The sequence below is a fragment of the Haemaphysalis longicornis genome, unplaced genomic scaffold (genome assembly GCF_048455015.1).
Source record: "Haemaphysalis longicornis isolate Haplotype H1 unplaced genomic scaffold, Haemaphysalis longicornis Haplotype H1 scaffold_7, whole genome shotgun sequence".
In the NCBI taxonomy this organism is placed as follows: domain Eukaryota; kingdom Metazoa; phylum Arthropoda; class Arachnida; order Ixodida; family Ixodidae; genus Haemaphysalis; species Haemaphysalis longicornis.
Genome location: NW_027526422.1, coordinates 126,455,189 through 126,527,277, shown reverse-complemented (window position 1 = coordinate 126,527,277; position 72,089 = coordinate 126,455,189). Strand labels below are relative to the sequence as shown.

At 46.8% G+C, this 72,089-nt stretch overlaps 2 long non-coding RNA genes across 2 annotated transcripts; both read left to right on the top strand.

Moving 5' to 3' along the window:
* The first annotated feature begins 19,871 nt into the window (after positions 1 to 19,871).
* Positions 19,872 to 21,707, top strand: LOC144145061 (uncharacterized). The gene is made up of 3 exons (XR_013317414.1): positions 19,872 to 19,912; positions 20,443 to 20,507; positions 21,559 to 21,707. It is a non-coding gene; the product is annotated as an uncharacterized LOC144145061 (long non-coding RNA).
* Positions 21,708 to 60,170: 38,463 nt separating this feature from the next.
* LOC144145060 (uncharacterized) lies at positions 60,171 to 62,076 on the top strand. Its single transcript, XR_013317413.1, has 3 exons — positions 60,171 to 60,256; positions 60,789 to 60,853; positions 61,902 to 62,076. It is a non-coding gene; the product is annotated as an uncharacterized LOC144145060 (long non-coding RNA).
* The last annotated feature ends 10,013 nt before the right edge of the window (positions 62,077 to 72,089 follow it).

The window sequence follows — 72,089 nt, the reverse complement described above, 5'->3', positions numbered from 1 at the left end:
CCGCCATCTAGTAAACAATCCAAGAACTAAACTAGAGGTGGCTACATACATACGTCGAGGATGGACAACAGACCCACGCCCTAAGGAGCTTCGGCCCTAAAAAAGTCCGTCATCTTGCATAGTAAGGTTTCAAGCGAACCACGTGGACGATTTCTGGCCGCGTGCGTCGTCGGGATGTTCCGGAATCACCATCGGGGATCACCTCCTAGGTAAGTTGGCCGACACGTCGTACAATCTCGTAGGTTCCGAAATACCATGGCTGAAGCTTCTCACACAGCCCGCGTCGACGGATGGGAGTCCAAATCCACACACGATCCCCAAGGTGGTACTCGGCGTCTCGGTGTCGGAGGCTGTAGCGCCCGGCATTCACCAGCTGCTGGTCCGTTGTACAAACTCGAGCCAGCTGGCGGGCCTCCTCCACACACTGAAGGTATTTTCGGACGTCGGCGTTGATGTCGTCGTCTTCTACGTGAGTAAGCATGGCGTCTAGCACCGTAGTCGGCCGTCTTCCACAGACAAGCTCGAACGGCGTCATATGCGTAGTTTCCTGGATAGCCGAGTCTTACGCAAAGGTGCCATACGGTAGCACTTTGTCCCAAGTCTTATGTTCAACTTCGACGTACATTGACAGTATATCCACGCTTGTCTTGTTCAGGCGTTCCGTTAGTTCGTTCGTTTGGGGGTGCTACGCCGTCGTTCTTCGGTGATCCGTGTTCGTGTAGCGTAATATCCCTTGTATCAGCTCCGCGGTAAAGTCCGTTCCGCGGTCCGCGATTATGACTTCCGGGGCTCCATGTCGCAGCACAACTTGGCTTATGACGAACTGTGCGATTTCTTATGCAGTCCCCCTCGGAAGAGCGGCGGTCTCTGCGTAGCGCATCATGTAGTCTGTCGCTACAACAATCCACTTGTTCTCGGATGGGCATATAGGGAACGGGCCCAGAAGGTTCTTTCCAATCTGTTGAAAGGGCCTAGATGGGACGCCGATCGGCTGCAGAAGTCCGGCGGGCATCGTCGGTGGCGTTTTTAGACGCTGGCCGTCACGGCAGCTCCGGACGTAGTGGGTGACGTCCGATGCAAGGCGGGGCCAGTAGTACTTCATCTTGATTTTCCCAATTTTGCGAGCTGTGCCGGGATGTCCGGAAGACGGGTCGTCGTGGCACGCTTCCAAAATTTCGTCACAAAGATCTGCCGGGACGACAAGAAGATAATTTGCTCTCATTCTGGGGCTGAAATTCTTCTTCACGAGGGCGGAGGTTTTCAGGCTGAATGCAGGTAAGTTGTGTTTGAAGGCCCTGGGCACGGCGACGTTGCATCCTTGGAGGTAGTCAATGATGACGCATAGATCGGGGTCGGCACGCTGCTGGGCGGCCAGGTCGCTCTCAGTCATGACTCCGAAGAACGCGCTGTCTTCATCGGAGTCTTGCGGTGGTTGGTCGACGGGGGCACGGGACAGGCAGTCGGCGTCGGAGTGTTTCCTCCCGGATTTATAGACTACTGTAACGTCGAATTCATGCAAGCGCAAGCTCCACCTACCAAGATGCCCAGAGGGGTCCTTCAAATTGGCGAACCAACACAGCACATGGTGGTCTGCCACAACCTTGAGTGGTCTTCCATTCACGTATGGGCGAAGTTTTGAAATGGCCCATATATTCGCGAGGCACTCTTTCTCAGAGGCTGAGTAGTTTGTTCCTTGGACAGACCACGGCTGGCATAGGCGATTACTTTCTCGCACCCGTTTTGCTTTTGTACGAGGACGGCACCCAAGCCTATATCACTGGCGTTCGTGTGCATTTCCGTTTCGGCATTTTCGTCGAAATGCGCGAGCACAGGCGGGCTTTGCAGGCATTGTTGCAGCTCGCAGAAGACTGTTTCTTGGGCATTTTGCGAGCGGAAAGGGGTGCTATCTTTCTTCAAGCGGGTGAGTGGCTTTGCAATGCGGGCGAAGTTTGCGACTAAGCGCCTGTAGTATGCGCATAGCCCGAGAAATGTTCCCACGCCCGTCATATTGTCACGCTCGAAACTGTACAGCGCTAGACTAGTCGCGACCAATCCCCAAGCGGGGTATGCGTCAAGGGGTGGAGCAGAAGAGGAAGTAGAGGACGAACCGCACTCGTACTGACCGCAGGATCGGTGGCCGCCTCCTTCAACGCTTTTATTCCTATTCACGGCTTTAATTAAACCCTTTGCACCGTAACAGTTTGTGGTGGAGGTGCGGGGTAACCGTGGAAGGAAGACGGAGCCACTGGAACTTCGCCGAAGCCGCCGAGTCGCCGGTCTCTCCCCGCTGCGTGTACCTCTGACTGGGGCTGCAAAAACAGTCCAAGCCATGCCGATGGCCAACTGGCAGCCGTACAGGGAGCCACGTTCGTTCTCTGGGAACGAAGGGGACGACGTCGACGAATGGCTCGTGCACTACGACCGGGTGAGCAAGTTTAACCACTGGGATGCGGCCGCCAAGCGGGCAAACATCGAGGTATTCTTGACGGGCACCGCGCTGACGTGGTTTGAAAACCACGAGGCGAAGCTAACCACTTGGGACCGGCTAGTGGAGGATATTAAGAAGCGCTTTGGGGATTCGTTGGCAAAAAAGAAGCTAGCAGAGCAGACGCTACATCAGCGAGCACAAGTGGCTGGGGAGTCTTGCATGACCTACATCGAAGAAGTATTGAAATTGTGCCGGATTGTGAATCCCGCAATGTCTGAGGAAGACCGAGTTGGCCACATTCTTAAGGGTATCGCTGAAGACGTGTATGCTTTCCTTATCAGTAAGGAGAGCCTGGACACAGTAGACAACGTCATACGACATTGTCAGGCATTCGCAGCCCTGAAGACCCGTCGCATAGCACCAAAGTTTGGTCGCTTGCCAAACGTCACCACTATAGCCAGCGTAGACGACACCCAGGCCATGGACTTGTCATCGACGATAAGGCAAATAGTTCGGGAAGAACTGCGCCGACATGACGAATCGGTGCATCGCATCAACACCACTTGCGACTGCCATCCGCCATGCGATGCCCTGATGCGACGTGTACCGGTCGGCTACTACGCTCCGCGAAATGACGCTCCCCGACGTTCATGGGCCCCTACAGAATTTCATCCGTCCGTGAACACTGCTAGCTTTGACGATCACCGTGTCCACCCTTCCCGGAACTCTGATAACTGCGACAGCCATCGTTACTCATTTGAAGCAGCTGAAACGAATACCTGGTCCTCACCACGCGGTGTGTACTCACGCCGTGATGACGAATATTACGGTGAAGGTCGACGGGCCTACAGACCTCACACGCAGCCCACTACGTTCATGCAGCCCGACAGGATTCGCCGCCCGCAGCCTGCCTGCTACTGGAGTGGGATTCCGGGCCACATTGCAAGGTTTTGCCGTCGTCGTCGCGAAGAGCAAGCACAGAATTCCCGGTATGCTGCTTCAGGACCTAACCACACTGTCGAAAGTCACTGGTCTCAGTTCCCGCTTTCCGCTAACAATTTTCGGACCAGTTCGCAGCGCAATGCTTCTCCGGCCACCTCCGATCGCAGCATAACACCACCCGCTGGACGACAGCGCCGATCCCCATCGCCTGGTCGCCGCGCTGCATCCCCTTCGCCGGGAAACTAGCCGGCGCGACCGATGGAGGTGAGGTCGCCGGACAGCCTTCGATAGATAAACAACCTCTGCCAGTATTTATGATGACAAACAAAGTTCAAGTGCTCGTGGACGGTGTTTCTACAGTGGCTTTAGTTGACACTGGTGCAACGGTTTCAATTATGAGTAATTCGTTTAAAGATCGCCTGGGACGTAAAGTGATGTTCAAGTGGGACAAGGGAACCTCGTTTCGTGGAGTCGGTGGGGAGCCGCTGCACCCTCTTGGTGTGTGTACAGTCAATGTTTGTATCGGAGGACGGACGTTCAAAGCGGAATTCGCAATTCTTGCCAAGTCAACCCATGACGTAATTTTGGGCATCGACTTTTTGAGGGATTGCGGTGCCACTGTCGATTGCGCGACGGGCGAACTTTCTGTTAGCAGCTTATGGTTCTCTGCACTCGATGACCCGCATATCAATGAAAATACTGATACTCTGCGTGTTTCTGAGGACACAGTTATACCTGCGTGGTCCCTGGCGATCGTACCAGTGAGTGCTATAAGTGACGCCGGCATATTTGACGCTGTAGTGGAGCCACTCTCCCCGAACTGTGCAAAGAAAGACCTTCTGGTGCCCCGTTGTGTTGTATCTGTTGAACGGGGACGTAGCTATGTGTGCGCTCTCAACTGTTCTTCGCAGAGCGTGGTGTTACCGCAGGATATGAAACTGGCCGAGTACGAGACAAACGACCACATTTCAGTCGCCGCTTTGTGTGCTGGTGGTGAGGCTGCTCCTACTGACATTATTTTCCCGAACTCGAAGCTTCTCAGCATGGTTAATAAGTCGCTCTCCTCGGATGAGCGAAACGCGTTGGTCGACATCCTTTCTCGACATGCCTCTGTTTTCGACTTCGCTGCGGATGTCTCTCAGGCGGCACTTCCAGCCTCCCGCACTCGTCACACTATAGATACCGGGTCGGCGCACCCCGTTCGACAGAAACCTTACAGGGTGGCACCATCTGAACGAAAGGTAATCTCTGAGCAAGTCACAGAGATGTTACAAAAAGGTGTCATACGTGAGTCGGCCAGCCCCTGGGCAGCGCCTGTGATCCTCGTACAAAAGAAAGATGGTACCTGGAGGTTTTGTGTGGACTACCGACGTTTGAACGCCATCACCAAAAAAGACGTCTATCCGCTGCCCAGAATTGATGATGTCATAGATTGCCTGCACTCTGCATCTTATTTTTCGTCAATAGATTTAAAATCCGGCTATTGGCAGATCCCCATGGACCCAGACCACCGAGAAAAAACAGCCTTCGTCACTCCGGACGGTCTTTTTGAATTTAACGTGATGCCATTCGGTCTCTGCAATGCGCCAGCGACATTTGAACGGTTCATGGACACAATTCTGCGCGGCCTGAAATGGGACATATGTTTGTGCTACCTCGACGACATAGTAGTCTTCGGACGAACTTTTCACGAGCACAACGCACGACTCGAGACAGTCCTCAGCTGCTTAAAAGGCGCCGGATTGGTGTTGAACTCCAAGAAATGTCATTTTGGTGAGCGTCAAACCCTGGTTTTAGGACACCTTGTTGATAAGGATGGCGTGAGACCGGACCCTCAAAAGATCGCCGCTGTTGAGAGATTTAAACCACCCCAATCAGTGCGAGAGCTCCGTAGCTTCTTGGGGCTTTGTTCATACTTCCGTCGTTTTGTGCCCCGCTTTGCAGATTTGGCGTCTCCCCTCACTAGCCTCTTGCACAAAGATACTGCCTTTACCTGGACCGCCGAGTGTGAAGCTTCGTTCTCCCAGCTTAAATATCTCCTCACGTCGGGCCCTATCCTTCGCCACTTTGACCCTGGCGCTCCCACCGAAATACATGCGGACGCTAGTGGTGTTGGACTTGGTGCAGTGCTCATCCAGCGGCATAACAGTGCTGAGCATGTGATCGCTTACGCCAGTCGTTGCCTCAGCAAAGCTGAGCGCAATTACACAGTCACCGAGCAAGAATGCCTGGCTGTGATCTTCGCGATCAGCAAATTTCGTTCGTTTGTGTACGGCCGTCCCTTTACAGTCATCACCGACCACCACGCGCTGTGCTGGTTGACCGGCCTCCGTGACCCTAACGGCCGACTAGCAAGGTGGGCCTTAAAGCTCCAAGAGTACGACTTTGTTATTGCCTACAAGAGTGGTCGTCGGCACGCAGACGCTGATTGTCTTTCCCGGCTGCCAAATGCGTGCACTGATCGGGAAGAAGACCATTTCGACGACTGTTTGGCAGCTGTAGACACAGAATTCCCCGATGTTGCTACATTCCGTTCAGAACAGCAGAAAGACCCAAGCATCCAGCACCTCTTCGCTGCTGCTGCTGATCCAACGACTCCCCGGCGCTACTCATTGCATGATGGGCTACTCTACAAGATTAACTACATGCCTACGGGAGCGCGTTTTCTTCTTGTCGTGCCAAAACCTTTGCGTGCTACAGTTCTACGCACCATGCATGACGATGTTACAGCCGGTCACATGGGTTACGTAAGAACTTTACACCGTACCCAAGAAAGATTCTTCTGGCCGAAAATGCGCCGTGAAGTTCAACAATATGTCTCGAGTTGCCTCCGATGTCAGCACTACAAGCGCCCTACGAGCATTCCATCTGGGCTACTCCAACCTATAACACCTTCTTGTTTCCCCTTTGACCAAGTCGGCATTGATTTAATCGGACTGTTTCCACGCTCTTCGACTGGTAATCGCTACATCATTGTCTGCGTCGACCACCTGACGCGTTACGCAGAAACTGCGGCTGTCGCAGCCGCGAAGGCAGACATCGTTTCGACATTCCTGCTCCGGTTCGTCATCCTTAGGCATGGTGCTCCCCGCGTGATTATCAGCGACCGTGGACGCCAGTTCGTCGCTGATGTTGTGGAAGACTTGCTGCGTCTTTGTTCAACTTACTTTCGTCACTCGACACCCTATCACCCCCAGACAAACGGCTTGACCGAGCGGACCAACAGGACTCTCACCAACATGATTGCGATGTATGTTGACTCTCGCCACAAAAACTGGGATGAGATTTTGCCATTCATCACATACGCTTATAACACGGCCCAACATGAGACCACTGGCTACAGCCCGTTCTATTTGCTCTACGCCCGTACACCTCCTAACACCCTGGATACAATATTGCCCTTCTCTTTAGGTCACGACCCATCCGTTTCGCGCACCCTCTGTCTCGCTGAAGAAGCTCGTCGCCTCGCTCGTTTACGTACCCTGGCCTCCCAGGGCCGCTCAAAACGCCTTTACGACAGTCGGCACCGTGCGGTTTCGTACGCTAAAGGCGACATGGTATTGTTGTGGACGCCTGTACGCAAACGGGGACTGTACAGCAAGTTCTTGTCGCATTACACGGGACCATACGTTGTCGTCGGTCGGTTGAGTGATGTCACCTACGTTATCTCGCGCGTAACGACACCTGGACGGAGAAGCTGCAAGACTGAACTCGCCCACGTCGCCCGGTTGAAGACATTCCACCCTCGCCTGTGACTTCCTCGTGCCTCGCCCGACGGGCTTCGTCTGCGAAGGGGGAAATGTCACGCTCGAAACTGTACAGCGCTAGACTAGTCGCGACCAATCCCCAAGCGGGGTATGCGTCAAGGGGTGGAGCAGAAGAGGAAGTAGAGGACGAACCGCACTCGTACTGACCGCAGGATCGGTGGCCGCCTCCTTCAACGCTTTTATTCCTATTCACGGCTTTAATTAAACCCTTTGCACCGTAACAATATCTTTTGGTCTTGGGAAGTTCGCTATGGCGTAAGTTTTTGCAGGATCAGGCCGGACTTCCGCGGCATCGACGACATGGCCCCAAAACTTAAGTTCCTCGTACGTGAAGCGGCACTTTTCAGGCGTACAGCCTGCAACCTTGCAAGGTGTTCGTCGAAAGACCGGGAGAATACCACAACATCATCGAGGTATACGAGGCAGGTGTGCCACTTCAGGCCAGCTAGCACTGTGTCATGACTCGTTGAAACGTTCCAGGCGCCGTGCACAATACGAGCGGCATCACCTTGAACTCGTATAGGCCGTCCGGGGTTATAAATGCGGTCTTCTCTCGGTCTCTCTCGACCACATCAATTTGCCAGTAGCCGGTCTTCAGATCCATCGATGAGAAGTACTTCACGTGGCAGAGGTGGTCGAGAGCGTCGTCAATTCGGGGGAGGGGGTATACGTCCTTTTTGGTGATTTTGTTCAGTCGCCGGTAGTCAACGCAAAACCTTAATGTGCCGTCTTTTTTCTTCACGAGTGCGACCGGCGCCGTCCAGGGGCTTTTCGATGGCTGTATAATGTCGTCGCTGAGCATGTCGTCGACCTGACTCTGGATGGCTTCCCGCTCGTGTAAAGAGATGCGGTACGGTCACTGTCGGGTCGGTCGGGCTCCATCTTCGGTTATTATTCGGTGCTTCGCCAGAGGTGTCTGACGTAGTTTTGAGTTTGACGAAAAACACTCTCTGTAGCGATGCAGCAAATCCAATAATTTCTTCCGTTCTTCTTGCGGTAACTCCGGATTCACGTAGAAGGGATTCGGAAGCTTGAAGGTTTCTTCGGGTGCGCGTTCAAAGTCGGCAACGGTGATCACGTCACTTGCTGCTTGCGTTTCTTTGAGGAACGCAATTGCAGCGCCCCTGTTTAAATGCTGGTATTCTTCGCTGTAATTAATAACCAAAACTTGGGATTGGCGTTGCGTAAAGCGCGCAATGCCTCTTGCAACGGAGACACCGCGGTCGAGGAGCTTCGAACTACGGCGATGCCTCCATCGACGCTTCCAGTTATTACACCTTCAGCAATAGAGATGCGCCCTCCGAAGTCTGGCATCGGCATCGCTAACATGTTCATCATGAAGTTCGAGAGCAGTTGACGCAGCTGCTCCAAGCTGATTGGTAAATGTTTCAACTCCTCCATAACAACGAGCAACTCACCAAACACGACCAGTTTCCCTACCTGCAGTAGGTCATAACCTGGGACGGGGTGCTCCGATTGCTGCATTTCCGCTCACAACCTGTTGTGCAACGGCGGCCGAGACATTATGAAGTACACGTTTGAGAAAAATGACCTTAATATACCCAACCATATTTTGAGCCTCATTAATCTACACGCCATACGATCTTCTTCAGATCTGCGGCATTCAGCCAGCTCGTGGAGGCTGTAAATGTGAACTTACTTGATCGCATTTCCCTTTGGATGCACGAAGAAAATGACAGTCAAATTTGGTTACAATCTTTCCGCCAATGCATTTCCCTGTATTGGGACAAGGCACCATGAGCCAAACGTTTCGAGAAGACGCCGAACACTTCACCCAGCACACTAAGGAAAGCTAACACAAAAGGCCTGTTTGGATTCATTGGTAAGGTTCCTTGAAACAGGAGTTCAGTACAAGAACACTTAAAACGGTACGTGTGTATAAAACTGAAGCCATTGCAAGTGACATAGAAGTAACATAAACACTTTGGCTCATTTAAACAGGGGTACCAAGGAAACGTAAATCAAGAAAGTGATTTAGGGTTACTTTTTGATTTAAGCAAGGAAATAATTTTTATATTAAGTGCACACGATGACCCCAGTCGGCGTGCTGTAAATCTGCTTCACGGTAACAACGGTTACTGAGCGGCAGTGGTAATGTGCGGCGGCAGCTCTGGTCAATATAGGGCATGATTTGTTGGTTTCTAACGATGCTGCCTACTTGGTAAATTGATCACACATGCACGTCTGGCTTTCCGGGATGCGACCAACGAAGGGTGTTGATAGCATTTTGTGGTTCTTAAACTTAGTTCTTTGAATTAAGAGCGTATGCATAGCTCGTTGGGGCCGTACTCCATGCGAACAAGCTACGACTGCTCTGCGCACTTCGGAGCGACAGGCGTGCTAAGCTATGCGGATTAGATGCAAGGGCGGGGTTCTTGGCGCACCTCCATTAAAGGACGGTCGCCCCATCTGGATCGCAGAGAAATAATAAATAACAATATTTCGTGAGGACGATTCCGTTGCAACCTGTGTGCCCTGAAGAAAAGGGGCAATACACGATCAACCAAAGCGATTCCTGAAGAGAAATAGGGTTTAGAGAAGCATGCTCCATACGGCGGGAACATGGATGTTTGAGAAGTCGCATTTACTGGAACTGAAGAAATAGGCAGGTCCATACTTATGCCACACTTCAAATCATCGAAGGATACGACAGTGTAGAATATTGCCCTTTCCTAGATGTCACAGCTTGTTATTTGTTCCCGGAGTGCATCACAGTGTGGAAGCGGGTTGTGTAGAAAAGAAAGTTATTTTCATATCAACACTCCTAGGGATTTTCTCAGTATATACAGACACGAAGATTACGCCAACGAACTGTTCTCGCAACCAGGGTTATTCAATGGGCTTTTAAGCTCCATACTGATTCACCCAGATGTACAATTTTATGCAGAGGGTGTTGTCTTTTTGTTTTCGCAACACATTCGTTTCTTGTTTTGTTCCGTTGCGTTCAAAATAAACGCCTTGATATATTGCAGGACGTTCACATTTTTCAAAAATATTATTAAGTAGCTCATGCTCCGGTACCGTCTTAGTGAACTTAGCTGGATTTGTTTTCTTTACAACAAAAATCCCTTCGTCAGTGTGAATCGCTAACATTTTATGGAGTCATACATGGCAGTAAAATCATTTGCTCTCAACATATTGCTACGTGGTGGCAAAAAAAGGACGTGTACTCTGAGATGTTCGAATGATTGATTTTCAGTATTTACATGATGTCCCCCATGAGACAGCACCGGCGCTGGCTGCACGCCAGCGCAGCTTCTTTCTCGGACGTTGGACCACAGCACCCCGTGTTGTTGTTCTGATCCTGGCCGTCTTCTTGTAACATAGCCCTGCGGTCGAGGGACACCGCCCCGGTCGAGCCCTTTGTAGATGAGCGAGTGTATTGAGTACGAACGATGAATTGATAACGCACAATGAAGACGTCGTTGCCACCACGGAAGAAGATGAACGGTTTGGTGAACACGGGTCCAGAACACCCATGCCCGCCGACGTCATGAAGCAATGGTTAAACCCTTTTAGAACACGCGCCGGCGAACGGGCAGGGGGACGGCATCGTCATCTTGTCTGGTCGCGGCTTCTCACGTCTCGGCTGGTTTCGGCTCGTCATAGGCTGTAGGAACGGGCTGGGGAACAGGTGTGATGTGATGGGTTACTATGATTGGAGCATTCAGATGCGGTTCAAGAACCCGAGAAGCGCTCTTCAAGAGCTAAGACGGCGCGATGCTGGTGGTCCAGAATGAAGATGATCGTCCCGCACACGCCACCAAATGTTACGTGGTGGCAGGACAAAGGAAGTGAACCATGAGATTGGCGAACGATATATTTTCAGTATTTACATGGTGTCGGCCGTGAGACAGAACCGACGCTGGCTGCACGCCTGCCCAGCTTCTTCTTCCTCAGTCGTTGGACCACGGCACCACGTTTCGTTGTTCTCAGTCACGTTGTCTTCTTGTAATATTGAACACATAGCAGCGACAAGCGCGCGCGCTCTGGCTGGACTATTGGGTCTTAGCCACAAAAAATATTTCTAAGAGGATGTACGCTTCTGATGATATACAGCCTGTATATGCGCCCAACATTCGTGTTTGGTGTATTTTGTTATCTGGTTCCGCGAAGTATATGCTTTGCCACTGTTGAAGCTGTAACGACAAGCATTCCGATGTGGTTTAGGTCTGCCCGTTTGCGTCCCAATCACAGTGATTGCTTTCCTAAGGTTCCTCAAGACCGCGCTGGCAAGACCACAGACACTTTTTCTCCAAAACACAATCTCGTTATCCGGCTCATGTTACCTCGTTGTCATCGCCCTAATGTCATTTCTGCAAATTCTTTACTTACTCCTTTAATCACCACTCTGCTTTTAGTGCTAGTCTTGCAGTTTCGGTCCATATTGGCAGAGATTTTGTTCGATAATGTGTCCCCTCATAATGCAAAGTTTCTCCCGGTTAACGTAAATATGTATTCACCTGTACCACCATTTAAAGGGACACTGAAGTGAATTTGTCAAGCTCCCGTTTTTGCTTGCACTGTGTAGACTGGCTCAAATTAACACACTATTCATCGTTTATCCGGTTGACAAATCGGTAATTATTTTACAAAGCGCGAAAGAAGAAAAACTACTATGCGCGGTTTGCGGCGGCCGCACCCACTAAAAGCTGTGACGTCAGGAGGGGGGCACCGTGATTGGACGATGCCCAAGGTTAGCAATCAAAAGTTCCGGTTTCGGTTTCGGTTCTGTAAAACAACATGCTTGACATCTGATGGCTTTTTTGGATGGGCATTCTCGATTTCTCAATTATCGCCGTACCGCGCTTCTGCCATGTTGTCGGCTGTCAAATGTCTAAGATAAACCTCCCAGGGCGGCTTGGAATCGTAGAAATCACAAGACGAGGCCTACGCAGTGGATGAACGCCCTCCGCGTCACCGCAGACTCTCAAATGCCATGCGCTTTTCCCGCATATTCGAAGCTTGCGTCACTCATGTCTGTTCGTAAAAAGCTAGTTCGCACCAGGCCAAGGGTGTGCTGATTTAGGCCTGGGCCCACTGCCCGCAAGCAGTCGGTGCTTGTGGCAACAGCACGCCAACGAGAACTCGCTAGCGCGTCATTGTCAGTATGCGCGCGTTCTGCGATCTCACTCGTGGAGCAGTGAACGTTACGGCCCAACAATGGTGAACTCAGTTCAGAAAACATCGGCCGCATACGAAAAAAATCAATGTACAAAAAAAAACATGTACCCTCGGGGATTCGAACTTGGGACTTTCAAAACAAATTCCAGCGCCTCAGACCACGAGACGGCACCGGTCGGTTTGGATATATAAGGTTTATAATGTATGACCAGTTTACACTTTCATTTATTTTAAGCATTTTAAGTACTTTATGTGACTATTTGTTGTATATCACTTCTGCAGTCTGCAGTAAGTGTCCCCCAAATATCCACAATATCTCACGTCTAGCAATTGCATTTCTTTGATGGAAAAGCGTTCGCAGATGTGCGGTCGTGCTGCTGACAGCTGTGCTTGTTTGTTTATCCAGCGCAAAAAGTGCTTCCTGCTCCCTAGTTTTGTGCTGTACGGTAAAAGTTTCAGGTGATTTTATTTTCTTAGTACCTATATTGACTTCGCTGACTCTTCTCCCGCCTTCAATTGGCCTTAGATTTTCCTACTAGCGTTAAGTCAGCGAAGCGTCGCATGTGCACTTGTGCAGCGCTTGTGTGGAGCGACCTGGACTCTGAGTTTGACACAGTGTACAAACTAACAAAGTAAGGACAGGTACATTCTTTCATTCACAAAGGTGTTGTAGCTTAGTTTCAATTGAGCGAGCGAATAGCGACGACCCGTCGGCGGCCGGCGGACGAAACGCTGGGCCGACTGACTCGATCGGTAGGTCGGCTGGTCGGCGAACCGTGCAGTAGCGCAGCCATTGTCCAGCTCATCTCCTGCTGACGTCACGCGAAAACGCCACAGAAAATGGGCGAGCGTAAAGAGAGGAGGACAGCCTTTTCGAATTGATTTTTCTACTAAATTAATTCGCGTAAACGCGGCCAGAGTGGTCGAAACAATGCCTACGGACTCCGAACTACAATTTGCGCTAGTAATCCCGCAATGTTTACAAATCACTTCAGTGTACCTTTAAAATACTCATCCCACGTGGTTATGGCACCCGACGCTTTGCGGAAAGACGACCAAGGTAGGGTGCGTCCCTCCTCTCTAGCCTAGAATTGGTCTTTTTCATTGCGTTCATATTATTCCTTGTGCAGAATATTTTAATCTTGTCCTGACCACCCTAAAAATTAATTTGCCACAATCTACAGTGATGGTGCTCACCAAGTCCATTCCCGCGTGCATGGCTCTGTCCTCGGAAAAGTCTTATCCGATAAATAAAGCTTTATATTCCTGCATCCAGAATTATGTGTGGACAATTTGGCTATCTGGTGTCTCTGGAGTAAACCCTGATAAAAGCGCTAATAATATGGCAATCATGGCTTTTGGCATCTCCAGTTAAAGCGGTGCTTCTAGTGTGTGCTTGTTATGTTTGTTGCTTGTTTCTAGCCCGTTATTGTCTATACCTGTTGGTCTAAGGCGCCTCTGATCCCGGTGTCTGCATCGCGGTATGCACACGATGTTATTAAACTATCTTTTCTGGCAAGCTGAGTGCTATTTCACGATTTTTGTTCGCAACTCATCTCGATGTTTACGAGAACGTAAACCACAAATATTTTATGGGCTGCTGTTTCTGTATAAATGTGTTTAATACACATTACCTTTAGAATATGAGGCACGCTTTTTGAAACATTTTATAAACCCTGACATGGAAGAGTAACAAATTACTTCATTTTTCTACCAAACATCTCCGCTATATGACAAATTATACAGACTGAAGTCGTGATATCACCAAAATAAGGCGATTATTCCAGTTTTCTCACTGTTGATTGAAGAGACTTTAGTGCAAAAACACAGCAGGGCCTATTTACAGCTTGTAGGGTTTCCGGCGCCAAATATATTCATTAATACTTTGCACCCGCAACCATTATTGTTTTTTTCAGCTGCTCGTATCTAATTTCATTCTAAAAGCCGTGGTATCAAAGTATTGAAAGAGCCTCTTTGCGCCTACCAGACTAGGTTCACCCCAGGAAACGCCTTCATAAATTTTGTATTTTCCAATCACCACTATCAGTGACGAGGCCAGGGGGGTCACAACGTGAGGTATTTTTGAGCTTCCTGCGTCCATGTACCTCACATGCTTCTAATAAATTCATTTAACGGGCATCCACTAATACTTATTTTTCTGTCAGAGAAGGCTTACTATAATGGGTTTTGATGAGGCAGTTCACCTGTACCTCCTTGGTAAATGTAGCAAGGTTAACGTTTCCACTTCTTCAATTTATTCTGATTTATATGTCATTTCCATCTAACCTATTGGACTCTCTACGGGAAAAGGTGGTCGATCTGCTTTGCACTTTGAAGCCCGCAGGTGCTGCGCAGCTTCGGTTTTGTTTATTCTCTGAAAAAAAAATTTTCTTGCAACTGGCGTAACGCTTCTTTCTCGGTGGGAAAATTTTTGTGGTAGGGAACTCCGGTATAAAAAGCCACGCCAATTTATTGCATTTTACCAGCTATCGACGTATTCCTTTGCTTTGTTCCTTGCTGACAAATTCTCTTTGGGGAGGAAATCAGCAACTATAATTTATTTGCGTTCCTTCAGTTCTATAATTTTAAAACTATCAGGGCAATAGCTATACACAATGCAAATGTTTTTTCATCATAATTATATACATTACAAATGTTAGTTAGATGCATTGCAAATGCAAAACTTGATCCTATTTAGTCAAAGTCAAATTGAAATTCCTCTGAAAAGAATAAAAGTTGAGAAATGTTCTATAAATCGGAAGAATTTGAATATATTCATTGAGCCACAGGGGTTATCTTTTCCGTTTTCTTGCAATGCGAGGTGAACCGGGAACATTTGTGGCTACTATATTCGTTGTAAGCAGATAAAAAGATTTTATAATAAGTAGTTCAGTACATTGGTCCTTAAAGTGACAAAACATAACTTATAAAATATATTCCGCCTACCCGCTGCCAATTTGTAAATGTTATACCGATCAATTTAGATTGTTTGTTGCTTTTTTCAGCAAAAGAAGCTCAATTCTTTGGACTCCCTCTTCTGCTTCTCGTCGCTGTCATCCTAGTTGAACCCTTTCAAAAATTTCAAAGTGACATATTTTTTTAAGTAGTTAAATTCTCGTACCTTATGTTGTGTTCGGTGCAGTTTTATACTATGTGAAAAGGTGTGCTGGGAAACAAATCACTTCTCTTTTTTCAAAAGAAGAAAAAAGTGTGTTGTTTTGCTATGGGTTGTTATGGTTTGTTATTTTAAAACAGCAGTTCAGACCTCGCAAATGACGAACAATGAGTATCTTTAGTAACGACAGCTGATGTAACGATAAATAAACGCGCGCTAATTATTTAGGAAGGTTGCAAAGAGATGAAGCTGCTCTCTGGAAGGATTACACCACAGAGCGTAATTTTTTGTAGTTTTAAATTCGCAGAAACATTGGGCAACTGCTTTCGAAAGATTTGAAAGAACCCTGTGGATTTTTGAGCAAATTTACGTGGTGAACGCGGACGGGTGACATTTTTTTTTATTGCAATTATACACCATGGCTCCAAAGAACACTTCAATTTTTTGTGTTTGTACAGCTTGCAACCAAGGCTGTTAAATACTTCTACTTGCGGACAATATTTTTTAATAACCGCAAAAAACTGTTCAGCAATGCTACGAATTGCTGCAGAAAACAAGGCGTATTCCCCAGTGGAGAAGCTTAGTTAAAGGGACACTGAAGTGATATGTAAATATTGCGGGATTACTAGCGCAAATTGTAGCCCGGAGTCCCCAGGCCATGTTTCGACCACTCTGGGCGTGTTTACGCGATTTTATTTAGTAGAAAAATTAATTCGAAAATGCTGTCCTCCTCTCTTGACGCTCGCCCATTTTCTGTGGCGTTTTCGTGTGACGTCAGCAGGTGCCGAGCTCGCAATTGGCTGCGCTACTGCACGGCTCCCCGGCCTTCAGACAGAGTCAGTCGGCCCAGCGTTTCGTTCACCGGCCGCCGACGGGTCGTCGCAATTCGTTCGCTCAGTTGAAACGAAGCCAGGACACGTTTGTGAATGGAAGAATGTGCCTTTCTTTACTTGGTTAGTTTGTACACTGTATCTAGCTCCAAGTCAAGGTCGCTTCACACAAGCGCTGCACAAGCGCACATGCGACGCTTCGCTGGCTGGTACGCCAGTAGGAAAATATAAGGCATCTTGAAGGCGGGAGAAGAGTCAGCGAAGTCAATATAGGTACTAAGGAAATAAAATCAACTGATATTTTTACCGTACAGCGTAAAACTAGGGTGCGGGAAGCACTTTTTTGCGCTGGGCGAACAACCACAGCGGTCAGCAGCACGACTACGCATCTGCGAACGCTTTTCCGTCTACGAAATGAAATTGCTAGACGTGAGCTATTGTGGAAACTCGGGGTACGCTTACTGCACGAGCGCAATACAACAAATAGTCACCTAAGCTGCTTGAAATGCCAAAACTAAATGCCAAAAAAAACGTGTTGTACAATATATCCCTTATATTACCAAGGTCGGCTAAGCCGGTCTCGTGCCCTAGTGGTCTGGGGCGCTGGGTTTGTTGTCGCAAGTGTTTTGCAAGTCACGAGTTCGAGTCCCCCCGTGTACGTGTTTTTTTTGTAAGTTAACTTTTTAGTTGTCTGCCGATGTTTTCTACATTGAGTTCACCTTTTTTTGAGCCCCAACGTTCATGGCTCCACGAACTAGTTCACAGAAGGCGCGCAGGCTGGCACTGGCACGCTAGCGAGTTCTCGTTGGCGTGCTGTTGCCATAAGCACGGACTGCTCGCGGGCAGTGGACACACGCCAGAATGGACAGACCCTTGGCCTGGTGCGAACGCGCTTTTTACGGTACAGCCATGAGTGAGGCAAGCTCCAAATATGGGGGAAAAGCGCATGACATTTGGGCGTCTGCGGGTACGCGGAGGGCGTCCATGCACTGCGTAGGCCTCGGCTAGTGAATGCTACGATTCCAAGCCGTCCTGGGAGGCTTATCTTTATGCATTTTCACAGCTGACAGCATGGCAGAAGCGCGGTACGATGATTACTGAGTTATTGAGAATGCCCATCCAACAACGCCACCAGTTGTGTTTTACAGAACCGAAACCGAAACCTGTTTGGTTGCTCACCTTGGGCATCGTCCAATCACGGTGCCCGCTCCTCCTAACGTCACAGCTTTAGTTGGTGCGGCCGCCGCAAACCGCGCATGGTAGTTTTTCTTCTTTCGCGCTTTGTAAAATAATTACCGATTTGTCAACCGGATAAACGATGAAAAGTGTGCTAATTTGAGCCAGTCTACGCAGTCCAAGCAAAAACGGGAGCTTGACAAATTCACTTCAGTGTCCCTTTAAGCTTTCTGTGTCTAAGCGTGGCTAACCACTCAGGCCTTGTATTGGGGCAAAGAACAAAAAACATGTCTGCAACATCAAATTTGATTGAAAAGTGTCTTCTGCATTTCCCGCTACATGTAGGGTCCTTCGGATGTGGTCATTCCCGTAAATTGTATGAGAAAATGACTTTCAAATGGTAACAAAGCTGCTAAATATGCGTCTAAACTTGCTATGTCACTATCGCCATTGTTTCAACCAAGGAAGCAGCTGAAAGAAACTGTCCACTTCTGCAGTTTTAGAGCTGTAAATTGCATCGGGTAGGAAATGCGAACGTAAATATTTGAAATGCGGATTACCAACAGACTCCAATCTTTGACTTGATTTGCCTTTTTTTTGCGCAGCACTCACTGCTTCGTCCACCGCATCCCTGGGCGGTGGAGTTGGTGGTGGACGGGCTGAAGACGCAATTGCCCGGGCTGACCAAATGGCTGCAGAAAAGTAGACTACTAGGCAATGTTCAAAATGAGACGACATCAGCGGCCCGGAGATGGAGAGCAATAAAACTTTAGTTCATATCTTTCCCTTTATTGCCTGGTACCATTTTGTTCTCGTCATTGTGTCATCTCTGCATGAAGTGGAAGTGAGAGCGAGACTGTGGGTGAAAAACTGCTGAGTTTCTTAACAAGTGTGAGACAGACATAAATGTGAGAGCGGATATTATTTCCAGAGCACCTACTACTATGTAGAAGGCATCGATTATTTTCTCGCATGATCAAACTTGGCAGCACATAGCGTAGGAGCAACAAATCACGTTGTTGCTAACTTCTGCTACACTGAAATTGTGTTGGTTTTTCAAGCGAAACCCGAAAAAAATGTTCTTGTTGAATTTGTTCTCATCGGAAATTATGCAGTTTTTCTCAAAACACTAAAAGGTGGGATCATTGGTTAAGGTAGGATTACCAGTTTTAAACATAGACATTTATTTATGTTTTTACCAGAACACAGTCTCAACGTAGGGGTATTCTTGGGGAATCAAAAGAAGATATCTAAAAATCTTCTCGCTAATACCGATTGCTTTCTTAATTATCCGCTTGGAATCCGTCGCAGGAGAGGTCAATGCATGATCCAGAGGCCTCAGGGCACACAGCACATGGTAGAAATATTTTTAGGAAACAGAAATGATGCCAGGAGCAATAACAGCTTGCTGGGTGGGATGCACACAACGGGGTTGAACGGTGGTGAGATGTGGGTGCTGTTAAATACAATATGTCACGCGCTAGGGAATGAGACGGATTGTAAGAGACGTTCGTAGAATAGTTGTGCGTCATGTGTTTTTGAGAAGCCAGAGCTTTTTTTCTAATCAAGATGGTTAAGTCTCTTCTCGCTATAAACAGACGTATGAGGTTCCCTTCGGGCATACTTTCTCCTCATTACTCTTCAATAGGCGGTAAAGCTTCATACCGATTCACTCCGATGTACAAACCCGGGTTGAAGGATATGATATCGCATTCCTCATTTTTTGACGGGTTTTCATTCCATGTGTCATAACAATCTTATTTAAATGCCTCGCAATTATTGCTGTAGTTTTAAAATACCCTTTAAATATTAAGAAATGTATTCTTGTGTTCCCTTTTTATATCTAATCTTGGTTTCGTTATCCTGTCATAGACAATCCATTTGTGAGGCGGATTTGCGAAAATACCTTGTAATCCAACAAGGTACTAATTTGAATGGGTGCCTACACGTTCAGCACAACGGTTTCAAAATTTCGTATTTTTCCAAACTAAACTATCAGACAGGATTCCATGGCGGTAATGAAATGTTATTTTCAGCGCTTCCTGCCTCTATGAACGTCGCTAGCTGCATTGGGATATTTGGATAATATCTTCTAAATTACTTTATCCGGCATCCAATAACCTTAGGTTGGGTGCCGGATAAAGGCTGGCGATGACGTGTCTTGATGAGGAGATTGACATGTTTTTCGTGGGTACAAAGGGCAACGGTACAAATGGTAACGTTTGCACTTAAATTTATGGTGACTCAGATGTCATTTCCTGCTAACGTATTCTCTCTACGAAAAAAACAGGGACGACGTGCCACTTCGGATTTACAGGTGCTATGCCATTTGAGATTCTTTCAAAATTTTTTTGAGGTCCCTTTTTTCTTTTATCTAAGCAAACGCTTAGTGATTGGCTGTACCATTCTTTAGTAGGGCAGTCGTGTATAAAAAGGCACGCCAATTTTCAAGCTTTACCAGCTATTGAAGTAAAACTGTGCCTTGTTCTTGTGTAAGGAATTCGCTTTGGTAAGGAAAGCATTAACCATAGTTTCTTTGCGTTACTTGATTTTGTTAATTTTTTATTTTTTAAATTATCATCGCAACAGTTATAGATAGTGCAAATGTATTTTTGTTATATTTAGCTGCTAACTACAAAATAATTCTTAGTCAAAGACAAAGTTCATAGATTTTAGAAGGAAAACATTGTAGACCTGTTATATAATAACCTTTTCTACTTAGAAGAATAATTTTATTGTGTGTACTCAATAAGTGGTTATGATAAAATAACACTCCACGGTTTTGACCAATTCAGCCGAATTTCAAAAGGTTCCATCGACGGCACTAAATATAACTTTTCCGTATTTGTGCAATGCCAAGTTGATGGCAAACAAATTTGGGTAATATGATTATGCACGTAAAATACTTATCGCCTATTACGTAGTTCAGTGCATATCTCTATGATGTGACAAAATAGAACTTAATATGTATTCCCCACCACCGTTGCCAGTTTAAAATTTTAATTAAAAGGGTATTCCGGTTTTGTTTTCGATTTTTAGCAGAAGAGACATGATGACTCGATTCTTTGGACTCCCACTTCTGCTTCTCGTCGCTCTCATCCTAGGTGACGCTTTTCAAACATGATTCAAATCAAATATTTTCTAATGAAGTTGATTTGTTTTGTCTTACGTTAGTGTTCGATGGAGTTGCTTACCAAGGGCAGACCTGTACTGAATAAATGAGCCAACATGTCTATTTACAAAAAAGAGAAAAGATTTCATCTTATGTTCTCGCTAATTCTGAAGCAGTATACAGTTGAAACCTCGGGAATGGCTGAGAACAAATAATTTTTGTAAAACCGGCCAATGCGTCGCAGTATAACAACGCACTAATTATTTAAGCGGAAGATGTAGCCTTTATAGCGGCACGAAGACTCTGCGTCAAGAAGCTGAAAAGGAGATAGATGTCACTATGTCTAACATTTACAGCACAGCCCAAATTTTGTTGTGTGGGTTTAGGTTCTGAGAAAGAATGTAGACTGTTCTCGAAAAATTTACAGGAGCAGCGTTGATTTTGGTGCAAGCTTGCGTGGTCTGCGGAGACAGACAGAGGGGAATTTTTATGCAACAATACACAATGTCTGAAAAGCATTTGTCAGCTTTGATGCTAGCACCGCTTACGAACGTGGGTATTCGATACTCCCAGTTGCTTCCGCAATTTGCTCAGAACAGCATAAATAGGCCGAGAGACGTTGACAACCTGTGAGACAAAACTACGCGTATTTTGCAGACAAAATGCGTTGTTCAGTTTATTATTTGCAGGATAGACCTTCAGGAACTGTATTAGGCCAAAACAACAAAAACGTGTCATCAGAGTTTAACCAGCAAGCGTTTTCTACATTTGCCGCGCACGTACGACTCTTGAAATCCGGGTAATCCACTTTAAGGCTCGCAAAATTAAAGCACTCGGAAATGGTTACAATGTTGCTATTCGTACACCTGAAATTACAATGGCACTTGTAGCGATTTTTCCTGCAATTAAATAAACGGAACAAAGTTCTCTATTATATAAAGTTTGAGGGCGCTGTTTAAAACAGGTACAGGCGAACATAAACATTTAGACTGCTTCTGTAATAGCTTCCACGCTTTGACCTTACTTCGATTCTCTTTGCTTAGCCCTCACTGCAACGCCGACCGCAGCCCTCGGTGGTGGAGTTGGAGGAGGCCGTGCTGAAGAAGCGATGGCCCGCGCCGAGGAACTGGCGGCACAGAAGTAGAGCAGCCTGCAACATTGAAAATGAGAAGACATCGAGTGCCTGAAGATGGAGAGCAATAAAGCTTGAAAGAAGTGCTTTCCTGTACTCCTCTGCTTTTGAACACCTCTGCTTTTGAAACTAGACTGGGCAGGCTCACGTGGACCGCTCGGGGAACGTAGGCCTGTTGTGCCAAAAGAGATGATATGGCTTCCACACGTTGAATTCTACTGCATTGCCGAACAGGTTCGCGCAGCGGCACTTCAAATTCTTCCCAAAGTTTTTAAGCTTTGCAGCAGTCGCCGGCACATTTACGTCGACGTCGTCTTCACCGTGAGCATTCACAGTTCACCGATTGGTCACAAAAGTTTGTTTGACTCGTCTTTTAAGTCGGAGCTTGGCCGCGCCTTTTTATTAAAACAGATAGCCGATGTTATTACAGATGGTATTAAGAATAATACACATACGAAGGACTAATCCGGTAAAAGTCATAGCAGTTGCATGAAACGCCAGCGAAGTAAACAACGAAGACGCTTGTGGCGTCATGCATCCCCTTTACAGAAAGTTAGTTATATTTAGAGTACGAAGTTCTGGGAAGTTCTTTTTCAAGGTTATTTTGCGTATTAGGCTAAAACATACCCAAAAATTTCAGGTATAAGGCGCTGATATTTGTTGAGATTTTCTTTTTTCTCACCGCACCATGCAAGTTTCGGTTCCAGAGCCGTTCACAAGCTGTGGAAAAGTTGAGTCTCTGTTTCGGACTAGGAAAAGAAGATCATAATTACTGCAGAAATGTTTAAATTTGGGGACATTCGCAGATTCCAAACTGCCAAAAATGACTAAAAATTTTTTTGTAAAGTGATAACATACCTAAACAGATGCTAGCAGAAATTCTATTTGCTAATTTGTTTCTACCACGATCACGTTTACGAGAAACGCCAGCACCAGCGAGAGGGTTTCGAAGGTTGTGCAAGGGGTTCTTTAGCTTCGACTTAAAAATTATTTAAATTACAGGCCGCGTCAGCCGCAATTCTTTCGAAAGAACAGCAGATTGCACAGTTACGAATGGCCATGGGTTCGGAACTGACTTGGCTCAACGTAACGCGGTTCTGCCAGAGCTATAGACTACGAATCCCGCCCAAGATTAATAAAACTCACTGTCTAGAGTGCCGTCCGACGGCGCTCTAGCTGGCCTCTCCAGGCATGGCTGGAGTGCCGACCGACGACATTCGAATATTTAAGACTAGGCTAGCACCGGTCCAAAGCGTTGGTCGTTGTAGTTTGAGGATCCGACTTAGGTTCGTGCTCGCAATTACGGTGGTTCGAGACCGGTTCTTGCCTCTTTTTTTTCCATCTTTCTATTGAAGTATAATTTTTACGCCTTAGGTTAGATTTTGTGTTTCAAATGATTTCTTTGTGTGCGTTAGGTTATCTAATGCTATGTTTAGGTTATGTTGCCTAGCTTTACGTTATCTAGAGCGATGTAGTGCCAGACGTGGCAATTTTGCCACAAAACGCCGGTGAACGTCTATATAGTGCACTGCTTATAATACCGTCGAACGGCACTCTAGACACGGCCTTGGGAAAACCACCTAGTTTTCATATTCGATCGCATCGCTTCTGTTACGAATTTCAGGTGTCTCGCCGAGGACGACGACGACGAAGTAGAAGGAGCGGTTCGTTTGTGTTCTTGCTCCGCTCGTTGTTTTCGCCAGATCTCGTGGTTTTCGGCTGGTTTTGCGTCCAGTGATCTGTAGTGACGCTGGAACATCTGTGGCCCCTCCATGGTTGGACTGCAAGCCAGGCGGGTAAAGCTGGCTCAAAAATGTGTCTAAACACGGATGCCGCCATGATGCCACGCTGTAGTTGCCAGATCAGTAGTTGAAGATATGGCTAACAATTTTTCTTAAAAATAAGGCACAATTTTAGGGCCCTAAGCTAAAATTAGACAACCTTTTTGGCAATACCTGAGTTTTTTTACGAGTTTGTATGCTTTTTATTAGTTTTCTCGAAGCATTTATGCTTGACGAACAAAAATAAATGAAATATTAAGCAAAAAGAGGACGTCGGGCTGAGGCGCCAAATTCAGTTTCGGTATATTGTGAGGAGCGTCACTCATGTGGGGTAATTTACAAAGGTTCACTCTAACACGCCTTAGTGTCTGCTGTGTCACTTCGTTGCTTGCGAAGACAAGCTTGCGAAGACTGCTGACGATACGGAATAAAGCCTCCGCCGCCTATCTTCAAGGACACCTTCTCTACATGTCCGTAGTGGCTGCTGCCGATTTGAACTCGCCGTCAGCCGTTCATATCATGTTACGCGAGACAATGCTGGGCAGATCGGCTCTTTTTGACCGTATATGATTCGTAAATTAAAAACAACCAAATGCACGAAACATTCTAGTATGCCTAGCGTACAAATAGGCTCTTGTTTACGAGTGTTGTTATACTTTCACTGAACGGTGTTTTACTTGAGTGAGAGATAAAACAACCGCCAACTAATAATATCAATGGTAATTTTATTTGCACAATACGGTGGTTTTCTAGAGGAGGACAAGGCGAAGCCGAAATGTAATCCCGAATGTAGGTGCAGAAATCTCCTGTATGCGTGTGTGCGATTGGTGCATGCTCCTTCGATCGTTGAAGCACGCAAACTGAAAATTTCGAGAACATATTTGATGCTTTGCATGACACATTTTTTAAACTCGGTGGATCAGCGACGTTGTTTTATTACGTCTACTTGCACCTCTACTCTCATATGGCCCATGTATATACCTGCACAGAGGAGGAAGGGCAGGAGTAAACTTCATGTGAGATGGGCACCCGTGTGGTGGGGCGTTAAGAAAAATTATTCTGTCCTTCCCTGGGTGCATTCGCAAATGAATGGAAATGGCCACTTCTGTGCACGCCGAATTATCAGGACCACCCCGCCTGCAAGCGGTTTTGCCTGAAATGCCTGCGGGTTCGGCCTGAAATCGGTCTGTCAACAGAAATCGCCTAGTAAGCATGCTGCGGTAACACACATCGCTTTCTTGGGTCGCGATAGGACCGTCATGTATTTTGTGCAAGGCGAAGTTGACGAAAGATATACGTCTCCCTTGAAAAGTAAATTAATTTGTGTGTACCTATGAATTGCTATTGCCACTCATTAGTTCAATCATAGTGGTTAATTTTGAAGCAGCTGCCAAACATAACTATTGCAGGTGAATCAGACTGCCTAGCATGAGACTATCAATCGCTAATATAGAGTGTTCAGACACTTAATGTGTATTGCATATGACAGTCATTAAGAAAGTGGACAATAAACTGAACTCTCAATTTTATAATTTGTGACAGTTACATCTGCACGTATCGGTTCAGCCAGTGCCACCTGGAGACGTTCTTCAGCTGTATACACAAGATGAAAGGAAGGAATGCTGTATGCGAATGCGATACGCGATAGAAAAAAGGAATTCGATATGTCTAGCACAGCCTTCTCATTTATGCCAACATTAAACCGGTGGCCGCAAAGGTGTCACACCAGACTTGTGGAATTTCCACGCTTCCATTCCAGCGTGCTCACAGCAACAAGGATGATGACGAAGTTGCATTGCCGAAGCTGGGTTCCAGTAATGCTGTAGCTGATTATGAACGTTCTGGCTAATGCTCATTCAGATTGTGGTCACCAGCATTGTTATTTTCATCAAAAATAATGGGCCATCACAAGGCCATCAGCCCATGTATCATGTGCTTCACACCATAGAACATATTCCGTGTCGCAATTCCGGCAACGAAAAAAAGAAATTTGACATTGCCAGCCTTACCTTATCATCCTTCCACCGGTTTTGTTTGAGGTGTGAGAAGTTATTTGTGCAAGCTGAGCCCAATAAAATCTGGCGCAAAAGTTACTTTTCATAAGTACATTACTCTTTGGCTGCAAGAACAAGCAAAAAAAACACAGAAAAAGCAAGAGGGTCATATGTACAAGCAATTCTCATCCAACAAATTTTATTTCACCACCAGTAATACCACCAGACCTCTAGGGAAGTTTTTGATGGTAAGAGCAAGGCTAAGATGAACTAATGTGCGACTCTAAAGAAAGGAAGAAACTGTAGAAGAAAGCTAGGGAGGTTAACCAAGGAAAGAAGAAGAACTGCCCAGCTGGCTGTGCTACATGTGGAAATGGGAACAGGAAACTTGAAAGGAAAGGAGAGGACTGGTATAAAATAAAGGATAAAAAAAATCTCGAGAAAAAAAAATGGCGTGGAAATGGCCAGTACAAAGACAGCACCATGGGCGAAAAAAAGAGAGGAATAAATCATGCAGGCGAAACGACAAAATGGGCAAACGAAGGATGCTGCATGAAGCTAACACCCCTTCAGCACCAGTGACTGTTTTTCTCTCTTATTCACTCCAATCTGCTTCTTCAAGGCAAGAACTGATTTGGCTACTTCAGCTTCATCTTGTTTAAAACCACTGAAATATGTCTGATTTTCTGTGTACATGATGTAAATAGGGTACATAATTTCTATTTTTTTTAAAATTCTCTTGAAATGTCTGTTCTTTTGTGGCAAGCTTTCGTGACTAACTGCTCGTAGAATTGCATTTGCTTTGTTCATTTTTTGCTCTTTTATGCTGCCTCTGCTTGTATTTGTTTATTTCATTCTTCTCCTCTTCTCCACTGCTTAAGTTATTTTATTAATGACATTGTTTTTTCTTCAAAAAGGTTTTTTGGCTTTTAGCCCATTTGGTTAATGGCTATAAACCTGCCATAGCTTTGCTGGAAATAGTTAGTTCCTCACACAATTTTCCTCTTTATTCTGGGAGAGGGGGCATGAAATATTAAAAGGTAACGAGCCCTGCAGCGACTAATGAACACTTGCACTAATTTTTTTGTGGTTGGAAGTACTGAAAGCTATAGTTCCACAATTCCTTGAGTGAGTTTCATGATGAACATAACATAGTAATATTTCACGGTTATTTCACGGTTATTGAATCTAAGCTAATGCAAGGGCCACTACCTAAAAGCATTTCAACTGGAGAAAAAAGTTGACACACCTGCTGCAGAGGCCTCGTAGAGAGGCACCGGCACAGGCACAGAAAGCGTGTTTGTGCAGTCACATATACGATTTCTATTTACAAGCATTTCTTGGAAGCTTTGTCCAGTTTGAACTTTCATTCGCTAGATAAGCAAGTAGTTGTAAAGAGCACCTCAATAGATTGCGAAAACAATCAGCTGATGCATACAGGGGGGGTGGAGGCATGTGAAACATGTTAAATTAGCGCTGTACAGACGAGACAACCAAGAAAAGACTACACAGGGCTAGCGCTGCATATCAACTGAACTCTTTTACCACACACATAAGGATATATACACAAACAGCGCATGCGCGAATACGGGGGAAGCCACCAGGAAAAAAATCAGGGCAAAAAGCAATCAGGGGAAAGTGATTTATTTTCAAAAGAAGAAGGAAAATAAATGAACTGGGGATATTATTAGGCTCTCATGAGAGCTCACCTACATTTAACACAGTCTAAAAGCGGGAATAGTAGGGGAAATATGATAGGAGAGAGAAAATTAAAGATAAAAAGGGGAGGAAAGAGTAGAGAAGAGTAGTTTCACTGTGGTCGATTCCGTCGCACACAACACACCACGAACACTGTTGGCTGTCGTAATGCTGCGTCCGGGAGACGAGAAGCCTCGAAGGGAACGGTAAAAAAGCGGAGGTGAGCTTGGTGCGACGATGAGCGAAGTCTGCGGCGGTCCCGACTGCTTTGGAGTTCGCTGGATAGGAGTGCGGCCGACAAACGGGTACTGGGGGGGCGGGAGCTGGCACTCGACCGCCCACACCGGCAGAGCGAAAGCCGGGCGACATCCAACGGCCCGCGGTTGCAACGGGCCGCCGAAATGAAGCCCCTCCGAAGCACAGGAGCACAAAAAAACACGTCCGCTCAACTCCGAAGCGACGACCGAGCTCCCGTGACGCACCCGCAAAAGCTATCTCTTTGAGCGTACGAAGTACCCGCTAATCTACGCGCTACCCTTCTCAGTTGCGGAGAATGCAAAACTGCATCTAACGCGGCAGCAGGGAACAAAAGTTCGCTACCTACCACAGGAAAAACTTTACACAACGTTTCTGGACAGCAAAGTTGTCACGGCGCACACATAGCAAACGTGGCTGCCATGATAGAATGCGTATGTTGCTAGGTGAAAACCCAGAACTGCCGCCAACGCCAACTCTAGTAGGCAAATAGACAGCGGGCAACGCTGTGAGGGTGGCATCATGTCTGCGCCCGGGTGTAGCACGGTTTCACTGCACGGGCTGGCCGGGCAGCTTTTCCTCTAGAGTCAGTAGTATTAACTCTATGCTGCAAGCAAAAGGACGGCCCCTTAGAGTTCTCCTCTGCATCGGATCCGGCCCACCGGCCACTAGGCCTAACCACACTGGCTCTCAGCCACTGGCGGTTGCGACGGCGCGCCTCTATGTCACGCATGCGAGAAAAGCTCTACAAACCGCAATCCACTGCGCCTAGGTAGACGCTCGCTGCTCCTGACATCGCTACAAACCCGGCTCTGGACTACCCGCTGCAAATGGAGGTAACGCTACCGTTCCCGCTATCTCCGGCGGACCCCTCTACTTTATCGAAGCGGTCTTCGGCCAAAGGTGCGGCCCGAGTTAGGGCTGAGGTTTCACCCTCGCCTGTGGCCAAACGAGTGTGTACATCTGTCACAAACACATCCCTGCAACCGACCGATGAACGGTATACAACAGCGACATCTACTTCATCCCGTACAGCCGCCGCCAGTTCGCGGGTCCCTACAACCAATGAGCAGAGTCCCTCAGTGTACAAAGTTGCCATCAAACATCGAGAGCGATTCAACATCCTCTCTCTTTCGACAAGGACACTGAAGCAGACGCTCGACGGATACCTAGGAACATCCGGATTTGCTGGCTACGCGTACCACAGCCGAACCAACACAGTGTCTGTGTGGGTGTCGTCTCCTGAGGCTGTCCAGCGACTATGCGCACTGGATCATATTCTTCTGTTGGCTGGAAAACAGCTACCTATATAAGCGTGCCTGCTCTCTGGTACTGACATCTGACGCTATGTTGTTTCGGGAGTAGACCCCGGAGAGAATCCTGAAGACCTGCAGGCCAGTACCCGTTGCTCCACGCACCAGGTCCTTCTTGTCCGCAACATGGGCGCTGTCCGCACGTGTCTCATAACTCTGCCAGGGCCGTTAGAGCCACCGGATCGTCTTTTCTACAATGGCTGCGTTCTTCGCCCACGTCCAATAAATGCCGGAGTGGTACATTGTTACCAATGCTTCCGTGATGGACACATGAGAACGTCACGCCAATTCCTTGTCACAGAAGCGCAGGTGACAACGGCCTCGGAACCACCGGCTTCTACGGCATCAGAGCCACTGGCTACCTTGTCGTTCGCCTCAACGTAAGCCAAGTTTCGATGAGGTCTGTGCCGCATGGATGAACAATGCATCACGGACAAATAGTGCCCGATTAAGTGCAAAGCTACTCGCGCTAAGCGGCGCGCGCTCTGAAGCCAGCCTGAGCCCAATGATATTCCTCTGGCCAATGGTTTCGGCTGTTTGCCTAAGGAAAGCGAAGAAGTGGTAGAAGACGATGCTGTGCAGCCTTTGGATTACTACCAGCCATAGTACCACGAAGTGCTTTGTGGCTCCCGCCACCGGAAGAAACAGCACAGTCAAACTGTGCAATAATCTACGGTTATGGAAGAGCTAGAAAAGATAGACCAACAAATGGCGGTGCTGCATACTGACGTGACTAAGCTCACACAGCGCCTGCCCCGCTTAATTCATCATCCGAACCGCCAGCCTCCACCGTAACAAGACCGGTCGAGTCGGCGCCGTTTCGCGCCAACAAGCATGAACCCACCAAAGCCTGTCCCTTCTGCTTTCACCCACCATGAGCGCCTACAGCTTGTGGTGCAGCAGCAGCAGAAGTTCATGTGAGTGTTAGTGGCCCAACTAAATTAACTAATTTCACTGTGCATGTTCCACTATATATAGTACAATGGAACTGTCGCGGACTCACAGAAAAAAATTGGGGAGCTTCGGGAACGTGTTCGCCTAGGCAAACTGCGAGCATGAAATTTACTCCTACAAGAGAAAAACTCTCTACCTCGCTTCCAAAATTTTACGGCTGACGCTACGCCATCCATACATGATCGGCGTTGTGGCTCCAATGAATCTCGGTCAGGCAAAGCCGCCATCTATGTGCTTACGGCTTATCCGCAAACTCAGATCCCCTGGACGAGTCATGTACGGAATGACAAGAAATGGTTGCACTGAAAGCCCAACTGCCGAAGTACGCAATACCCTTGGTGTGATGTTATGTACGTCCACATAGCGGACGTGCGCCTTGTCTAAGATTGGGCTTGTTGACATCTCTACGGCATTCCCACGCTGCCTGTCCCATGCTCGTGGCCGTGGACTTTATTGCACCTCCTTGGGGTTATGCTACCACAAGGGCACGCGGGCGGGCGCTACTTGACTACTTCATCGATGCGCACTTCACCCTCCATAACGATTTCTCGTGTTCTACGCGAAAATGTATTCATCCCGGTTGCCGCCCTACTCACCCGACTCAACCTCGTGGCTTGGTAATTATACGGTCTCCTGGCACCTAGAGGCCGACTGCTGGAGCAGTCATGACCATCCCATCAGGCTTGGCATTGTCCCAACCTCGACGTGTCGCTTACGACGGCGCTGCACTGTAACAAACTGGGATACGTTCGGAGGTAACATCACCACAATGCTCACGGCGCCAAGTCCGGATCCAATCAGTCTTGTTAAGGAAGTCGATGGATGGGAGTCCAAATCCACACACGATCCCCAGGGTGGTACTCGGCGTCTCGGTGTCGGAAGTTGTAGCGCCCGGCATTCACCAGCTGCTGGTCCGTTTTACAAACTCGAGCCAGCTGGCGGGCCTCCTCCACACGCTGAATGTATTTTCGGACGTCGGCGTTGATGTCGTCGTCTTCTACTTGCGGAAGCATGGCGTCGAGCATCGTAGTCGGCCGTCTTCCGCAGACAAGCTCGAACGGCGTCATCTGCGTAGTTTCCTGGATAGCCGAGTTGTACGCAAAGGTGACATACGGTAGCACTTTGTCCCAAGTCGTATGTTAAACTTCGACGTACATTGAAAGTATATCCACGCTTGTCTTGTCCAGGTGTTCCGTTAGTCCGTTTGTTTAGGGGTGGTACGCAGTCGTTCTTCGGTGATCCGTGTTCCTGTAGCGTAATATCCCTTGTATCAGCTCCGCAGTAAAGGCCATTCCGCGGTCCGTGATTATGACTTCCGGGGCTCCATGTCGCAGCACAACTTGGCTTATGACGGATTGTGCGATTTCTTGTGCAGTCCCCCTCGGAAGAGCGGCGGTCTCTGCATAGCGCGTCATGTAGTCTGTCGCTACCACAATCCACTTGTTCTCGGATGGGCATGTAGGGAACGGGCCCACAAGGTTCTAGCAAATCTTTTGAAAGGGCCTAGATGGGACGCCGATCGGCTGCAGAAGTCCGGTGGGCCTCGTCGGTGGCGTTTTTAGTCGCTGGCAGTCACGACAGCACCGGACGTAGTGGGTGACGTCCGATGCAAGGCGGGGCCAATAGTACTTCATCTTGATTTTCCCAATTGTGCGAGCTTTGCCGGGATGTCCGGAAGACGGGTCGTCGTTGCACGCTTCCAAAATTATGTCACAAAGATCTGCCGGGACGACAAGAAGATAATTTGCTCTCGTTCCGGGGCTGAAATTCTTCTTCACGAGGGTGGAGTTTTTCAGGCTGAATGCAGGTAAGTTGTGTTTCAAGGCCCTGGGCACGGCGACGTTGCATCCTTGGAGGTAGTCAATCATGACGCATAGATCGGGGTCGGCACGCTGCTGTGCGGCCAGGTCGCTCTCAGTCATGACTCCTAAGAACGCGCTGTCTTCATCGGAGTCTTGTGGTGGTTGGTCGACAGGGGCACGGGACAGGCAGTCGGCGTCGGAGTGTTTCCTCACGGATTTATAGAATACTGTAACGTCGAATTCTTGCAAGCGCAAGCTCCACCTACCAAGATGGCCAGAGGGTTCCATCAAATTGGCGAACCAACACAGCACATGGTGGTCTGCCACAACCTTGAATGGTCTTCCATACACGTATGGGCGAAGTTTTGAAATGGCCCATATATTCGCGAGGCACTCTTTCTCAGAGGCTGAGTAGTTTGTTCTTTGGACAGACCACGGCTGGCTTAGGCGATTACTCTCTCGCACCCGTTTTGCTTTTGTACGAGGACGGCACCCAAGCCTATATCACTGGCGTCCGCGTGCATTTCCGTTTCGGCATTTTCGTCGAAATGCGCGAGCACAGGCGGGCTTTGCAGGCATTGTTGCAGCTCGCAGAAGACTGTTTCTTGGGCATTGTGCGAGCTGAAAGGGGTGCTATCTTTCGTCAAGCGGGTTAGTGGCTTTGCAATGCGGGCGAAGGTTGCGAATAAGCGCCTGTAGTATGCGCATAGCCCGAGAAATCTCCCCGCGCCCGTCTTATCTTTTGGTCTTGGGAAGTTCGCTATGGCGTACGTTTTTGTAGGATCAGGCCGGACTCCCGCGGCATCGATGACATGGCCCCAAAACTTGAGTTCCTGGTACGTGAAGCGGCACTTTTCAGGCGTACAGACTGCAACCTTGCAAGGTGTTCGTCGAACGTCCGGGAGAATACCACAACATCATCGAGGTATACGAGGCAGGTGTGCCACTTCAGGCCAGCTAGCACTGTGTCATGACTCGTTGAAACGTTGCTGCGCCGTGCACAATCCCAACGGCATCACCTTGAACTCGTATATGCCGTCCGGAGTTATAAATGCGGTCTTCTCTCGGTCTCTCTCGTCCACATCAATTTGCCAGTAGCCGGTCTTCAGATCCATCGATGAGAAGTACTTCACGTGGCAGAGGTGGTCGAGAGCGTCGTCAATTCGGGGGAGGGGGTATACGTCCTTTTTGGTGATTTTGTTCAGTCGCTGGTAGTCAACGCAAAACCTTAATGTGCCGTCTTTTTTCTTCACGAGTGCGACCGGCGCCGCCCAGGGGCTTTTCGATGGCTGTATAATGTCGTCGCTGAGCATGTCGTCGACTTGAGTCTGGATGGCTTCCCGCTCGTATGAACAGACGCGGTACGGTCACTGTCGGGTCGGTCGGGCTCCATCTTCGGTTATTATTTGGTGCTTCGCCAGAGGTGTCTAACGTAGTTCTCAGTTTGACGAAAAACACTCTCTGTAGCGATGCAGCAAATCCAATAATTTCTTCCGTTCTTCTTGCGGTAACTCCGGATTCACGTAGAAGGGATTCAGAAGCTTGAAGGTCTCTTCGGGTGCGCGTTCAAAGTCGGCAACGGTGATCACGTCACTTGCTGCTTGCGTTTCTTTGAGGAACGCAATTGCAGCGCCCCTGTTTAAATGCTGGTATTCTTCGCTGTAATTAGTAACCAAAACTTGGGATTGGCGTTGCGTAAAGCGCGCAATGCCTCTTACAACGGAGACACCGCGGTCGAGGAGCTTCGAACTACGGCGATGCCTCCATCGACGCTTCCAGTTATTACACCTTCAGCAATAGAGATGCGCCCTCCGAAGTCTGGCATCGGCGTCGCTAACATGTTCAGCATGAAGTTAAAGAGCAGTTCATGCAGCTGCTCCAAGCTGATTAGTAAATGTTTCCCAGGTCATAAAATGGGACGGGGTGCTCCGATTGCGGCATTTCCGCTCACAACCTGTTGTGCAACGGTGGACGAGACATTATGAAGTACACGTTTGAGAAAAATGACCTTAATATACCCAACCAGATTTTGAGCCTCATTAATCTACACGCCATACGATCTTCTTCAGATCTGCGGCATTCAGCCAGCTCGTGGAGGTTGTAAATGTGAACTTACTTAATTGCATTTCCCTTTGGATGCAGGAAGAAAATGACAGTCAAATTTGGTTACAATCTTTCCGCCAATGCATTTCCCTGTATTGGGACAAGGCACCATGAGCCAAACGTTTCGAGAAGACGCCGAACACTTTACCCAGCACACTAAGGAAAGCTAACACAAAAGGCCTGTTTGGATTCATTGGTAAGGTTCCTTGAAACAGGACTTCAGTACAAGAACACTTAAAACGGTACGTGTGTATAAAACTGAAGCCATTGCAAGAGACATAGAAGTAACATAAAGACTTTGGCTCATTTAAACAGGGGTACCAAGGAAACATAAATCAAGAAAGTGATTTAGGGTTACTTTTTGATTTAAGCAAGGAAATAATTTTTATATTAAGAGCACACGATGACCCCAGTCGGCGGGCCGTAAATCTGCTTCACGGTAACAAGGCGTACTGAGCGGCAGTGGTAATCTGCGGCGGCAGCTCTGGGCAATATAGGGCATGATTTGTTGGTTTCTAACGATGCTTCCTACTTGGTAAAGTGATCACACATGCACGTCTGGCTTTCCGGGATGCCACCAACGAAGGGTGTTGATAGTATTTTGTGGTTCTTAAACTTAGTTCTTTGAATAAAGAGCGTATGCATAGCTCGTATGGGCCGTACTCCATGCAAGCAAGCTATGACTGCTCTGCGCACTTCAGAGAGGCAGGCGTGCTAAGCTATGCGGATTAGATGCAAAAGCGGGGTTCTTGGCGCACCTCCATTAAAGGACGCTCGCCCCATCTGCATCGCAGAGAAATATTGAATAACCATATTTCGTGAGGACGATTCCGTTGCAACCTGTGTGCCCTGAAGAAAAGGGGCAATACACGATCAACCAAAGCGATTGCTGAAAACGAATAGGGTTTAGAGAAGCATGCTCCATACGGCGGGAACATGGGTGTTTGAGAAGTCGCATTTACTGGAACTGAAGAAATAGGCAGGTCCATACTTGTGCCACACTTCAAATCTTCGAAGGATACGACAGTGTAGAATATTGCCCATTTCCTAGATGTCACAGCTTGTTATTTTTTCTCGGAGTGCATCACAGCGTGGAAGCGGGTTGTGTAGAAAAGAAAGTGATTTTCTTATCAACACTACTAGGGCTTTTCTCAGTATATACAGACACGAAGAATACGCCAGGGAACTGTTATCGCCCCCAGGCTTATTCAATGGGTTTTAAGCTCCATACTGATTCACCCAGATGTACAATTTTATGCAGAGGGTGTTGTCTTTTTGTTTTCGCAACGCATTCGTTTCTTGTTTTGTTCCGTTGCGTTCTAAATAAACGCCTTGATATATTGCAGGACGTTCAAACTTTATAAAAATATTAATAAGTAGCCCATGCTCCTGTACCGTCTTAGTAAACTAAGCTAAATTTGTTTTCTTTACAACAAAGATCCCTTCGTCAGTGTGAATCGCTAACATTTTATGGAGTCATACATGGCAGTAAAATGATTTGCTCTCAACATATTGCTACGCGGTGGCAAAAAAAGGACGTGTACTCTGAGATGTTCGAATGATTGATTTTCAGTATTTACATGATGTCCCCCATGAGACAGCACCGGCGCTAGCTGCGCGCCAGCGCAGCTTCTTTCTCGGACGTTGGACCACAGCACCCCGTGTCGTTGTTCTGATCCTCGTCGTCTTCTTGTAACATAGCCCTGCGGTCGAGGGACACCGCCCGGTCGAGCCCTTTGTAGATGAGCGAGTGTATTGAGTACGAACGATGAATTGATAACGCACAATGAAGACGTCTTTGCCAGCACGGATGAAGATGACCGGTTTGGTGAACACCAGTCCGGAACAGCCATGCCCGCCGACGTCATGAAGCAATGGTTAAACCCTTTTAGAAGACGCGCCGGCGAACGGGCCGGGGGACGGCATCGTCGTCTTGTCTGGTCGCGGCTTCTCACGTCTCGGCTGGTTTCGGCTCGTCATAGGCTGTAGGCACGGGCTGGGGAACAGATGTGATGGGTTACTATGATTGGGGCATTCAGATGCGGTTCAAGAGCCCGAGAAGCGCTCTTCAAGAGCCATGACGGCGCGATGCTGGTGGTCCAGGATGAAGATGATCGTCCCGCACACTCCACCAAATGTTACGTGGTGGCAGGACAAATAAAGTGAACCATGAGATTGGCGAACGCTATATTTTCACTATTTGCATGCTGTCGGCCGTGAGACAGAACCGACGCTGGCTGCACGCCTGCCCAGCTTCTTCTTCCTCAGTCGTTGGACCACGGCACCACGTTTCGTTGTTCTCATTCACGTTGTCTTCTTGTAATATTGAACACATACCAGCAACAGGCGCGCGCGCTCTGGCTGGACTATTAGGTCTTAACCACAAAAAATATTTCTAAGAGGATGTACGCTTCTGATAATATACAGCCTGGATATGCACCCAACATTCGTGTTTGGTGTATTTTGTTATCTGGTTCCGCGAAGTATATGCTTTGCCACTGTTGAAGCTGTAACGACAAGCATTCGGTTTAGGTCTGCCCGTTTGCGTCCCAATCACAGTGATTACTTTCCTAAGGTTCCTCAAGACCGCGCTGGCAAGACCACAGGCACTTTCTCTCCAAAACACAATCTCGTTATCCGGCTCATGTTACCTCGTTGTCATCGCCCTAATGTCATTTCTGCAAATTCTTTACTTACTCCTTTAATCACCACTCTGCTTTTAGTGCTAGTCTTGCAGTTTCGGTCCAAATTTGCAGAGATTTTGTTTGATAATGTGTACCCCATATTGCAAAGTTTCTCCCGGTTAACGTAATTATGCATTCTTCTGTACGACCACTCAAAATACCCATCCCACATGGTTATTGCACCCGGCGCTTTGTGGAAAGAGGACTAAGGTTGGGTGCGTCCCTTCTCTCTGAACAAGATTGGCCTTTTTCATTGCGTTCATATTATTGCTTGTGCAGAATATTTTAATCTTGTCCTGACCACCCTAAAAATTAATTTGCCACAATCTACAGTGATGGTGCTCACCAAGTCTATTTCCGCGTGCATGGCTCTTTTCTCGGAAAAGTCTTATCCGATAAATAAAGCTTTATATTCCTGCATCCCGGATTATGTGTGGACAAACTTGCTATCTGGTGTCTCTTGAGTAAACCCTAATGAAAGCGCTAATAATTTGGCAATCACGGCTTTTGGCATCTCCAGTTAAAGCGGTGCTTCTAGCGTTTGCTTGTTATGTTTGTTGCTTGTTGCTAGCCCGTTATTGTCTATACCTGTTGGTCTAAGGCGCCTCTGATTGCGGTGTCTGCATCGCGGTATGCACACGATGTTGCACACGAGGCAAGCTGAGTGATATTTCACGATTTTTGTTCGCAACTCATCTCGATGTTTACGAGAACGTAAACCACAAATATTTTATGGGCTGCTGTTTCTGTATAAATGTGTTTAATACACATTACCATTAGAAAATGAGGCACGCTTTTTGAAACATTTTATAAACCCTGACACGGAAAAGTAACAAATTACTTCATTTTTCTCCCAAACACCTCCGCTATGTGACAAATTATACAGACTGAAGTCGTGATATAATCAAAATAAGGCGATTATTCCTGTTTTCTCAATGTTTATTGAAAAGACTTTAGTGCAAAAACACAGCAGGACCTATTTACTGCTTGTGGGGGTTTTGGGCGCCAAATATATTCATTAATACTTTGCACCTGCAACCAGTATTGTTTTTTTCAGCTGCTCGTATCTAATTTCATTCTAAAAGCCGTGGTATCAAAGTATTGAAAGAGCCTCTTTGCGCCTACCAGAGTAGGTTCACCCCAGGAAAGCCTTCATAAATTTTGTATTTTCCAATCTCCACTATCAGTGACGAGGCCAGGGGGGTCACAACGTGAGGTATTTTTGCGCTTCCTGCGTCCATGTACCTGACATGTTATTTCAACAAAGTCTAATAAATTTATTTACCGGGCATCCACTAATACTTATTTTTCTGTCAGTGAAGGCTTACTATAATGGGTTTTGATGAGGCAGTTCACCTGTACCTCGTTGGTCAATGTACCAAGGTTAACGTTTCCACTTCTTCAATTTATGCTGATTTATATGTCATTTCCATCTAACCTATTGTACTCTCTACGGGAAAAGGTGGTCGATCTGCTTTGCACTTTGAAGCCCGCAGGTGCTGCGCAGCTTTGGTTTTGTTTATTCTCTGAAAAAAAAATTTTCTTGCAACTGGCGTAACGCTTAGTTCTTGGTGGGAAAATTTTTGTGGTAGGGAACTCCGGTATAAAAAGCCACGCCAATTTATTGCATTTTACCAGCTATCGAAGTATTCCTTTGCTTTGTTCCTTGCTGACAAATTCTCTTTGGGGAGGAAATCAGTAACTATAATTTATTTGCATTCCTTCAGTTCTATAATTTTAAAACTATCAGGGCAATAGCTATACACAATGCAAATGATTTTTCATCATAGTTATATACATTACAAATGTTAGATGCATTGCAAATGCAAAACTTGATCCTATTTAGTCAAAGTCAAATTGAAATTTCTCTGAAAAGAATAAAAGTTGAGAATTGTTCTATAAATCAGTTGAATTTGAATATATTCATTGAACCACAGGGGTTTTTTCCCTTTTCTTGCTATGCGAGGGGGACCGGGAACATTTTGGCTACTATATTTATTGTAAGCAGAAAAAAAGATTTTATAATAAGTAGTTCAGTACATTGTTCCTTAAAGTGAAAAACATAACTTATAAAATATATTCCGCCTACCCGCTGCCAGTTTGTAAATGTTATACAGATCAATTTAGATTGTTTCTTGCTTTTTTCAGCAAAAGAAGCTCAATTCTTTGGACTCCCTCTTCTGCTTCTCGTCGCTGTCATCCTAGTTGAACCCTTTCACAAATTTCAAAGTGACATTTTTTTTAAGTGGTTAAATTCTCGTACCTTAGGTTGTGTACGGCGCAGTTTTTTACTATGTGGAAAGGTGTGCGGGAAACAAATCACTTCTCTTTTTTCAAAAGAAGAAAAAGATGTGTTGTTTTGCTTTGGGTTGTTATGGTTTGTTATTTTAAAACAGCAGTTCAGACCTCGCAAATGACGGCCAATGAGTATCTTTAGTAACGACGGCTGATGTAACGATAAATAAACGCGCGCTAATTATTTAGGAAGGTTGCAAGGAGATGAAGGTGCTCTCTGGAAGGATTACACCACAGAGCGTACTTTTTTGTAGTTTTAAATTCGCAGAAACATTGGGCAACTGCTTTCGAAAGATTTGAAAGAACACTGAATTTTTGAGCAAATTTACGTGGTGAACGTAGACGGGTGACATTGATTTTTATTGCAATTATACACCATGGCTCAAAAGAACACTTCAATTTTTTGGGTTTGTACAGCTTGCAACCACGGCTGTTAAATACTTCTACTTGCGGACAATATTTTTTAATAACCGCAAAAAACTGTTCAGCAATGCTACGAATTGCTGCAGAAAACAAGGCGTATTCCCCAGTGGAGAAGCTTAGTCACGCTTTTTGTGTGTAAGCGTGACTAACCAGTCAGGCCTTGTATTGGGGCAAAGAACAAAAAACATGTCTGCAACATCAAATTTGATAGAAAAGTGTTTTCTGCATTTCCCGCCACATGGACGGTCCTTCGGATGTGGTCATTCTGGTAAATTGTTAGAAAAACCCACTTTAAAATGGTAACAAAGCTGCTATTTATGCGTCTAAACTTGCTATGTCACTATAGCCATTGTTTGAACCAAGGAAGCAGCTGAAAGAAACTGTCCACTTCTGGAGTTTTAGAGCTGTAAATTGCATCGGGTAGGAAAGGCGAACGTGAATATTTGAAATGCGGATTACCAACAGATTCCATTCTTTTGCTTGATTTGCCTTTTTTTTGCGTGGCACTCACTGCTTCGTCCACCGCATCCCTGGCGGTGGAGTTGGTGGTGGACGGGCTGAAGACGCAATTACCCAGGCTGACCAAATGGCTGCAGAAAAGTATACTGCTAAGCAATGTTCAAAATGAGACGACATCAGGTGCCCGGAGATGGAGAGCAATAAAACTTTAGTTCACTGCTTTCCCTATTTTGCCTGGTACCATTTTGTTCTCGTCATTGTGTCATCTCTGCATGAAGTGGAAGTGAGAGCGACACTGTGGGTGAAAAACTGCTGAATTTCTTAACAAGTGTGAGACAGACATAATTGTGACAGCGGATATTATTTCCAGAGCACCTATTACTATGTTGAAGGCATCGATTATTTTCTCCCATGATCAAACTTGGCAGCACTTTGCGTAGGAGCAACAAATCACGTTGTTGCTAACTTCTGCAACACTGAAATTGTGTAGGCTTTTCAAGCGAAACCCGAAAAAAATGTTCGTGTTGAATTTGTTCTCATCGGAAACTATGGAGTTTTCCACAAAAAACTAAAAGATGGGATCAATAGGTTAAGGTAGGATTACCAGTTTTAAACATAAACATATATTTACGTTTTTACCAGAACACAGTCTCAACGTAGGGGTATTCTTGGGCAATCAAAAGAAGATATCTTAAAATCTTCTCGCTAATACAGATTGCTTTCTTAATTATCCGCTGGGAATCCGTCGCAGGAGAAGTCAATGCATGATCCAGAGGCCTCAGGGCACACAACACATGGTAGAAATATTTTTAGGAAACAGAAATGATGCCACGAGCAATAACAGCTTGCTGGGTGCGATGCACACAACAGGGTTGAACGGTGGTGAGATGTGGGTGCTGTTAAATACAATATGTCACGCGCTAGGGAATGAGACGGATTGTGAGAGACGTTCGTAGAATTGTTGTGCGTCATGTGTTTTTGAGAAGCCAGACTTTTTTTCTAATCAAGATGGTTAAGTCTCTTCTCGCTATAAACAGACGCATGAGGTTCCCTTCGGAAATACTTTCTCCTCATTACTCTTCAATAGGCGGTAAAGCTTCATACCGATTCACTCCGATGTACAAACCCGGGTTGATGGATATGATATCGCATTTGTCATTTTTTGACGGACATTCATTCCATGTGTCATATCAATCTTATTTAAACGCCTCGCAATTATTGCTGGACGTTTTAAAATACCCTTTAAATATTAAGAAGTGTATTCTTGTGTTCCCTCTTTGTACCCAATCTTGGTTTTGTTATCCTGTCTTAGACAATCCATTTGTGAGGCGGATTTGCGAAAATACCTTGTAATCACACAAGGCACTAATTTGAATGGGCGCCTACACGTTCAGAACAACGGTTTCAAAATTTCGTATTTTTCCAAACTGCACTATCAGAGAGGATTCCATGGCGGTAATGACATGTTATTTTCAGCGCTTCCTGCTTCCATGAACGTCGCTAGCTGCATTGGGATATTTGGATAATATCTTCTAAATTACTTTATCCGGCATCCAATAACCTTAGTTTGGGTGCCGGATAAAGGCTGGCGATGACGTGTCTTGATGAGGAGATTGACATAATTTTCGTGGGTACAAAGGGCAACGGTACGAATGGTAACGTTTGCACTTCAATTTATGGTGACCCAGATGTCATTTCCTTTTAACGTATTCTCTCTACGAAAAAAACAGGGACGACGTGCATTGCACTTCGGATTTACAGGTGCTATGCCATTTGAGATTTTTTCAAAATTTTTTTGAGGTCCCTTTTGTCTTTTATCTCAACAAACGCTTAGTGATTGGCTGTACCATTTTTAATAGAGCAGTTGTGTTTAAAAAGGCACGCTAATATCCAAATTTACCAGCTTTTGAAGTAAATTTGTGCCTTGTTCTTGTGTAAGGAATTCGCTTTGGTAAGGAAAGCATTAACCATAGTTTCTTTGCGCTACTTGATTTTGTTAATTTTTTATTTTTTAAATTATCATCTCAACGGGTTTAGATAGTGCAAATGTATTTTTGTTATATTTAGCTGCTAACTACAAAATAATGCTTAGTCAAAGACAAAGTTCATAGATATTAGAAGGAAAACATCGTAGAACTGTGATATCATAAGCTTTTCTACTTAGATTTTTTTTGGATTGGAAAACATTTAATGAGCATAAAAGTGGGTGGCTTTCTCAGTCCAGATAGCCGCGAGCTAGCGCAGCTGCTTGGGCGCAAATGATGAGGCGTTCTTGGTCCTCGCACCGTGAGCTGGCTAGCTCGCGCTCCCACTGCTCAGGGGATGGGGAAGGGAGGGGGTTTGGCGCGTAGGGGCATTCCCAGACTAGGTGGTAGGTAGTGTTTGGGACGGAGCAAGAAGGGCAGTTGTAGGGGTAAGTGGAGGGAGATATGTGGTGGAGTATCGTGGTGTTGTAGAATGTGTTGGTCTGCAGTCGACGCCAAATGCGAGCCGTCTGTGTGCTGAGGGATGGGTGAGGAGGAGGGTATTGAAGCCGCAGTTGGCGATAATGATATAGGATTTCAGTGTATCGGGGAGGGACCGGGGGATAGATGTAGGGTTCGGAAAGGTCCTCTTCCGTCGACGAAAACGCCCGGAATGTAAGAGCGGGGGCAGCGGCGTGTGCCGCCTCGTTTCCCTCGAGGGAAGAATGACCTGGTGTCCATACAATCTGGATGTGGGGTGGATCCTTGATTGATGATAGTATCTTCAGCGCTGAGGGAGAGATGCGGCCTGTACAGTAGTTGCGGAAAGCCTGTTGCGAATCTGTGAGGATTGCCACGTAGTTAGAGGAAGCCGTGGTCGCTGCTAGAGCGATGGCTGTCTCTTCAGCCGTCGTGGTGCTTGCGTGGAGAATGCTGAGGGAGGTAACATTGACAGATTTGGAGTCGACGACAACCAGTGCGTGAGCAGGGCGGGATGTATACGGAGCGACGTCCGTGTATCGGGTGTCCGGTTTGTTGTGGTATTCGGCCCGGAGGCGGGTGACGCGGGCCTGTCTTCTGCCTTGATTGAAGGAAGGGTGCATGTGTTTGGGGATGGGAGACACGAAGATGTGAGCGCGGAGTGACGGAGGGATACGCTGGGGGGTGTCTAAAGGAAGAGGAGTGGGGTAGCCTAGTTTATGCAGTACCGTGCGACCCGTAGGGGTGAGGGCAAGGCGAGTGAGTGCTGGACCCGCTGTGCTTCGATCTTTATCCTCAACGTGTACAGTCCCCCGCAACACCCGCTTAAGGATATCGACCCCCTCCTCCTGATGGCTACACAAAAAGCCGGCTCTAACCCTCTTCTTCTGCTTGGGATTTCAACGCCCCTCACCACTCATGGGGTTATAACCAAGCCACAAGGAAAGGCACTGCCCTCCTTAACGCAACGCAGCACCACGCACTCACGCTGTGCAACGACTTAGCCCTCCCGACCCGTATAGGGAACAGTGTTTCACGCGACACCAACCCAGACCTGGCTTTCGCTCGAAATGCCCCTCACCTAGAGTGGCAGAGACTACCGGATACGTTGGGGAGTGACCATCACATTCTGGCGCTCACTATTCGCTGCCTTCCCCTCAAGCGTAAAATCGGTCACGCTACGCTCACCGATTGGTCCTCGTTCCGCAAGGATCCCACCTCCCTGCCAGATGACATCACGGACCTCGAAGAATGGACATCGCAGCTTCTGTCCCTGGTTCAGAAGCACACAAAAGTTATCCCCCTCACTACAGCCAATCCCTCTGTGGACGCCCATCTCTCTCTACTTAGAAGAATAATTTTATTGTGTGTGCTCAATAAGTGGTTATGATAAAATAATAACACTCCATGGTTTTGACCAACTCAGCTGAATTTAAAAAGGTTGCATCGACGGCACTAAAATATAACTTTTCCGTATTTTTGCAATGCCACGTTGATGGCAAACAAATTTGGGTAATATGATAAATGCACGTAAAATACTTATCGCCTATTACGTAGTTCAGTGCATATCTCTATGAAGTGACCAAATAGAACTTTATTATGCATTCCCCACCACCGTTGCCGGTTGAAAATTTTAATTAAAAGGGAATTCCGTTTTTGTTTTCGCTTTTTCGCAGAAGAGACATGATGGCTCGATTCTTTGGACTCCCACTTCTGCTTCTCGTCGCTGTCATCCTAGGTGACGCTTTTCAAACATGATTCAAATCAAATATTTTCTAATTAAGTTGATTTCTTGTGTCTTACGTTAGTGTTCGATGGAGTTTCTTACCAATGGCAGACCTGTACTGAATAAATGAGCAAACATGTCTATTTACAAAAAAGAGAAAAGGTTTCATCTTATGTTCTCGCTAATTCTGAAGCAGTATACAGTTGAAACCTCGGGAATGACTGAGAAGGAATAATTTCTGTAAAACCGGCCAATGCATCGCAGTATAACAACGCACTAATTATTTATGCGGAAGATGTAGCCTTTATAGCGGCACGAATACTCTACGTCAAGAAGCTGAAAAGGATATAGATGTCACTATGTCTAACGTTTACATCACAGCCCAAATTTTGTTGTGTGGGTTTAGGTTCTGAGAAAAAATGTAGACTATTTTCGAAAAATTTAAAGGAGCAGCGTTTATTTTGGTGCAAGCTTGCGTGGTCTACGGAGACAGACAGAGTGGATTTTTATGCAACAATACACCATGTCTAAAAAACATTTGTCAGCTTTGATGCTGGCACCGCTTACGAACGTGGGTATTCGATACTTCCAGTTGCTTCCCCAATTTGCTCTGAACAGCATAAATAGGCCAAGAGACGTTGACTCCCTGTGAGACAAAACTACGCGTATTTTTCAGACAAAATGCGTAGTTCAGTTTATTATTTGCAGGATAGACCTTCAGGAATTGTATTAGGCCAAAACACCAAAAACGTGTCATGAGAGTTTAACCAGCAAGCGTTTTCTACATTTCCCGCGCACGTACGACTCTTGAAATCCGGGGAGTCCACTTTAAGGATCGCAAAAATAAAGGACTCGGAAATGGTTACAATGTTGCTATTCGTACACCTGAAATTACAATGGCACTTGTAGCCATTTTTCCTGCAGTTAAATAAACGGAACAAAGTTCTCTATTATATAAAGTTTGAGGGCGCTGTTTAAAACAGGTACAGGCGAACATAAACATTTAGACTGCTTCTGTAATAGCTTCCACGCTTTGACCTTACTTCGATTCTCTTTGCTTAGCCCTCACTGCAACGCCGACCGCAGCCCTCGGTGGTGGAGTTGGAGGAGGCCGTGCTGAAGAAGCAATGGCCCGCGCCGAGGAACAGGTGGCACAGAAGTAGAGCAGCCTGCAACATTGAAAATGAGAAGACATCGAGTGCCTGAAGATGGAGAGCAATAAAGCTTGAAAGAAGTGCTTTCCTGTACTCCTCTGCTTTTGAACACCTCTGCTTTTGAAACTAGACTGGGCAGGCTCACGTGTACCGCTCGGGGAACGTAGGCCTGTTGTGCCAAAAGAGATGATATGGCTTCCACATGTTGAATTCTACTGCATTGCCGAACAGGTTCGCGCAGCGGCACTTCAAATTCTTCCCAAAGTTTTTTAAGCTTTGCAGCAGTCGCCGGCACATTTACGTCGACGTCGTCTTCGCTGTGAGCATTCACAGTGCACCGATTGCCACAAAAGTTTGTTTGACTCGTCTTTTAAGTCTGACCTTGGCCGCACCTTTTTATTAAAACAGATAGCCGATGTTATTACAGATGGTATTAAGAATAATACATATACAAAGGACTAACCCGGTAAAAGTCATAGCGGTTGCATGAAACGCCGGCGAAGTAAACAACGAAGACGGTTGTGGCGTCATGCATCCCCTTTACAGAAAGTTAGTTATATTTAGAGTACGAAGTTCTGGGAAGTTCTTTTTCAAGGTTATTTTGCGTATTAGGTTAAAACATACCCAAAAATTTTGGGTATAAGGCGCTGATGTTTGTTGAGATTTCCTTTTTTCTCACCGCACCTTGCAAGTTTCAGTTCCCGAGCCGTTCACAAGCTGTGGAAAAGTTGACTCTCTGTTTCGGACTAGGAAAAGAACATCATAGTTACTGCAGAATTTTTAAATTTGGGGACATTCGCAGATTCCAAACTGCCAAAAATGACTCTAAAAAGTTTTTTGTAAAGTGATAACATAGCTAAACAGATGCTAGCAGAAATTCTATTTGCTAATTTGTTTCTACCACGATCACGTTTACGAAAAACGCCAGCACCAGCGAGAGGGTTTCGAAGGTTTTCCAAGGCGTTCTTTAGCTTCGCTTTCAAAATTAATGAAATTACGGGCCGCGTCAGCCGCACTTCTTTCGAAAGAACAGCAGATTGCACAGTTACGAATGGCCGTGGGTTCGGAACTGACTTGGCTCAACGTAACGCGGTTCTTCCAGAGCTATAGACTACGAATCCCGCCCAAGATTGAGAAAACGCAGTGTCTAGAGTGCCGTGCGACGGCACTCCAGCTGACCGCTGCAGGCATGGCTCGAGCGCCGTCCGACGACATTCGAATATTTAAGACTAAGCTAGCACCGGTCCAAAGCGTTTGTCGTTGTAGTTTGAGGATCCGCCTTAGGTTCGTGCTCGCAAGGGCGGTGGTTCAAGACCGGTTCTTGCCTCGGTTTTTTTTTCATCTTTCTATTGAAGTATAATTTTTATGCCTTAGGTTAGTTTTTGTGTTTCAAATGATTTCTTTGTGTGCGTTAGGTTATCTTATGCTATGTTTAGGTTATGTTGCCTAGCTTTGCGTTATCTAGAGCGATATAGCGCCAGACGCGGCAATTTTGCCACAAAACGCCGGTGAACGTCGATATAGTACACTGCTTATAATATCGTAGAACGGCACTCTAGACCCGGCCTAGGGAAAACCAGCTAGTTTTCATTTTCGATCGCATCGCTTCTGTTACGAATTTCAGGTGTCTCGCCGAGGACGACGACGACGAAGTAGAAGGAGCGGTTCGTTTGTGTTCTTGCTCCGCTCGTTGTTTTCGCCAGATCTCGTTGTTTTCGGCTGGTTTTACATCCAGTGATCTGTAGTGACGCTGGAACATCTCTGGCCCCTCCATGGTCGGACTGCAAGCAAAAGGATGGCCCCTTGGGATTCTCCTCTGCATCAGATCCGGCCCACCGGCCGCTAGGCCTAACGACACTGGCTCTCAGCCACTGGCGGTTGCGACGGCGCGCCTCTATGTCACGCATGCGAGAAAAGCTTTGCGAACCGCAATCCACTGCGCCTAGGTAGACGCTTGCTGCTCCTGACATCGCTACAAACCCTTCTCTGGACTACCCGCTGCAAATGGAGGTAATGCTACCGTTCCCGCTATCCCCGGCGGACCTCTCTACTTTATCGAAGTGGTCTTCGGCCAAAGGTACGGCCCGAGTTAGGGCTGAGGTTTCACCCTCACCTGCGGCGAAACCGGTGTGTACATCTGTCACAAACATATCCCTGCAACCGACCAATGAACGGTATACAACAGCGACATCTATTTCATCCCGTACAGCCTCCGCCAGTTCGCAGGTCCCTACAACCAATGAGCAGAGTCCCTCAGTGTACAAAGTTGCCATCAAACCTCGAGAGCGATTCAACATCCTCTCTCTTCCGACAAGGACACTGAAGCAGACGCTGGACGGATGCCTAGGAACATCCGGATTTGCTGGCTACGCGTACCACAGCCGAACCAACACAGTGTCTGTGTGGGTGTCGTCTCCTGAGGCTGTCCAGCGACTGTGCGCACTGGATAATATTCTTCTGTTGGCTGGAAAACAGCTACCTTTATAAGCGTGCCTGCTCTCTGGTACTGACATCCGACGCTATGTTATTTAGGGAGTAGACCCCGGATAAAATCCTGAAGACCTGCAGGCCAGTACCCGTTGCTCCGCGCACCAGGTTCTTCTTGTCCGCTACATGCGCGCTGTCCGCACGTGTCTCATAACTCTGCCAGGGCCGCTAGAGCCACCGGATCGTCTTTTCTACAATGGCTGCGTTCTTCGCCCACGTCCATACAATGCCGGAGTGGTACATTGTTACCAATGCTTCCGTGATGGACACATGAGAACGTCACGGCCATTCCTTGTCACAGAAGCGCAGGTGACAACGGCCTCGGAACCACCGGCTTCTACGGCATCAGAGCCACTGGCTACCTCGTCGTTCGCCTCAACGTAAGCCAAGTTTCCATGAGGTCTGTGCCGCATGGATGAACAATGCATCACGGACAAATAGTGCCCGATTAAGTGCTAAGCTACTCGGGCTAAGCGACGCGCGCTCGGAAGCCAGCCTAAGCCCAACGATATTCCTCTGGCCAACGGTTTCGGCTGTTTGCCTAAGGAAAGCGAAGAAGTGGTAGAAGACGTCGATGTGGAGCCTTAGGATTACTACCAGCCATAGTACCACGAAGTGCTTTGTGGCTCCCGCCACCGGTAGAAACAGCACAGTCAAACTGTGCAATAATCTACGGTTATGGAAGAGCTAGAAAAGATAGACCAACCGTTGGCGGTGCTGCAAACTGACGTGACTAAGCTCACACAGCGCCTGCCCCGCTTAATTCATCGCGCGAACCGCAAGCCTCCACCGTAACAAGACCGGTCGAGTCGGCGCCGTTTCGCGCCAACAACCATGAACCTACCAAAGCCTGTCCCTTCTGCTTTCACACACCATGAGCGTGTCTACAGCTTGTGGTGCTGCAACAGCAGAGGTTCATGTGAGTGTTAGCGACCCAACTAAGTTAACTCATTTTACTGTGCATGTTCCACAATATATAGTACAATGGAACTGTCGCGGACTCACAGAAAAAAATTGGGGAGCTTCGGGAACGTGTTCGCCTAGGCAAACTGCGAGCATGAAATTTACTACTACAAGAGAAAAACTCTCTACCTCGCTTCCAAAATTTTACGGCTGACGCTACGCCATCCATACATGATCGGCGTTATGGCTCCAATGAATCTCGGCCAGGCAAAGCCGCCATCTCTGTGCTTACTGCTTATCCGCAAACTCAGATCCCCTGGACGAGTCGTGTACGGAATGACAAGAAATGGTTGCACTGAAAGCACAACTGCCCAAGTACGCAATAATCTTGGTGTCATGTTATGCACGTCCACATAGCGAACGTGCGCCTTGTCTAAGATTGGGCTTGTTGACATCTCTACGGCATTCCCACGCTGCCTGTCCCTTAATCGTGGCCGTGGACTTTATTGCCCCTCCTTGTGGTTATGCTACCACAAGGGCTCGAGGGCGAGTGCTACTTGACTACTTCATCGATGTGCACTTCACCCTCCATAACGATATCTCGTGTCCTACGCGCCAATGTATTCATCCTGGTTGCCGCCCTACTCACTCGACTCAACCTCGTGGCTTGGTAATGATACGGTCTCATGTCACCTAGAGGCTGACTGCTGGAGCAGTCATGACCATCCCATCAGGCTTGGTATTGTCCCAACCTCGACGCGTCACTTATGACGGCGCTGCACTGAAACAAACTGGGATACGTTCGGAGGTAACATCACCACAATGATCACGGCGCCAAGTCCGGACCCAATCAGTCTCGCTAGGGAAGCCCTGCGAAGCACCTGTGAGGACACATCGGTAGCGGAATCACAGCAGAAGCCTGACCTTCGACTCTTACAGCTATGGGCCCAGCGCGAAGAAGCTGAAGAGGTTGCCTCCCGAGATCCATCGTCTGTGGAGGCTGGAATACGCTTACAACGTCTGACTGCGGCTGCCAGGCGTCATGAGAAGCGCCGGTCAAGTCAGCGATGGATGAGCTGGCGTAAATTGTTCGGTCCATGGGTAACTACATCATCAATTTGGCGCACCGTGCTATGGAAAGTAGTGACCGCTTTCCAGATGAGGTAGCCAGTGCATGTCTGGCATCGGAGAGGGATCCTGCGCAATTTGCCGCCGATTTTGCCCGCGTCCTGTTCCCGCCTTTGACATTTCTGCGGGCGAGTCACGTTTGTTCCTCCCCTCCTGATGACGCCGCGCGTGAAATTCAATCGCCTTTCACGATAGCCGGGTTTCTTGCTGCGCTTAATCTCGCCAAACAGAGGACCGCTTCCGGGCCAGATGACCATACGTACGAGGTTCATAAGAAACTCGACGATCCATCCCTCAGCAATCTCCTTTACTCCATCAACGAGATGTGGCTCTCTGGTCACACACCAGTATCTTGGCTACTCGCTGATACCGTCCCGATAACGAAGCCCGGTAAGCCACCCGATCACCTCCCTCATTTGCGTCAAATAGCCTTGATCTGCACCTGGTTGAAACTGTTGGTGCTCATGCTGGCGACTTGGCCTCAATGGTGGATGGACAGTTTCCGCTGGTATCACCCACCGCAGATCAGGCTTAGTCCCCGTTGGGGTACCGAGGATGGGCTTGACCATTTCTCTTCAATGGTGCTACTTGGCGGGCGATCAAACAAGTTGCGCGCAGTGCTTGCCATGGACATACAAAAGGCATACGGCAACGTTAGCCACGGAGCCATCTTGGAAATTCTCCAAGGCCTTCTCCTCCCGGACAAAGTTTGCTCTTTCCTCCAGAACTTCCTCACAAAAAGATCCTTTTCGGTACGCATTTCCCGGACAAGGTATCGCAACTTTACGCCTGTCCGCAAAGTGCCTCATCTCGCCCTTCCTTTTTCATATTATTATGTTGCCGCTTGCCTGGCATCTCGGATCTATACCTGACATACACTTTTTGATGTACGCGGACGACATCACAGTGTGGACTTTACACTCTGGCCTGACTCTGCAAACCGCGTGCCTCCAACAAGCCTTGTCTGACAATCCAAAATGGTGTGAATATACTGGACTAGCACTGTACGTCGAAAACACAGCTATTCTTCCTGTGGCCAGTGATTGGTGCGTCGCCGACTGGAGGTGTCTCTGATCGCATTACACCTCCGCGGCCTACCTGTACGCACTGCCGCCTCAGTTCGCGTACTGGGATTATAAATTTGTGCGCCTTGGTTAGCGTCTATGTGGCTATGTTCCGCTCGCCAAAAAGCGTGGCAGATTCTCCACCTCATCCGATGCATCTCACATAAGTCTGGAGGCTCCTGTTTCAAAATGACCCGTCTATTGCTACGGTGTGTACTCCAGCCTCGGCTTGTTTCCCAGGTCCAATTCCGACACCTAACCAAGCGGAGTGGGCTCGAATTGAGGCAATTAACCTAGGCGCAATGCTTGCCATTACCTGCCTGCCTAGGATAACACCGATTCGTGCTCTTCAGGCCTAAGCTCAAGTTAACACCTTGGATGAGCTTGTACATCAGCGTCGGAACGCCCGCATGCATAAACTCACCTTCGTTGCCGAGGCAGCCGGCTTTAGGTAACAACATGGGCCATTCACTACACACGTTCCCAGCCTGTGTCGTTACCAGACCACCTTGGCTATACCCATCGGTTTCCGACAATAGCCCACAAATGCTATTGCGCAATCGATCCGACGGACATTCTGACATGCTTTCCGCGGACGCACGAAAACTGGTGGCTTACTCTCAACTTGTACTTGTAGCATAGTATTTATGCTGTCGGGTATACTACCGAAAAAAAGTGCGTATGCACCATGCGTAGGCATAGCTGCTTATTTTGATTTCGACAACTCCAAGGTTGAGGTTTCTTCTCTGTAGAGATAGATGTATGTGTGGGTGGTTTTGTTCTTTGATATTTATATAAAAGCTATGGTATTCTTAATTTGATCAGCTAAGTCTGTTCATTTGGGGCCGGTGGCACAGAACTGTAAACTTTCGAGTGTGAATAAATTTCATTGCGAATTTGCTACAGCCTATTTTACTTCAAAGCCAAAACGTGTGAGGAATTGAGACTTTTTATGCTATAATGAATAGAGATTATGCAAGCCAACAATAAGAGACGTATTGCTTTAAAGCAAGTCTTCCGTAGTGTGCAGTTTAGAAAACCAACCTAATGCCTGTAGCGTAGAAGTGGCGGCCCTGCAAAGGAAAACCCTCCCTGTTATTTCTGCGTGTTTAATGTGGCACTTACGTCGTCGCATTTCTTCAGAACCTTGAATCATAAACTCTAGACGTCAATACGATGAAAAATCTTACTGCTCTGTAAAGAGTACACCGTGTCTAGACGTTTATTTTTCTTTATTTACATCCAGCTGATGCGTTGTAAGGTTGAATAGTACGTGCTGCTCTACTTTGCTGGAGCAATTTCTTTTCCAGTTCACCGTCCTCCACCTCCAGCACCAAGGAATACGGTCAAAGACGCGTGGAGTGCTGAGCAAGGAGAGGAAAGTCAGGGAAATGCCTAGATACTAGGTCAGGGGCGCATTGAAAATTCCTATGTTCATCTTTCGTTATAACGGATACTTTATGAACTGCACAAAGGTGAGTGATTGGTTCAACATGCTTTATGTGTACTAAGAATAGGTACACGAACAGTAATGTATTTAGAAGTTCAAACAGCAACTTTTTGACCATTTTTGTCGTCCATTATTCTCACAAGGCTCATAACAGGGTTCAGCATGCAAGAATCGTAAGTTCTGCGGGAAAGGTTTAAAATATTTGATTGTCCACATGCCTTCGCAATTTCCAAAGTCTGAAGGGTAAGATATTGTCACGAATCCAAGGACGACGCAGTTGTCTTGGAGAAAAACGTTTATTGGAGCGAACTTGTGCTCCCCTAACAACTCAAAAGAATACAGAGGCGGCGAAGCAGTGGTCAACAAAGTGACTTGCACAGGCGAGTGTCGTCGAATCGAATATCGCGGCGTCTGTTCAGCAGTCTTTTATCTTTCGGCGCAAGTGTTTCTGTAACCGTCAATTCACATTCAGAACATTGTAGATAACAGGAGATCAAACCGAACTCGGGTAGCAATCCTTGCAGTCGGCGGCTTTCTCTGGTTGGGCTGGCTTGGCGGCTTCCAGATGTCGTAGAGAGCATAAAGGGTGAGTACCCAGCACCTCCACCAGATGTCACAAAGCCAAGGACGACGCAGTTGTTATGAAGGAGAAACAAGTTTATTGGAGCGAACGTGTGCTCCCCTAACAACTCAAAAGAATACAGAGGCGGCGAAGCAGCGGTCAACAAAGTGACTTGCGTCGGTGAGCGTCGCAGAATCGAATGCCGAGGCGTCTGCTCTGCAGGCTTTTTATCTTTCGGCGCGAGTGTTTCTGGAACCGTCGATTCACATCCAGAACATTGTAGATCACAGACGATTATTCTGAGCTAGCGACGTTAGGGCGAAACAGTTTGCTTATCTGAATGTGATAGCCCGTGCGGCATAAAAATAAAGAATGGAAGAGGCGCTTTGCTTGGAACGCAGATAACACAGCCGGGCGTGGCCCAGCAGTAAAAACAAACAATAAATAAGCAAGCCCATACATGGTTCGCGGCAATAATAAGTGCACACGATGACCCCAGTCGGCGGGCCGTAAATCTGCTTCACGGTAACAACGGTTACTGAGCGGCAGTGGTAATGTGCGGCGGCAGCTCTGGTCAATATAGGGCATGATTTGTTGGTTTCGAACGATGCTGCCTACTTGGTAAAGTGATCACACATGCACGTCTGGCTTTCCGGGATGCCACCAACGAAGGGTGTTGATAGTATTTTGTGGTTCTTAAACTTAGTTCTTTGAATAAAGAGCATATGCATAGCTCGTTGGGGCCGTACTTCATGCAAGCAAGTTATGACTGCTCTGCGCACTTCAGAGCGGCAGGCGTGCTAAGCTATGCGGATTAGATGCAAGGGCGGGGTTCTTGGCGCACCTCCATTAAAGGACGGTCGCCCCATCTGCATCGCAGAGAAATATTGAATAACAATATTTCGGGAGGACGATTCCGTTGCAACCTGTGTGCCCTGAAGAAAAGGGGCAATACACGATAAACCAAAGCGATTGCTGAAAACGAATAGGGTTTAGAGAAGCATGCGCCATACGGCGGGAACATGGATGTTTGAGAAGTCGCATTTACTGGAACTGAAGAAATAGGCAGGTCCATACTTATGCCACACTTCAAATCTTCGAAGGATACGACAGTGTAGAATATTGCCCTTTCCTAGATGTCACAGCTTGTTATTTGTTCTCGGAGTGCATCACAGCGTGGAAGCGGGTTGTGTAGAAAAGAAAGTGATTTTGTTATCAACACTCCTAGGGCTTTTCTCAGTATATACAGACACGAAGATTACGCCAGGGAACTGTTATTGCCCCCCAGGCTTATTCAATGGGCTTTTAAGCTCCATACTGATTTACCCAGATGTACAATTTTATGCAGAGGGTGTTGTCTTTTTGTTTTCGCAACACATTCGTTTCTTGTTTTGTTCCGTTACATTCTAAATGAACGCCTGGATATATAGCAGGACGTTCAAATTTAAAAAAAATATTAATAAGTAGCCCATGCTCCGGTACCGTCTTAGTGAACTAAGCTGGATTTGTTTTCTTTACAACAAAAATCCCTTCGTCAGTGTGAATCGCAAACATTTTATGGAGTCATACATGGCAGTAAAATGATTTGCTCTCAACATATTGCTACGCGGTGGCAAGGGAAAGGACGTGTACTTTGAGATGTTTGAATGATTGATTTTCAGTATTTACATGATGTCGCCCATGAAACAGTACTGGCGCTGGCTACGCGCCAGCGGAGCTTCTTTCTCTGACGTTGGACCACAGCACCCCGTGTCGTTGTTCTGATCCTCGTCGTCTTCTTGTAACATAGCCCTGCGGTCGAGGGACACCGCCCCGGTCGAGCCCTTTGTAGATGAGCGAGTGTATTGAGTACGAACGATGAATTGATAATGCACAATGAAGACGTCGTTGCCACCACGGATGAAGATGATCGGTTTGGTGAACACCAGTCCGGAACAGCCATGCCCGCCGACGTCATGAAGCAATGATTAAACCCTTTTAGAAGACGCGCCGGCGAACGGGCCGGGGGACGGCATCGTCGTCTTGTCTGGTCGCGGCTTCTCACGTCTCGGCTGGTTTCGGCTCGTCATAGGCTGTAGGCACGGGCTGGGGAACAGATGTGATGGGTTACTATGATTGGGGCATTCAGATGCGGTTCAAGAGCCCGAGAAGCGCTCTTCAAGAGCCATGACGGCGCGATGCTGGTGGTGCAGGATGAAGATGATCGTCCCGCACACTCCACCAAATTTACGTGGTGGCAGGACACAGAAAGTGAACCATGAGATTGGCGAACGCTATATTTTCACTATTTGCATGGTGTCGGCCGTGAGACAGAACCGACGCTGGCTGCACGCCTGTCCAGCTTCTTCTTCCTCAGTCGTTGGACCACGGCACCACGTTTCGTTGTTCTCAATCACGTTGTCTTCTTGTAATATTGAACACATACCAGCAACAGGCGCGCGCGCTCTGGCTGGACTATTAGGTCTTAACCACAAAAAATATTTCTAAGAGGATGTACGCTTCTGATAATATACAGCCTGGATATGCACCCAACATTCGTGTTTGGTGTATTTTGTTATCTGGTTCCGCGAAGTATATGCTTTGCCACTGTTGAAGCTGTAACGACAAGCATTCCGATGTGGTTTAGGTCTGCCCGTGTGCGTCCCAATCACAGTGATTGCTTTCTAGGGTTCCTCAAGACCGCGCTGGCAAGACCACAGACACTTTTTCCCCAAAACGCAATCTCGTTATCCGGCTCTTGTTACCTCGTTGTCATCGCCCATATGTCATTTCTGCAAATTCTTTACTTATTCCTTTAATCACCACTCTGCTTTTTGTGCTAGTCTTGCAGTTTCAGTCTATATTGGCAGAGATTTTGGTCGATAATGGGTCCCTCCATAATGCAAAGTTTCTCCCGGTTAACGTAATTATGCATTAATCTGTACCACCACTTAAAATACCCATCCCACGTGGTTAATGCACCCGGCGCTTTGTGGAAAGAGGACCAAGGTAGGGTGCGTCCCTTGTCTCTGCACAGGATTGGCCTTTTTCATTGCGTTCATATTATTGCTTGTGCAGAATATTTTAATCTTGTCCTGACCACCCTAAAAATTAATTTGCCACAATCTACAGTGATGTTGCTCACCAAGTCCATTTCCGAGTTCATGGCTCTCTCCTCGGAAAAGTCTTATCCGATAAACAGAGCTTTATATTCCTGCATCCCGAATTATGTGTGGACAATTTGGCTATCTGGTGTCTCTGGAGTAAATCCGATGAAAGCGCTAATAATTTGGCAATCATGGCTTTTGGCATCTCCAGTTAAAGCGGTGCTTCTAGCGTCTGCTTGTTATATTTGTTGCTTGTTGCTAGCCCGTTATTGTCTATACCTGTTGGTCTAAGGCGCCTCTGATCCCGGTGTCTGCATCGCGGTATGCACACGATGTTATTAAACTATCTTTTTTCTGGCAAGCTGAATGCTATTTCACGATTTTTGTTCGCAACTCATCTCGATGTTTACGAGAACGTAAACCACAAATATTTTATGGGCTGCTGTTTCTGTATAAATGTGTTTAATACAGATTACCATTAGAAAATGTGGCACGCTTTTTGAAACATTTTATAAACCCTTACATGGAAAAGTAACAAATTACTTCATTTTTCTACCAAACATCTCCGCTATGTGACAAATTATACAGACTGAAGTCGTGATATCATCAAAATAAGGCGATTATTCCAGTTTTGTCAATGTTGATTGAAGAGACTTTAGTGCAAAAACACAGCGGGGCCTATTTACAGCTTGTGGGGGTTTTGGGCGCCAAATATATTCATTAATACTTTGCACCCGCAACCAGTATTGTTTTTTTCAGCTGCTCGTATCTAATTTTATTCTAAAAGCCGTGGTATCAAATTATTGAAAGAGCCTCTTTGCGCCAACCAGAGTAGGTTCACCCCAGGAAACGCCTTCATAAATTTTGTATTTTCCAATCTCCACTATCAGTGACGAGGCCAGGGGGGTCACAACGTGAGGTATTTTTGCGCTTCCTGCGTCCATGTACCTCACATGTTATTTCAACAAAGTTTAATAAAGTCATTTAACGGGCATCCACTAATACTTATTTTTCTGTCATAGAAGGCTTACTGTAATGGGTTTTGATGAGGCAGGTCACCTGTACCTCGTTGGTCAATGTACCAACGTTAACGTTTCCACTTCTTCAATTTATGCTGATTTATATGTCATTTCCATCTAACCTATTGTACTCTCTACGGGAAAAGGTGGTCGATCTGCTTGGCGCTTTGAAGCCCGCAGGTGCTGCGCAGCTTTGGTTTTGTTTCTTCTCTGAAAAAAAAATTTTTTTCTTGCAACTGGCGTAATGCTTAGTTCTTGGTGGGAACATTTTTGTGGTAGGGAACTCCGGTATAAAAAGCCACGCCAATTTATTGCATTTTACCAGCTATCGAAGTATTCCTTTGCTTTGTTCCTTGCTGACAAATTCTCTTTGGGGAGGAAATAAGTAACTATATTTTTTATATGCGTTCCTTCAGTTCTATAATTTTAAAACTATCAGGGCAATAGCTATACACAATGCAAATGATTTTTCATCATAGTTATATACATTACAAATGTTAGTTAGACGCATTGCAAATGCAAAACTTGATCCTATTTAGTCAAAGTCAAATTGAAATTTCTCTGAAAAGAATAAAAGTTGAGAATTGTTCTATAAATCAGTTGAATTTGAATATATTCATTGAGCCACAGGGGTTATCTTTTCCCTTGTCTTGCAATGCGAGGTGGACCGGGATCGTTGTGGCTACTATATTTATTGTAAGCAGAAAAAAAGATTTTATAATAAGTAGTTCAGTACATTGTTCCTTACAATATATTCTGTTCATTTCAATATATTCTGCCTACCCGCTGCCAGTTTGTAAATATTATACAGATCAATTTAGATTGTTTCTTGCTTTTTTCAGTAAAAGAAGCTCAATTATTTGGACTCCCTCTTCTGCTTCTCATCGCTGTCATCCTAGTTGAACCCTTTCACAAATTTCAAAGTGACATTTATTTAGGTGGTTAAATTCTCGTACCTTAGGTTGTGTACGGCGCAGTTTTTTACTATGTGAAAAGGTGTGCGGGAAACAGATCACTTCTCTTTTTTCAAAAGAAGAAAAAGATGTGTTGTTTTGCTTTGGGTTGTTATGGTTTGTTATTTTAAAACAGCAGTTCAGACCTCGCAAATGACGGACAATGAGTATCTTTAGTAACGACGGCTGATGTAACGATAAATAAACGCGCGCTAATTATTTAGGAAGGTTGCAAGGAGATGAAGGTGCTCTCTGGAAGGATTACACCACAGAGCGTACTTTTTTGTAGTTTTAAATTCGCAGAAACATTGGGCAACTGCTTTCGAAAGATTTGAAAGAACACTGTGGATTTTTGAGCAAATTTACGTGGTGAACGTGGACGGGTGACTTTGTATTTTTATTGCAAATATACACCATGGCTCCAAAGAACACTTCAATTTTTTGGGTTTGTACAGCTTGCAACCACGGCTGTTAAATACTTCTACTTGCGGACAATATTTTTTAATAACCGCAAAAAACTGTTCATCAATGCTACGGATTACTCCAGAAAACAAGGCGTATTCCCCAGTGGAGAAGCTTAGTCACGCTCTCTGTGTGTAAGCGTGACTAACCAGTCAGGCCTTGTATTGGGGCAAAGAACAAAAAACATGTCTGCAACATCAAATTTGATAGAAAAGTGTTTTCTGCATTTCCCGCCACATGGAGGGTCCTTCGGATGTGGTCATTCCCGTAAATTGTTGGAAAAAACGACTTTAAAATGGTAACAAAACTGCTATTTATGCGTCTAAACTTGCTATGTCACTATAGCCATTGTTCCAACCAAGGAAGCAGCTGAAAGAAACTGTCCACTTCTGCAGTTTTAGAGCTGTAAAGTGCATCGGGTAGGAAAGGCGAACGTAAATATTTAAATGCGGATTACCAACAGATTCCAATCTTTGACTTGATTTGCCTTTTTTTTTGGCGGAGCACTCAGTGCTTCGTCCACCGCATCCCTGGCGGTGGAGTTGGTGGTGGGCGGGCTGGAGACGCAATTGCCCGGGCTGACCAAATGGCTGCAGAAAAGTAGACTACTAAGCAATGTTCAAAATGAGACGACATCAGGTGCCCGGAGATGAAGAGCAATAAAACTTTAGTTCACTGCTTGCCCTTTCTTGCCTGGTACCATTTTGTTCTCGTCATTGTGTCATCTCTGCATGAAGTGGAAGTGAGAGCGACACTGTGGGTGAAAAACTGCTGAGTTTTTTAACAAGTGTGAGACCGACATAAATGTGACAGCGGATATTATTTCCAGAGCACCTACTACTATGTTGAAGGCATCGATTATTTTTTCGCATGATCAAACTTGGCAGCACTTTGCGTAGGAGCAACAAATCACGTTGTTGCTAACTTCTGCAACACTGAAATTGTGTTGGTTTTTCAAGCGAAACCCGAAAACAATGTTCTTGTTGAATTTGTTCTCATCGAAAATTATGCAGTTTTCCACAAAAAACTAAAAGATGGGATCAATAGGTTAAGGTAGGATTACCAGTTTTAAACACAGACATATATTTATGTTTTTACCAGAACACAGTCTCAACGTAGGGGTATTCTTGGGGAATCAAAAGAAGATATCTAAAAATCTTCTCGCTAATACCTATTGCTTTCTTAATTATCCGCTTGGAATCCATCGCAGGAGAGGTTAATGCATGATCCAGAGGCCTCAGGGCACACAGCACATGGTAGAAATATTTTTAGGAAACAGAAATGATGCCACGAGCAATAACAGCTTGCTGGGTGCGATGCACACAACGAGGTTGAACGGTGGTGAGATGTGGGTGCTGTTAAAATCAATATGTCACGCGCTAGGGAATGAGACGGATGGTAAGAGACGTTCGTAGTATTGTTGTGCGTCATGTGTTTTTGAGAAACCAGAGCTTTTTTTCTAATCAACATGGCTACGTCTCTTCTCGCTATAAACAGACGCATGAGGTTCCCTTCGGGCATACTTTCTCCTCATTACTCTTCAATAGGCGGTAAAGCTTCATACCGATTCATTCCGATGTACAAACCTGGGTTGATGGATATGATATCGCATTTGTCATTTTTTGACGGACATTCATTCCATGTGTCATATCAATCTTATTTAAACGCCTCGCAATTATTGCTGGACGTTTTAAAATACACTTTAAATTTTAAGAAGTGTATTCTTGTGTTCCCTCTTTATACCTAATCTTGGTTTTGTTATCCTGTCATAGACAATCCATTTGTGAGGCGGATTTTCGAAACTACCTTGTAATCACACAATTCACTAATTTGATGGGCGCCTACACGTTCAGTACAATGGTTTCAAAATTTCGTATTTTTCCAAACTGCACTATCAGACAGGATTCCATGGCGGTAATGACATGTTATTTTCAGCGCTTCCTGCTTTCATGAACGTCGCTAGCTGCATTGGGATATTTGATATTATCTTCTAAATTACTTTATCAGGCATCCAATAACCTTAGTTTGGGTGCCGGATAAAGGCTGGCGATGACGTGTCTTGATGAGGAGATTGACATGTTTTTCGTGGGTACAAAGGGCAACGGTTCGAATGGTAACGTTTGCACTTCAATTTATGGTGACTCAGATGTCATTTCCTTTTAACGTATTCGCTCTACGAAAAAAACAGAGACGACGTGCATTGCACTTTGGATTTACAGGTGCTATGCCATTTGAGATTTTTTCAACATTTTTTTGAGGTCCCTTTTGTCTTTTATCTCAACAAACGCTTAGTGATTGGCTGTACCATTTTTTAGTAGAGCAGTTGTGTATAAAAAGGCACGCCAATATCCAAATTTACCAGCTATTGAAGTAAATCTGTGCCTTGTTCTTGTGTAAGGAATTCGCTTTGGTAAGGAAAGCATTAATCATAGTTTCTTTGCGTTACTTGATTTTGTAAATTTTTTATTTTTTAAATTATCATCGCAACAGTTATAGATAGTGCAAATGTATTTTTGTTATATTTAGCTGCTAACTACAAAATAATTCTTAGTCAAAGACAAAGTTCATAGATTTTAGAAGGAAAACATTGTAGAAATGTTATATAATAACCTTTTCTACTTAGAAGAATAATTTTATTGTGTGTACTCAATAAGTGGTTATGATAAAATAACACTCCACGGTTTTGACCGATTCAGCTGAATTTAAAAAGGTTCCATCGACGGCACTAAATATAACTTTTCCGTATTTGTGCAATGCCAAGTTGATGGCAAACAAATTTGGGTAATATGATTATTGCACGTAAAATACTTATCGCCTATTACGTAGTTCAGTGGAGATCTCTATGAAGTGACAAAATAGAACTTTAATATGTATTCCCCACCACCGTTGCCAGTTTAAAATTTTAATTAAAAGGGTATTCCGGTTTTGTTTTCGATTTTTAGCAGAAGAGACATGATGACTCGATTCTTTGGACTCCCACTTCTGCTTCTCGTCGCTCTCATCCTAGGTGACGCTTTTCAAACATGACTCAAATCAAATATTTTCTAATGAAGTTGATTTGTTTTGTCTTACGTTAGTGTTCGATGGAGTTGCTTACCAATGGCAGACCTGTACTGAATAAATGAGCCAACATGTCTATTTACAAAAAAGAGAAAGATTTCATCTTATGTTCTCGCTAATTCTGAAGCAGTATACAGTTGAAACCTCGGGAATGGCTGAGAACAAATAATTTTTGTAAAACCGGCCAATGCGTCGCAGTATAACAACGCACTAATTATTTAAGCGGAAGATGTAGCCTTTATAGCGGCACGAAGACTCTACGTCAAGAAGCTGAAAAGGAGATAGATGTCACTATGTCTAACATTTACAGCACAGCCCAAATTTCGTTGTGTGGGTTTAGGTTCTGAGAAAGAATGTAGACTGTTTTCGAAACATTTAAAGGAGTAGCGTGGATTTTGGTGCAAGCTTGCGTTGTCTACGGAGACAGACAGAGTGGATTTTTATGCAACAATACACCATGTCTGAAAAGCATTTGTCAGCTTTGATGCTGGCACCGCTTACGAACGTGGAATTCGATACTTCCAGTTGCTTCCCCAATTTGCTCAGAACAGCATAAATAGGCCAAGAGACATTGACTCTCTGTGAGACAAAACTACGCGTACTTTTCAGACAAAATGCGTGGTTCAGTTCATTATTTGCAGGATATACCTTCAGGAATTGTATTAGGCCAAAACACCAAAAACGTGTCATCAGAGTTTAACCAGCAAGCGTTTTCTACATTTCCCGCGCACGTACGACTCTTTAAATCCGGGGAGTCCACTTTAAGGCTCGCAAAAATAAAGGACTCCGAAACGGTTACAATGTTGCTATTCGTACACCTGAATTTACAATGGCACCTGTAGCCATTTTTCCTGCAATTAAATAAACGGAACAAAGTTCTCTATTATATAAAGTTTGAGGGCGCTGTTTAAAACATGTACAGGCGAACACAACCATTTAGACTGCTTCTGTAATAGCTTCCACGCTTTGACCTTACTTCGATTCTCTTTGCTTAGCCCTCACTGCAACGCCGACCGCAGCCCTCGGTGGTGGAGTTGGAGGAGGCCGTGCTGAAGAAGCAATTGCCCGCGCCGAGGAACTGGCGGCACAAAAGTAGAGCAGCCTGCAACATTGAAAATGAGAAGACATCGAGTGCCTGGAGATGGAGAGCAATAAAGCTTGAAAAAAGTGCTTTCCTGTACTCCTCTGCTTTTGAACACCTCTGCTTTTGGAACTAGACTGGTCGGGCTCACGTGGACCGCTCGGGGAACGTAGGCCTGTTGGGCCAAAAGAGATGATATGGCTTCCACACGTTGAATTCTACTGCATTGCCGAACAGGTTCGCGCAGCGGCACTTCAAATTCTTCCCAAAGTTTTTAAGCTTTGCAGCAGTCGCCGGCACATTTACGTCGACGTCGTCATCACTGTGAGCATTCACAGTGCACCGATTGGCAAAAAAGTTTGTTTGACTCGTCTTTTAAGTCGGAGCTTGGCCGCGCCTTTTTATGAAAACAGTTAGCCGATGTTATTACAGATGCTATTAAGAATAATACATATACAAAGGACTATCCCGGTAAAATTCATAGCGGTTGCATGAAACGCCGGCGAAGTAAACAACGAAGACGCTTGTGGCGTCATGCATCCCCTTTACAGATAGTTAGTAATATTTAGAGTACGAAGTTCTGGGAAGTTCTTTTTCAAGGTTTTTTTGCGTACCAGGCTAAAACATACACAAAAAGTTTAGGTAAAGGCACTGATATTTGTTGAGATTTCCTTTTTTCTCACCGCACCACGCAAGTTTCGGTTCCAGAGCCGTTCAGAAGCTATGGAAAAGTTGACTCTCTGTTTCGGACTAGGAAAAGAACATCATAGTTACTGCAGACATTTTTTAAATTTAGTGACATTAGCAGATTCCAAACTGCCAAAAATGACTCTAAAAAGTTTTTTGTAAAGTGATAACATACCTAAACAGATGCTAGCAGAAATTCTATTTGCTAATTTTTTTCTACAATGATCACGGTTACGACAAACGCCAGCACCAGCGAGAGGGTTTCGAAGGTTGTGCAAGGCGTTCTTTAGCTTCGCTTTCAAAATTAATTAAATTACAGGCCGCGTCAGCCGCAATTCTTTCGAAAGAACAGCAGATTGCACAGTTACAAATGGCCATGGGTTCGGATCTGACTTGGCTCAACGTAACGCGGTTCTGACAGAGCTATAGACTACGAATCCCACCGAAGATTGAGAAAACGCAGTGTCTAGAGTGCCGTCCGACGGCACTTTAGCTGGCCGCTGCAGGCATGGCTGGAGTGCCGTCCGACGACATTCGAATATTTAAGACTAGGCTAGCACCGGTCCAAAGCGTTTGTCGTTGTAGTTTGAGGATCCGCCTTAGATTCGTGCTCGCAAGGACGGTGGTTCGAGACCGGTTCTTGCATCGGTTTTTTGTTCCATCTTTCTATTGAAGTATAATATTTTACGCCTTAGGTTAGTTTTTGTGTTTCAAATGATTTCTTTGTGTGCGTTAGGTTATCTTATGCTATGTTTAGGTTATGTTGCCTAGCTTTACGTTATCTAGAGCGATGTAGTGCCAGACGCGGCAATTTTGCCACAAAACGCCGGTGAACGTCGATATAGTGCACTGCTTGTAATACCGTCGAACGGCACTCTAGACACGGCCTTGGGAAAACCACCTAGGTTTCATATGCGATCGCATCGCTTCTGTTACGAATTTCAGGTGTCTCGCCGAGGACGACGACGACGGAGTAGAAGGAGCGGTTCGTTTGTGTTCTTGCTCCGCCAGTTGTTTTCGCCAGATCTCGTGGTTTTCGGTTGGTTTACATCCAGTGATCTGTAGTGACGCTGGAACATCTCTGGCCCCTCCATGGTCGGACTGCAAGCAAAAGGATGGCCCCTTAGAGTTCTCCTCGGTATCGGATCCGGCCCACCGGCCGCTAGGCCTAACCACACTGGCTCTCAGCCACTGGCGGGGTCGACGGCGCCCCTCTATATCACGCATGCGAGAAAAGCTCTGCGAACGCAATCCACTGCGCCTAGGTAGACGCTCGCTGCTCCAGACATCGCTATAAACCCGGCTCTGGACTACCCGCTGCAAATGGAGGTAACGCTACCGTTCCCGCTATCCCCGGCGGACCCCTCTACTTTATCGAAGCGGTCTTCGGCAAGGTGCGGCCCGAGTTAGGGCTGAGGTTTCACCCTCGCCTGCGGCCAAACGGGTGTGTACATCTGTCACAAACACATCCCTGCAACCGACCGATGAACGGTGTACAACAGCGACATCTACTTCATCCCGTACAGCCGCCGCCAGTTAACAGGTCCCTACAACCAATGAGCAGAGTCCCTCTGTGTACAAAGTTGCCATCAAACCTCGAGAGCGATTCAACATCCTCTCTCTTCCAACAAGGACACTGAAGCAGACGCTCGACGGATGCCTAGGAACATCCGGATTTGCTGGCTACGCGTACCACAGCCGAACCAACACAGTGTCTGTGTGGGTGTCGTCGCCTGAGGCAGTGCAGCGACTGTGCGCACTAGATCATATTCTTCTGTTGGCCGGAAAACAACTACCTATATAAGCGTGCCTGCTCTCTGGTACTGACATCCGACGCTATGTTGTTTCGGGAGTAGACCCCGGAGAGAATTCTGAAGACCTGCAGGCCAGTACATTGTGCTTTGTGGCTCCCGCCACCGGTAGAAACCGCACAGTCAAATTGTGCAATAATCTTCGGTTATGGAAGTTGGCGGTTGTGCAAACGGACGTGACTAAGCTCACACAGCGCCTGCCCCGCTTAATTCATCGCCCGAACCGCAAGCCTCCACCATAACAAGACCGGTCGAGTCGGCGCCGTTTCGCGCCAACAAGCATGAACCCACCAAAGCCTGTCCCTTCTGCTTTCACACACCATGAGCGTCTAGAGCTTGTGATGCAGCAGTAGCAGAAGTTCATGTGAGTGTTAGCGGCCAAACTGAGTTAACTCATTTTACTGTGCATGTTCCACAATATATAGTACAATAGAACTGTCGCGGAGTCAGAGAAAAAAATTGGGTAGCTTCGGGAACGTTTTCGCCTAGGCAAACAGCGAGCATGAAATTTACTACTACAGTAGAAAACCTCTCTACCTCACTTCCAAACTTTTACGGCTGACGCTACGCCATCCATATATGATCGGCGTTGTGGCTCCAATGAATCTCGGCCAGGCAAAGCCGCCATCTATGTGCTTACGGCTTCTCCGCAAACTCAGATCCCCTGGACGAGTCGTGTACCCAATGACAAGAAATTGGTGCACTGAAAGCACAACTGCCCAAGTACGCAATAATGTTGGTGTCATGTTATGTACGTCCACATAGCGAACGTGCGCCTTGTCTAAGATTGGGCTTGTTGACATCTCTACGGCATTCCCACGCTGCCTGTTCCATACTCGTGGCCGTGAACTTTATTGCCCCTCCTTGGGGTTATGCAACCACAAGGGCACGCAGGCGGGCGCTACTTGCCAACTTCATCGACGCGCACTTCACCCTCCATAACGACATCTCGTGTCCTACGCGCCAATATATTCATCCCGGTCTCGTTAAGGAAGCCCTGCGAAGCACCTGTGAGGACACATCGGCAGCGGAATCACAGCAGAAGCCTGACCTTCGACTCTTACAGCTATGGCGCCAGCGCGAAGAAGCTGAAGTGGCTGCCTCCCGAGATCCATCGTCTGTGGAGGCTGGAATACGCTTACAACGTCTGACTGCGGCTGCCAGGCGTCATGAGAAGCGTCGGTCAAGTCAGCGATGGATGAGCTGGCGTAAATTGCTCGATACATCGGCGACTGCATCATCAATCTGGCACACCGTGCTATGGAAAGTAGTGACCGCTTTCCAGATGTGGTTGCCAGTGCACGTCTGGCATTGGAGAGGGATCCTGCGCAATTTGCCGCCGATGTTGCCCGCGTCCTGTTCCCGCCTTTCACATTCTTCCAGCCAGCAACCCGTGCCCATTTCTCCGGCCGAGTCGCGTTTGTTCCTCCCCTCCTGATGACGCCGCGCGAGGAATTCAATCGCCTTTCATGATAGCCAGGTTTCTTGCTGCGCTTGATAACGCCAAACAGAGGACCGCCCCCGGGCCAGATGGCCATACGTACGAGGTTTATAAGAAACTCGACGATCCATGCCTCAGCAATCTCCTTGACTCCATCAACGAGATGTGGCTTTCTGGTCACGCACCAGTATCTTGGCTACTCGCTGATACCGTCCCGATAACGAAGCCCGGTAAGCCACCCGATCAGCTCCCTCATTTGCGTCAAATAGCCTTGACCTGCACCTGGTTGAAACTGTTGGTGCTCATGCTGGCGACTTGGCCTCAATGGTGGATGGATAGTTTCCGGTGGTATCACCCAGCGCAGATCAGGCTTAGTCCCCGTCGGGGTACCGAGGATGGGCTTGACCATTTCTCGTCAATGGTGCTACTTGGCGGGCGATCAAACAAGTTGCGCGCAGTGCTTGCCATGGACATACAAAAGCCATACGGCAACGTTAGCCACGGAGCCATCTTGGAAATTCTCCAAGGCCTTCTCCTCCCGGACAAGATTTGCTCTTTCCTCCGGAACTTCCTCACAAAAAGATCCTTTTCGATACGCATTTGCCAGACAAGTTATCACAACTTTACACCTGTCCGCAAAGTGCTTCATCTCGCCCTTCCTTTTTCATATTATTATGTTGCCGCTTGCCTGGCATCTCGGATCTATACGTGACATGCACTTTTTGATGTACACGGACGACATCACAGTGTGGACTGTACACTCTGGCCTGACTCTGCAAACCGCGTGCCTCCAACACGCCTAGTCTGACAATCCGAAGTGGTGGGAATATGCTGGACTATTACTGTACGTCGAAAACTCAGCTATTCTTCCTGTGGCCAGTGATTGGTGCGTCGCCGAATGGAGGGGTCGCCGATCACATTACAACTCCGCGGCCGACCTGTACGCACTGCCGCCTCAGTTCGCGTGCTGGGATTAGAAATTTGTGCGCCTTGGTTAGCGTCTATGTGGCTATGTTCCGCTCGCCAAAAAGCGCGGCAGATCCTCCACCTCATCCGATGCATCTCACATAAGTCTGGAGGCTCCTGTTTCAAAATGGCCCGTCTATTGCTACGGTCTGTACTCCAGCCTCGGCTTGTTTACCAGGTCCAATTCAGACACCTAACCAAGCGGAGTGGGCTCGAATTGAGGCAATTAACCGAGACGCAATGCTTGAGATTACCTGCCTGCCTAGGATAACGATTCGTCCTCTTCAGGCCTAAGCTCAAGTTAACACCTTGGATGAGCTTGTAAATCAGCGTCGGAACGCCCGCTTGAATAAACTCACCTTCGTTGCGAGGCAGCCGGCTTTAAGTAACTACATGGGCCGTTCACTACACACGTTCCCAGCCTGTGTCGTTACCAGCCCACATTGGCAATACCCATCGGTTTCCGACAATAGCCCACAAACGCTACTGCGCAATCGATCCGATGGACATTCTGACATGCTTTTCGCGGACCCACAAGAACTGGAGGCTTACTCTCAACTTGTACTTGTAGCATAGTATTTAAGCTGTCGGGTATACTATCGCAAAAAAAGTTCGTATGCACCATGCGTATGCATATCTGCTTATTTTGATTTCGACAACTCCAAGGTTGAGGTTTCTTCTCTGTAGAGATAGAGGTATGTGTGGGTGGTTTTGTTCTTTGATATTTATATAAAAGCTATGGTATTCCTAATTTGATCAACTAAGTCTGTTCATTTGGGCGGTGACACAGAACTGTAAACTTTCGTGTGTGAATAAATTTCATTGCGAATTTGCTACAGCCTATTGTACTTCAAAGCCAAAACGTGTGAGGAATTGAGACTTTCTAATGCAATAATGAATAGGGATTATGCAAGCCAATATTAAGCGACGTATTGCTTTAAAGCAAGTCTTCCAAAGTGTGAACTTTAGAAAACCAACCTAATGTCTGTAGCATAGATGTGGCGGCCCGGCAAAAGAAAACCCTCCCTGTTATTTCAGTTACGTCGTCGCATTTCTTCAGAACCTTCAATCATAAAATCTTGACGTGAATCGATGAAAATTCTTACTAATCTGTAAAGAGTACACCGTGTCTTAGACGTTTATTGTTCTTTATTTACATCCAGCTGATGCGTTGTAAGGTTGAATGTTACATGCTGGTCTACTTTTCTGGAGCAATTTCCATTCCAGTTCACCGTCCTCCACCTCCAGCACCAAGGAATACGGTCGAAGACGCGGTGAGTGCTGAGCAAGAAGAGGAAAGTCAGGGAAAAGCCTAGATACTACGGGAGAGGCGCATTGAAACTTCCTATATTCATCTTTCGTTATAACGGATACTCTATGAACTGCACAAAGGTGAGTGATTGATTCAACATACTTTATTTGTACTAAGAATAGGTACACGAACAGTATTGTATTTAGAAGTTCAAACAGCAACTTTTTGACCATTTTTGTCGTCCATTATTCTCACAAGGCTCATAACAGGGTTCAGCATGCAAGAATCGTAAGTTCTGCGGGAAAGGTTTAAAATGTTTGTTTGTCCACATGCCTTTGCAATTTCCAAAGTCTGAAGGGTAAGATATTATCACGAAGCCAAGGACAACGCAGTTGTCTTGGAGAAAAACGTTTATTGGAACGAACTTGTGCTCCCCTAACAACTCAAAAGAATACAGAGGCGGCGAAGCAGTGGTCAACAACGTGACTTGCACAGGCGAGTGTCGTCGCATCGAATGGCGCGGCGTCTGCTGTGCAGTCTTTTATCTTTCGGCGCAAGTGTTTCTGTAACCGTCGATTCACATTCAGAACATTGTAGATCACAGGAGATTTTTCTGGGCTAGTAACGTTATGGCGAAACAGTCTGCTGATCTGAATGTGATAGCCCATGTGGCATAAAAGTAAATAATGTAAGACGCGCTTCGTTTGGAACGCAGATAACACATCCGGGCGTGGCCCGGCAGTAAAAGCAAACAATAGATAAACAAATCCATACAAGGTTCACGGCATAACCCCCCCCTCTAAGAGTGCTTCGACTCGATGCTACAACAAAACACAGTCCAAACAAACAACAAAAAAGTCCGTCATCTTCCATAGTAAGGTTTCAAGCGAACCACGTGGACGACTTCGGGCCACGTGCGTCGTCGGGATGTTCCGGAATCACCATCGGGGATCACCTCGTAGGCACGTTGGACGACACGTCGTAGAATCTGGTAGGGTCCGAAATACCATCGCTGAAGCTTCTCACTTACTCCGCGTCGACGGATGGGAGTCCAAACCCACACATGATCTCCAGGGTGGTACTCGCGGTCTCGGTGTCGAAGATTATAGCGTCCGGCATTCACCAGCTGCTGGTCCGTTGTACGAACTCGAGCCAGCTGGCGGGCCTCCTCCACACGCTGAAGGTATCCTTGGGCGTCGGCATTGATGTCGTCGTCTTCAACGTGCGGAATCATGGCGTTCGGCTGCAGAAGTCCGGCGGGCCTCGTCGGTGGCGTTTTTCGTCTCTGGCAGTCACGGCAGCTCCGGAGGTAGTGGGTAACGTCCGATGCAAGGCAGGGCCAGTAGTACTTCATCTTGATTTTTCCAATTGTGCGAGCTGTGCCGGGATGTCCGGAAGACGGGTAATCCTGGCATGCTTCCAAAATTTCGTCACAAAGATCTGCCGGGATGACACGAAGATAATTCACTCTCGCTCTAGGGCTGTAATTCTTCTTCACGACGACGGAGTTTTTCAGGCTGAATGCACGTAAGTGGTGTTTGAAAGCCCTGGGCACGGCGACGTTGCTTCCTTGGAGGTAGTCAATCATGACGCGTAGATCGGGGTCGGCACGCTGCTGGGTGGCCACGTCGCCCTCAGTAACGACTCCGATGAACGCGCTGTCTTCATCGGAGCCTTGTGGTGGTGGGTCCACGGGGGCACGGGACAGGCAGTTGGCGTCGGAGTGTTTTCTCCCGGATTTATAGACTGCTGTAACGTCGAATTCTTGTAAGCGCAAGCTCCACATACCAAGATGGCCAGAGGGGTCCTTCAAATTGTCGAACCAACACAGCACATGGTGGTCTGCCACAACCTTGAATGGTCTTCCATACACGTATGGGCGAAATTTTAAAATATCCCATATAATCGCGGGGCACTCTTTCTCAGAGGCTGAGTAGTTTCTTCCTTGGACAGACCACGGCTGGCATAGGCGATTACTTTCTCGCACCAGTGTTGCTTTTGTACGAGGACGACACCCAAGCCTATATCACTGGCGTCCGTGTGCATTTCCGTTTCGGCATTTTCGTAGAAATGCGCGAGCACAGGTGGGCTTTGCAGGCATTGTTGCAGCTGGCAGAAGACTGTTTCTTGGGCATTTTCCCAGCTGAAAGGGGCGCTATCTTTCGTCAAGCGGGTGAGTGGATATGCAATGCGGGTGAAGTTTGCGACGAAACCCCTGTAGTATGAGCATAGTCCGAGAAATCTCCGCACGCCCGTCTTATCTTTTGGTTTTGGGAAGTTCGCTATGGCGGAAGTTTTTGCAGGATCAGGCCGGACTCCCGCGGCATCGACGACATGGCCACAAAAGTTCAGTTCCTCGTACGCGAAGCGGCACTTTTCAGGCGTACAGACTGCAACCTTGCAAGGTGCTCGTCGAAAGTCCGGGAGATTACCACAACATCGTCGAGGTATACGAGGCAGGTGTGCCACTTCAGGCCAGCTAGCACTGTGTCATGACTCGTTGAAACGTTGCTGGCGCCGTGCAACACCGTAACGGCATCACTTTGAACTCGTATAGGCCGTCCGGGGTTATAAATGCGGTCTTCTCTTGGTCTCTCTCGTCCACATCAATTTGCCAGTAGCCGGTCTTCAGATCCATCGATGAGAAGTACTTCGCGTGGCAGAGCTGGTCGAGGGCGTCGTCAATTCGGGGGAGGGGGTACACGTCCTTTTTGGAGATTTTGTTCAGTCGCCGGTAGTCAATGCAAAACCTTAATGTGCCGTCTTTTTTCTTCACGAGTGCGACCGGCGCCGCCCAGGGGCTTTTCGATGGCTATATAATGTCGTCGCTGAGCATGTCGTCGACCTGAGTCCGGATGGCTTCCCGCTCGTGTGAAGAGACGCGGTACGGTCACTGTCGGGTTGGTCGGGCTCCATTTTCGGTTATATTCGGTGCTTCGCCAGAGGTGCCTGACGTAGTTTTGAGTTCGACGAAAAACACTCTCTGTAGCGATGCAGCAAATCCAATAATTTCTTCCGTTCTTCTTGCGGTAACGCCAGATTCACGTCGAAGGGATTCGGAAGCTTGAAGGTCTAGTCGGGTGCGCGTTCAAATTCAGCAACGGCAATCACGTCACTTGCTGCTTGCGTTTCTTCGAGGAACGCGATTGCAGCGCCCCTGTTTAAATGCTGGTATTCTTCGCTGAATTTAGCGACCAAAACTTGGGATTGGCATTCGTAAAGCACGCAATGCCTCTTGCAACGGAGACACCGCGGTCGAGGAGCAACCTTTGGTCACTCTCTACGATAGTGTCGACGCCAGGAACAGCATCTTTACAGTAGACGGTGATCATCAAGCTTGCGCGGGGTGGCAGTGTGACATGATCATCGGCAGTCTTTAAAGGAGCACGGTACTCAGGGTTCGGTTATGGCGTCATGGAGTGATCGGAGGAAAAAGTTATGGACTTGGTTTGTAGATCAATTATTGCACCGTTGTCCATCAAAAAGTCCATTCCAAGAATTACGTCCCCGGAGCAGTTAGGCAAAATAACGAACGTCGCAGGGTACGTTGTTCCGTCTATGGTGACGCGCGATGTGCACGTTCCACTTGGCGTCACGAGGTGGCCTCCGGCTGTGCGAATGTGCGGACCATCCCATCTGGTCATAACTTTCTTCAGCTTAGACGCAAAAGGTCCGCTCATGACTGAGTAGTCGGCTCCCGTGTCTATGATGGCGACGACTTCAAAGCCGTCGATGGACACCTGAACGTCGGAAGCTCCCTTCTTCGGGTTCCGGGTGCGTCGTTTCGTCGTATGTCGGCTTCTGCGTGTTGATGGTCGGGCACTGTGCGTCGTGGTCTTCGTTGTATTCTCATCGGCAGGTTCGGTCCTGTCGGGTACACGTCGCGCCATTTTGCGGTCGTATTGGTCGGGAGCCACGTCAGGGTTAGATTGGGTCGTCAGGGTC